Source organism: Nicotiana tomentosiformis, chromosome 2 (assembly GCF_000390325.3).
Source record: "Nicotiana tomentosiformis chromosome 2, ASM39032v3, whole genome shotgun sequence".
Taxonomy (NCBI): Eukaryota; Viridiplantae; Streptophyta; class Magnoliopsida; order Solanales; family Solanaceae; genus Nicotiana; species Nicotiana tomentosiformis.
The window spans coordinates 85,920,655-85,992,743 of record NC_090813.1 but is presented as its reverse complement, the minus strand read 5'-3'; the positions used below and the strand labels follow the sequence as shown (position 1 = coordinate 85,992,743).

Sequence of the window (72,089 nt, the reverse complement as noted above, 5' to 3'; positions counted from 1 at the left end):
GCACCTGTGCGTTCGCAGGTGCGCCAATTGCTTCGCATCTGCGATGGCTGGGCAGGCTTCTCTCGTTCGCACCTGCGAGCTCGCACCTGCGGCTGTCCAAGCACAGGTGCGATTATGACAGTACCTGGGAGCTTCAGTCCTTGCTCAATTTCCCAAAATTGGTCTAAGCCTCGTCCGGTTAACACTCGGGATCCCTGGGGCCCCGCCCGAACATACCAACAGGTTTGAAATCATAAAACGGACCCGCTCGAACTCTCGGAATGCGTAAAACAATATCAAATCTAAGAATCATACCCTAAACCAAATTGATTCAAACTTAAGAATTTTAAGTTATTTAATTTACTTCTAATGCGCTGAAATATACTTAAACTACTCGGAATGACACGAGAATTTGCGTGCAAGTCTTAAATCAATATACGGAACTATTCCCTAACTCGGAATTCCAAACGGACTTCAATTACTCAAAATCCTACTCCAAACCAAATTTAAAGAATTTTAAACCTTCAAATAGTTAATTTTCACTATTAAGCACCAAAACGCTCTCGGGTTATCCAAAACCCGATTCGAACATACGCCCAAGTCCGAAATTATCATACGAACCTATTGGATACGTGAAATTCCGATTCTGAGGTCGTTTTCTCAAAATGTTGACTGAAGTCAAACTTGTCCATTTAAAGTTAACTTAAGGAACCAAGTATTCTGATTTCAACCCAAACACTTCCAAATATCGAACCAACCATCCCCGCGAGTCATAAATTAATAAAAGCATGTCCGAGGAGTTTTATTTTAGGGAACAAGTTTCTAAAAGTCAAAATGACCGGTTGGGTCGTTACATTCTCTCCCACTTAAATATACATTCGTCCTCGAACTTGCTAAGGTGTGTTCCAGAGTTATCCAAAATTAATGTTTAACACCTCGTGCACCTACCCTGTGCTACCATACCCAGTTGAGCACATTAACTCGAGCTAATCTGAAAATTCTCCCCTTTATTTAGGCAAATAAGCCTTAGAGCCCAATTCTAACTTCAAGAATTCTCCACCATGCTTGTTTCCAACCTATGAATGTCGTATCAATCACTACATGATGCACCAATACAGGATTGCATACCTTTGTTGAATTTAGACCATGCAACGCATCATTCACATGACTATAATAACATTCTCCGATAGCAATAGCCAAAATTTCACGAATCTGATATTCACAACACACCTCATGATACATATAAGTCCTGTTCCAACTCTTGAACTGCTTCCACGATGGAAGAAATATGTAGAAATTCATAACCAACTGCTGAGTCAACAAATTTTTGAGTTTCTCCTTCTGACAAGAACCATTGCCTCAGTATGGACCAAATAATGGTATTTGCTCTTTATTATACTTCATATAATCCGATCGTACTGATCCCGGATCCAATAACCTCGTCTTACTTAGTATAAGCTGCTCAGGCATAATCCACCTTAGACCTGACAAAAAGTCTCCTATGACGCCATAATGAGCTAATAAGCTACAGACTCGATTGCGATACATAAGAAAAATAGACTATGGAAAGGATTACTCAACCCACATGACTAATTAAACAACTAAAAAGGTGTCATGAACCTTCCTTAGAAAAATGGAACACAAAAACACACAAAATAGAATATAGGGAATTGTTCTCAACATTACACTGTTATTGCGTGCAACCCGATCCGCACAAAAGAATCTATATAAAAAACAAAATACTTACCGAGCTAGAATGCTCATTACTTATAAAATATCCGAACATCGGACACAAGCACGCTAAGTGCATAATAACATCCTTGGAAGGACCGACAGTGCCATACGCTACAAAACTCAAGCACAACTATGGTGCGATAAATGATCTGAATCTCGAGAGCCATCCTGCTCACAAAACACCATCGCTACGCGGAACCTCAACACATAAGAAATTTATCAAGCCATTTCATAACTCACATGACACAATATAGTATTACATGAAATAACCGATGACGAAACGACATCCAACGTCCGAATAATCCTCCATAAGGAGCGCTATGCTAAATGAACATATCCGACCTGATATAGAGCCCGTATTCATATTTAAATCCATCCACAGACCTTTAGCCGATTCTGATCGCGTCGTACTAGGCAAATAACCTTTCAAGGATCCATAATAACCCTTTTTCCCATAACACACAAGAATAGCCGTCATAATCGGAACAAACTTCCACAGTCCACAACCAAATGAACCGAGTGCCCTCCAGGCATAAATTCTCAAATCAACGATACTACCACAATCCTCATACTTGGTTTCAATCTTCACTCAATCAAGTGACTACATGTCACTCTTACACAATCTTTCCGTGAGACACGCTCCCTCGACCTTCCACACCAGGTAACAAGTCTGCACATCTATGCTACCGGTTACACTAATGTTGTAAAGCATATCAAGAATCCACAAATCAATACACAAGGTCTATTACACCTGACATCGTCCTTAGATGATGCCGAAAACAATACTATCGTACTTTAAACATCTAAATCCTTTTCCTGCTCATACGAGCTCATGACATCCTTGTCAACACCGAACCGAATTCTTGAATCCTCAACTTTCACATCTTCAATCGGTACGCCCATTCTGATACTTCTTTTATGAATCCGAAGTTATTTTCTTTCGTTTCTCTATTGCTACACCACAACTTGAAGATAACATAGAGTACTCCAAGCCCCGTTTCATAATCTGTTGCAAAAGCTCGATACTCAACCATACTATAGGCTCGAGATCCTTAGATACCATACTTTAAATTGTTGAATCCACTAGGACCGTTATTGAGAGTCACTTGCTCTGACTTGTTCCCAAACATGATCAATTCCAAGTCCCTGCTAGCACATGGACACTTTATCAAGGAAACATCTGACTATTTCACTTTCCTGTGCATTACATCTCACGAAGCATAAACTCTAAGTCTTCCAAAACCTGAATATGAATTGATAAGGCCAAATATGGCACACATTCCCCAAATACTTTGCTCAAATTACCACTGATATTTTTTTCCCTTAGTTGCAATGACCCACCAATGCACCGATAACCAGAAACCGCACAAGTTGACACTACGCAATCCAATCATAGACGTTGGGGCTCTCCCACTTAGCTTGAAGCTACAATTACAAAATTGTTGGAATCCATCGAGATTCTTTATTCATTGTTGACATGATCCTGCATACGCAACTCGCCAAATTTTCTCGAAATCCTTCTATTAACCTTTAATAAATACTCCGAACCACTAGCCTTATTTACATATTAAATTTCTTACCGGAAGCTTCGCCAATACCACGCAACCGCTAACCTGCTCACAGGAGATAACCCACCCGTGGAAATTACATGCCGACATATTCCAACGTCACTGCACTGGATGCAAATACTACAAAATCAGTAGATCATCCTGAGTCGAGGCCCATTCGCCAGCTGCACCAGTCCGTTCACTCCTCATGGACGTCAACTAGAGGTGCGACAATACCTTCCAATCTAAAGTCATGTTGTATCCTCCTTCATATCAAGCAACTCCCTCATGTTGTATCCAATCTTCCTCAATATAGCAGCTAATATTACAACTTAAGTCCGTAGACCTAGTCATTGTCCATTCTACATCCCAAATCACTCCAAACGTTCCTCAAGACATGTAATCATCCTACCACGTAACCCATGTGCTACCTTGGCACTCTCCCACTTTGGTCAACCATCTCCTTTAAGCAACTACTCTGCTTCTGTTTTCTTACATTTGGCCTTTTCGGAGCCTAACCACTGCAAGGATCCTACCACATGTCCTTCCTCATCCTTCACTGCCCAGTTGTTGTTTTAACTCAAAATCCGTCTCTATTGCACTTGAACCAATAACTCGTTACTAGTTTTAAACCTTTCTGACGATCATCCTTTTTGAGACATCAACACTAGAAACGTTACTTTGATCCTGAATCACTGCACACCGTGATCTCTAACTACTGTTTCCCCTATACAAATTCCTAACACCCCGTCGTGAAGGCGAGTTGAAGAAAACCATAACACTGGCGAACCTTAACGCATTTTACAAGGCGATGGCACCACATCAAAATTGAGAACCCTACCATACTCGAAATTATCAAGCTTCGTTACTCCATCAACCCCAAACATGAACATTCATAGTCCGATTGTCTTTTCTCCGCTGGAATTAAAACATGGAACCTCTGAATCATGTACTGAGAAAACCTTCTTTCAAGTCGTTTTACTGCCCTGATACATAGACATGCATTCTACCATTACATAAACACTGTGCGATAACAACACACGAATCGTCGTAACAATTAATGCCAAATTTCAAAACCTTAGGTAGTATTGATTCTTAACTTGAAACGATAGAGTGGCCTTCCGCAAGGCGATGACAATAGCCCAATTAATTACATAGGGAGAAGCATCCCGAACTACATCTGTAGTACCATTAAAAATTTCCTCGATCCCCAATTTATAATAAGCGCTTCACTTCGCATAAGATTGAATAGGAAGAAAATGTAGGCATCATCCTTAAAGGAATCGAATCACACGATAGGAATCAAAAAGGAAAGTATACCTAACAGCCTTGTAGCCTCTCGAAGATAAGCACAGACGTCTCCGTACCGATCCGCAAGACTCTACTAGACTCGCTCATGACTCGTGAGACCTAAGTGAATCTAGTGATCCGATACCATGTTGTCACGACCCAAAATCCAATTAAAGGCTGTGATGGCGCCGGACACCACTATCAGACAAGCCAACCATAATCAATTAGCTTAATTACCCATTTTAGTATTTTTGAAATAAAAATTTCTTCAATGAAATTGTAAAGATAAAACTCATAGAGTAAATGATAAATATGTTTAGCAACTAAATTTCTAAACAATTCACAACCATTCCCAAAATCTGGTGTCACAAGTGCAGTATGAGTACGAAAATAACGTGTACCCAGTAAGTATCAAGCCTAATCTCGAAGTGGTAGAGACGAGATAGCCGACTTTGACACTCACTATGGGTCAATAATAATAATTAAAATAAATTATAATTATTCAAATCAGCATGGTTCACAGAGTTAACAATAATTTTATTCATTTAGTAGAAATAATAACAATCCTTCAAATGCAATAATTTTTCTAATTTATTTATTTTAAATCATGCAATTTCAATAAAATTTCCAATTTATCAAATAGCTTTACAAGATGCAATTCAATTTCAATAAATTTTTAATTTATCAATTAAATCTCATTTACAGGAATAACAATTAATTACTTAACAAGCAAGAATAATAATTCATTAAATTCCAAGGATTTTCTAATTTATCAATTAGCTTCGCAAGCTGAAATAAATTATTAAAGTATCGTGTAATTCTTATTATTAAGCACGATTTCTGCAGAGGATGTACGGCCCGATCCAGAGTGTCGTGTACACTGCCGAGGGACGTGCAGCGCGATCCATAGATGCATCTATCCTGCCGAGGCGTTCGGCCCGCTCCACAAGAAAGGAGGATATTTTCTTATATACCTCCGGAAGGAGAGTATATTTATTATAAGATAAATTCGGGAGGAAGAATAATTTATTTTGATAATTAATTAATTTAAACAGAAAATCAAATATATGAGATTCCCACCCTTTAATATCTTTATCTAAAAATTCACAATATATTCATATATACATATCAATTAATATTAATTAAATAAAGAATGTAATTTACACAAGTAATCCATGCTTTGAGTCCTAAACTACCCGAACTTTAGCATTAATAGTAGCTACGCACGGACTCTCATCACTTCGTGCGTACGTAGCCCCCGCAATTAGCAACAATTATTTAATTTAATCCCTATGGGGTAATTTTTCCCTCACAAGATTAGACAAGAGACTTACCTCGTCTCAAAGTCCACTTTTCGATTACCACGTCGCGTTGAATTCTCGATTCGACGCAAAAAAATTCGAAACTATCCAAATATTATACAAAATAATTAATATATGCTAAATGATTCAAAATTTATCTATTAAATAAATTACCTTATACAAAATGATAAAATTTTTAAAATTCACCCTGGGCCCACATGCTCGGATTCTAGAAATTTTCGGATGAAAATGTTACCCAAAATCTCAAGAACTTGAATATATAATTTCTACCCAATTCCATAACTATTTTCGTGGTCAAAATCTTATTTTTATAAAAATCTTGATTTTTCATCTAACTCTTTGATTTCTAAGATTTACTAGTTATAATCTACTTATAATCTATGTATTCAACTCAAAGGGTATAGAATTAACTTACCTCTTTGATTTTCTGGTTCCACACCTGCGAAAGAAATGCTCGCTTCTGCGCAAGCGCAGGTGCGCCCATCCCTTCGCACCTGCGCATTTTTCCGCTTCTGCGCACAAGGCCATCGCACTTGCTCGTTCGCAGGTGCGCCAAATGCTTCGCATCTGCGATGGCTGGGAAGGCTTCTCTCGTTCGCACCTGCGATTGGTGGCTCGCACCTGCGGCTGTCCAAGCGCATGTGCGATTATGACAGTAACTGGGAGCTTCAGTCCTTGCTCAATTTTCCAAAATTGGTCCGAGCCTTGTCCGGTTAACACTCGGGACACCCGGGGTCCCGCCCGAACATATCAACAGGTTTGAAATCATAAAACGGATTCGCTCAAACTCTCGGAACGCGTAAAACAACATCAAATCTAAGAATCATACCCTAAACCAAATTGATTCAAACTTAAGAATTTCAAGTTCTTTAATTTACTCCCAATGCGGCGAAATATACTTAAACTACTCGGAATGACACGAGAATTTGCGTGCAAGTCTTAAATCAATATACGGAACTATTCCCAAACTCGGAATTCCAAACGAATTTCAATTACTCAAAATCCTACTCCAAACCAAATTTAAAAAATTTTAAACCTTCAAATAGTTAATTTTCACTATTAAGTGCCAAAACGCTCCCGGGTTATCTAAAACTCGATTCGAACATACGCGCAAGTTCGAAATCATCATACGAACCTATTGGAACCGTCAAATCCTGATTCCGAGGTCGTTTTCTCAAAATATTGACTGAAGTCAAACTTGTCCATTTAAAGTTAACTTAAGGAACCAAGTGTTCCGATTTAAACTCAAACACTTCCAAATCCGGAACCAACCATCCTCGCGAGTCATAAATTAATAAAAGTATGTTCGGGGAGTTTTATTTTAGGGAATGGATTTCTAAAAGTCGAAGCAACTGGTTGGGTCGTTACACATTTTAAAAAATAATTTCCAATCACCTCAGCATGCTTGAAATAGCAAGCAGAGAATAAGGAGCATAAAATAAGAATCTGTATCTATATCTATATATATTCTATATATTTCTAATTTCTAAATATATAGAATAGGAGAAGCAAATTCATGTTATTGTGCCAAGTGTCAAAACAGAAAATGAACATGTGTCCAATTTTAGGACAAACCTCCAACTAATTTGGAGGTTTAAATCTATTTTAAAAAATAAAATAAAATGTAAAGGACACATTCTTTTTTCAAAATTCAAAATTTCAGAATTTTTAAATTTTAAAAAAATGAGTGATTTTACATGGCACAATTAAAGGACACGTTTTTTTTTCTCTCTAAAACAGAAAATTAATTTTATATTATTATTTATAAAAAAAATGAAAATAAAAATAAAAATTTGGGAGTACTTTTAATTTGGAGTTTCAAAATTATTTAAAAATAAAAAAAAATGCAATTCAAATTAGGGAGTAATTTTTTCGTAATATTGAGTCTCTCTCTCTCTCTCTCTCTCTCTCTCTCTCTCTATATATATATATATATATATATATATATATATATATAGTTTTGAAAGATCAAAGGAAATGTAGGAGAGTTCTTGACATTTATTCTAATTAGCAAATATAATATACATACAAAATGTATCCGATTTTTCTCCTTTACCACATTTTATCCTTGTGTCAATATAATCTTAACTTTTCGAGCAATCACGCCAGAATCTAAAATACTTCTAACTTTTTACCCTTGAACATGACTGATTTGTTTCACCTTTTCTTGATAAAAACAAATGTTCTTGCATCAAGATATATAGTGGTTTGGACAAATTAAAACTGAAACGAAAAGATAAACCTAGTAGTATATGAATGGACAGTTTCTAATTTGCATTTAATAAATGCATTGGTTTTGTCTTGAATTAGTCGAATGAATTTAGGCACTACCAATAACACCTACAATAATTATAGGTAGATGGAACAATTTTTTCAGATTACATTCACCCGTTTTAATCTAAAAGTAATTATTTAATGAAGGGTTTTATTTATTTATTCAAGGACAAAAGGGTCAACTAACTTTTGAGGGATATTTTAGTAATTCAATTTTCAACTTTGGGCTTCACACTTATAATATAATATAATTCAAATTGAGAAAAAAAATTGGTACATTATTTCAAAGGAGGGAACAGTTACGTATTTTGGGATTGAAAAGAAAAATTCAACTTTTACTGTATGGTTAAAGCTTTTGAAAAAAAATTCTTATCCAAGCTATAGATAACTTCGAATTTTTAAACCTGTGGCTAAATACAGTTTTTTCAACTTTTATATTGTCCAACTTAAAAATAATTGTAGAAAAATTTAAATATTGGCTATGTTACATGATGAAATAGTGTCATCCATCATGGAATCGCCCGAATATTCCCTATAAAAAATCGCAAAAGATGGACCAAATCATTATTGCAAAGTTCACTGAATCGAGAATGCACACAAGAAAGGTGAAAAGGTATAATTTAATTAGATATTGATTTAATTAAATGTGTATTGTTTAATGTGTTTATAGTTACTTTAGTTTTTCTGGAGTGTATTGTAATTTTTCTTCCCGTATTAATAGAAGTAGGAAAAATTCAATATGTTTAATGACACTATTCTAAGAATTCAAGGAGCCAACAAATAAGGTACGGGAAGGATCTCTCACTTCTAAGAGGAGGATTACATTCAAATCTCTCTCTCGAAAGAGTTGCTAGAGGATTGCAAATATAGAATAAAAATGAAATATTGAATGTAATTTATCATATGCATATATTAACAGAATAGTGGTATATTTGTAATTTAATTTAAGAGACCATATTTACTCAAATTATTGTGGTAATCAATCAAATAATTTAATCTTATATATTAAGTAGTTATGAAAGAGTCTCATTGGTTGAGAGTTAAGTACTAAGCTGATAATTAGAATTTTATAAAATTAATATGATTAAATGTACTCAAATAAACTAAATTGCATTTTGACATGATATTATTAAGTAAAAGTCTAAATTAAATATATTATATTTATAAAGGTATGGACTGTTATTTTATTCCCTAGGAAAAATGCAAATATTAAAAAAATATTAAGTTATTTGCAAATAATAAAATAAACAAAAAATATAATAGTCTACTATCCTCACAAGGTAGGGGTAAGACCTGCTTATACACTACCCTTCCCAAAACCCACTTGTGCGATTACAGTGAGTTTGTTGTTGTTGTAAATAAGATATGATTTTCGTTATAAAATATGTTGACAAAAAAAGATCATCCTTATAATAATGCTAACTTCTTCTGAGTCAAATACCTTCTAAATTCAAACGAAGATTATTTTCTGTCACGACCCAAAACTTAGCCTGTCGTGATGGTGCCTAACATGGTACTAGGCAAGCCGACACCTCAAAACATTTCCAATATTTTTAAATGTAAAATGAACTAAAACAGGTTTAAATAATTAAATTTCTCATAAACTGGATAGAAGATCAAAACTCAATGCGGAAGTTCCCAAAACCAGGGTGTCACTGAGTACATGAGCGTCTATACAACACAAGTCTGAAATACTGTCTATGAAAAACTAAAACTAAATAAATAAGACTGAGGGATAGGGGAGGAAAGTCAAGGTATGTGAACGCCGAGAAGCTATCTCGAAATCTTCGAATGACTAAGCTGCTCAGATAATCAGCACCCACCGTTTTCGAAAATACCTAGATCTGCACGAAGTGCATGGTGTAGCGTGATTACTACCAACCCAGTAAGTAACAACACTAACTATTGGACTGAAAGTAGTGACAAGCTTCACGGGTACATTTCAATTACAAAATTACAATACAGGAAAGTAGGCATGCTTTCAAGTTCGATAGTTAAAGCCAAAATAATTAAGTCATTTCAAGTTCAATTGAAATAGGTTATGGCACATCTCAGTAACTACATGACACTTATATATCCAACTGATGTATAAACAGTAATAAAATCATGTGCATACTCTCAGAGTATCAGTGTCAGACCCAATCTCCCTCCGTATAACGTCGTGATGGCACCTAGTCTCTACGATTAGGTAAGCCTAACAAATTCGAAAAATAACAAAACGAAAGTAAAACTTGACAACTAATAGCAGTGGATAACTGAATAACTAGTAACAATACCGCTCGGCATGCACAATAACCAATACTCTATAAATACACAGTCTTCCCAAAATTCGAAACATCGTAAGTCACAAGATACAGAAGAAAAATAGCATCTCTATACACTAGAGTCTAATAAAAGAAATACAGGAAGTGTTTGACATAGGGGAGAATAGAGGGGGACTCCTAGGTCTGCGGAGGCGACATATGTACCTTGAAGTCTCCGTATAACAGCAAGCACTCTCAGCTAATAGCGGGGCTGATAAGAAGAAGTACCTGGATCTGCACACAAAAATATATACAGAAGAGTAGCATGAGTATACCACAACGGTACCCAGTAAGTGTCAAGCCTAACCTCGATCGAGTAGTGATGAGGTCAGGTCAGGCCCACCGATATATAATAAATAAAGCATAGGAATATAACAATATATTAAAAGACTGGAATTTAACAAAAAGAAAACACAGTAAAAATAGCAGTACAACACGGGGGTAAACAACAGGGGATCTCCCGAGATACCGTCTCGTAGTCCTGAAGTAAAGAAGCAAAGAGATCTCCCGAGGTACCGCCTCGTAGCCTCAAAAGTAAATGTGCAGGGAGAACTCCCGAGGTACCGCCTCGTAGTTTCAAAAGTAAATATACAGGGAGAACTCCCGAGGTACCGCGTCGTAGTCTCAAAAGTAAATGTGCAGGAAAAACTCTCGAGGAACCGCCTCGTAGTCTCAAAAGTAAATATGCAGGGAGAACTCCCGAGGTACCGCCTCGTAGTCTCAAAAGTAAATGTGCAGGGAGAACTCCCAAGGAATTGCCTCGTAGTCTCAAAAGTAAACACACAGCTCAAACCAATAAATACAACAGTTAACAGCAAGATTTCTGCAGTTATACTGATAAAGAATAAGGAAAAGCAGGAAATCAACTAGGCATACTTCACAGAGTTCAAATAAGCAGTTAAAGCACGTAAACATGCGATATTAGACTAAACAGGATAACTAAACATATTGGAATAGCTCAATTAAGAATGAAAACAGACTAATACTCATTTAAACGGTATAACTCAAATTAAAGAAAAAACAGGTTACTACTCAGTAAAATAAAGGTTTTACAACAAATAGCTTGTGTACGTACTCGTCACCTCACGTATACGGTGCTCACATATCACAACAGTACCAAATCCTAGGGAATTTCCCCCACACAAGGTTAAACAAGCCACTTACCTTGAACCAAGCTCAATCAATCGGTAACGATGCCTTTTCCACAAATATCCGACTCTGAATGGCCCAAATCTAGCCAAAATCAATTACATACAATAAATACAACTATAAAAAACTAATTTAATTAATGAATTCAAAGCTAAAGCAAGAAATTAGAAAATCGTCCAAACAGTCGACCCGGGCCCACATCTCAGAATCGGGTATAAGTTACAAAATATGAACACCCATTCACTCACGAGTCCAACCATATAAGAATTACTCGAATCCGACCTCAATTGCCTTTCAAAACTCAAAATTTTAGTCTAGGAAGCTTATACCATTTTTACCCAAATTGCCAACTCAAATCCCTAATTATATGATGAAAATAGTAATAGATTCATGAAATATAGTCCAATCCGGGATAGAATCACTTACCCCAGCAATTTCCTAGAAGAACCCTCAAAAAATCGCCTCACACCGAGCTCACAAAGTCCCAAAATTAAAAATGGAAAACAAACCCTCGAACTTAATCTTTTCTGCCCAGCGATTCCGCATTTGCGGACCTACTGTCGCACCTGCGATGCCGCACCTGCGAAATTTCCCTCTCAGGTATGGAAATGACTTAAGGATCCTGGGTCCGCATCTGCGATGAAGGGGCCGCACCTGCGTGTGCGCGCCTGCGGAACCTGGTCCGCTTCTGCGGCCTCACTTCGCATAGGCGCTCCTTTGGGGCATCTGTGTGCATCGCAGATGCGGAAACTTGCCTCGAACCTGCGACTCCTGAGCACCTACCCGACTCCGTATCTGCGATAGACCTTGCGCACGTGCGATCCCGCACCTGCGGTCTCCCCACCGCAGGTGCAAAACACCAAAAACCAGAAAACTTCAGCCTTTTGCCTAAGTCCAATTTCAATCCGTTAAGCATCCGAAACACACCCGAGGCCCCCGGGACCCCAACCAAACATACCAACAAGTCCTAAAACACCATACGAACTTAGTAAAGCCTTTAAATCACATCAAACAATGCTAAAAATACGAATTACCCCCTGATTCAAACTTAATAAACTTTGAAACTTCAAGCTTCTAAAACCGATGTTGAAACCTATCAAACCACGTCCGATTGACCTCAAATTTTTCACACAAGACATATTCAGCCTTACAGACCTACTTCAACTTCCAAAATCGAAATCCGACCCCGATATCAAAAAGTCCACTACCGGTCAAAATCTTCAAAAATTTAACTTTCGCCAATTCAAGCCTAAATCGGCTACGGACCTCCAATTCATATTCCGGACACGCTCCTTAGTCCAGAATCACCCAATGGAGCTAACAGAACCGACAAAACTCTATTCCGGAGTTGTCTTTACATAGTTCCAACTACAGTCAAAAATTCTAAGACTTAAGCTTCCGTTTTAGGGACTAAGTGTCCCAAAACACTCTGAAAACACAACCAAAGCCTCTTGGCAAGTCACATAAGCAGAAAGAGACACGGGGAGAGCAGTAAACAGGGGATCGGGGCTTTAAATCTCAAAACGATCGGCCGGTTCGTTACAATCAGTCACTCAGTCCTCTCATTCACTCCAACCTAACAGTTACTCATTCTTCACAATCACTCCACCCTCACAGCCACTCATTCCTACCAGTCGCTCGGCACTCACACTCAATAGGTACCTATGCTCGTTGTGGGTGTGCAGACTCCGGAGGGGCGATTCCAACCCAAGCACTATAACAAGCCAATCATGTCATGAATCAAATAGATAATCTGCGGTGTGCAGTCTCTCGGGCTCTCAAGAATCATGATAATCATCCCAAACAATGATGATATAATGTATCAATAAAGGGCAACAGGGACCGAGATATAATATGCAAGTAAAAGTTGTGACTGAGTACAAAATGGAAATTTAAAAAATAATTTAACATGTAACACGACCTATGTGGGTCCCTACAGTACCAACAGGTAGCCTAAACATGATTTCTAACATGACTGGCAGCTCAATTTCTCTAACACACAGTGAAAATACGGGTAATGACAAGACTAAACAATTATATAGTTCCATGGAATCGACCAAGTCACAATTCTTAGGGTGCACGCCCACACGCCCGTCACCTAGCATCTGCATCACCTCAACACCAATCACAAAATACGTAATTTAGGGTTTCATACCCTCAGAACAGAATTTAGAAGTGTTATTTACCTCAAACCGTGCAAATCCCTACTCCAATAAGCCATTGCCTCGCGAATTGGTCTCTGAATTCCTTGAATCTAGCCACAAACAATTCAATACAATCAACATGAGCTAAAGGAATCAATTCTATAAGAAAATACGAAGTTCTTAGTCAAAAGTCAAACAATCAACTCAAAAGCTAGCCCCCGGACCCACGTCTCAAAATTAATTAAAAGTCACAAAATCCGGAAGCTCATTCAACCACGAGTCTAACCATACCAAATTTACCAAAATCCGACACCAAATCGTCCCTAAAATCCCCAAAATTAAACTCTCCAAATCCTTATCCTCAAACTCCCAAATTTCACATAAAAACACATAAACTAGGTGGAAAATTCAATGGGGAAACATAATTATTGAATAAAAATAACCACAAGTGACTTACCTCAAGAATCTCTTCTAAATCCCTCACAAATATCACCCTAATCCGAGTTTGCAAAGTCCAAAAATGATAGAATCTCGGAAACCCTCGAATTTAAACATTGTCAGTGGTCTCGCATCTACAACCCACTTAACCACATCTGCGGTCCCCCAGGTGCGGACATTTCTCAGCTTCTGCGACCAAGACTAAGATATGTGCCTTCGCTTCTGCGATCCCCCACGCGTAGGTGCGAGTCCGCTCTACGAAACTCCCTCCGCATCTGCGATCATGCAGGTGCGGAAAATCTCTTGCACCTACGAAAACTGCACATTCCTCTCCAGGCCGCACCTGCACACCAGTGCTCGCACCTGCGATCAAAACTCCGCAGGTGCGATTGCACCAGAAGACTCCTAGCTTCAGCAACCCTTTAACTCCAAACCTAGATCGGTTAACCATCCAAACTCCACCCGAGGCCCCCAGAACCTCAACCAAATATACCAACAAGTCCTAAAATACGATACGAACTTAGTCGAACCTTCAAATTATTACACCCCATATTTTTGTACGTGAAATTACGTCGTAAGTCAATTGATGTAAGCTTGAAAATAAGATCCTCTTTGAAAGTATATAAAGAGATTTAATGATGTTACGTCCCATTTTTGTAAGCCTTTAAGAATTATCATTTGGTGACAAATGTTTCTAAAGGGACATGTTGTTACACCTCGTACTTCAGACGCCACTGTCATTATAGGATTATCTAATGTAAGCTCAAAAAGGACAAAATCCTTCTACAAGGAAAAGAAAGGTATACCGAAGTCCTAAGTAAATTAAGATGAATATGAGACTTGTTAATTATGATTTAAATGAGTTTAAAGTCATGATATGACTATATATAATTTTTGGATATGAAATATAAAGTTTGGGAAAAATCGGATTTAAGTTGTAGAAAAATCGACTAAGGATTTGCCTTATAATGAAGCTTTTTGTACAATACATTTCGTAAGTTTTATGATGTCTTTTGGGGACATATTATATACCAATTTTAAGGTATTTGAGTCTAGTTTATAACTCATTTAATAGTTCATCGATATGATATTGGAGTGGAGAGATATTCACATTTTTGCGAGACTATGCAAGCAGCACCCATGGGACCCACAAAGTCGGGGGGAAATTCCAGCTTGTATTAAAGTCAATTCTCTGTCGTTTTAACTCATTTTTCTGGTCTAAAACAGTTCCTAAATGCTCTCCAATGGTTCCTTCATTATTCTAGGGTAAGAACCTAAGATGAAAACATGAATCCAACACTAGAAATCCCGTGGTGCTTGCTAGATCATATTCTTCGTCTTGTGGCTGTTTTGGAGGTTTCTTCAAAGGTAAGTAACCTCAGATTTCATATTTTTCTTGTTGATTAAGTTAATAATCAGTCCTTCCTTCATATATATTAGATTTTCAAGGCGAACTATAAGTGTTTACACACCAACTTCAACACCAAAAGTTGATTCAAGAAGAGAATACAACACCTATAGTGTTGTGGTGTTATTGAGGATAGTTGTGGGCAGTGCTTGGATGAAATTTCGTATTATTTCTACTGTTTAAGGTGAGTATAAAATCCTAATATATGTACATGAAGTTGTTTGTGTGTTGGTTGCATTATTTGAGCAAAATACTACAAGAGGAGACTTGAAATAGTTTGAGATGTTATGGGTTTTAATGGACTGTTTTGGAAAGGTTGTTTCTATGAACTATAAATAGCTGGAAAATGGGTAAAATAACTTTATTATGATATGGTTTCTGTTGTTATGCATGTCTATATGTTTATCAAGTGAATTGGTGAAAGAAGCATACGAAACTTGAGATTGGAAGTGAAGATTAGCTTAAGTCACTTCTATGGTGTTATATTGCCATTGAGGGTTGTTGTAAGCTAAATATAACTTGGATTTTGACTTAAAGCTACTGTAGGAGGTATGTATATCGTGTTCTTGCATGTACTCAAGTTTATCTTGACATTTATTAAGTTAAATGGATGGACTAGACATGAACTAGTGAATAAAGTTGCTAATTGAGGATAATTGGAGTTGTGGATTATTTTCTTTGTTATAAATATATGGTATAAGGCTGAAATTATTGATGAATGACTTCATTATCATGTTAATGATACTAGTAAGTTAAAGTAAGAAGTCTATAAGGGGTGATATGGGATATACGTATTCTAATTGGGCTTGTAGCTCGTCGTGAAGTAGTTGTGACTTGTTGTTGTAATATGGTATCTTGTTATTGATAATTATGTATTGTTGGATTTCTCTGATCATTGTTGTTGGTATATGGTATTGGAGGAGGCACTTGTTACAGGGAAGATGCTGCCCAAATTTACATAAACGAGCTAATAGTTTAAGTTGCGGACTTAGCCTTTACTCAACACTAATTTTGAATCTCCTTATGCTATGGTAGATTGAGTTGAGTTGTTTGAAGAATTGCTTGGATGGTATTAAGGACTCAATGGAGTTAAGGTATGTTAAGGCTATCCATTCTTTCCTTTTGGCATGATCCATATGATACAAATAAAACGTGCAAACGTGGAACTTTCATAAATGACTCTATTCATAGAAGTACTAGAGGTGCCTATGTTCTTGATTCCCAATGTGTCCTATTATTATATCTTCTGTTCATGAGTATCAGAAAAATACGTAAGCTGCTAAAGTTTATCCAAAGGCATATTGATCTTATGACATTCCGAGAAATCTTACTCACTTACTTCATTTTGCATTGCATTCATTTATACATGTACATTGACCCATGACAAGATGGCGTTATATACGCGTATATTATATGTATATGGGATATGAAAAAAGATTATGACGTTATATACGCACCACCACCTGATCAGCTGGTATACATTAATGATTTCGCCCACAGTGGCTGAGATGATATGATAGGATGCCCTCACAGGCTTGATGATGTTATGTACGAATATACCTATGCATGGTATGACATTTATACGCAAATGCATGACATTATAAATTTTTCATGATTCACAGAGCTATTCAGAATTACAGGTTGAGTTCTTTACTCCATCTCCATGTTTCTTTCATGTCTTTTATATACTACTGTCACGCCTTACATACTCGATATTTTATTTGTATTGACGTCCCTTTTGCCTGAGGACGCTGCGTTTCATGCCCGCAGGTCCCGATAGACAGGTTGAGAGTCCTCCTAGTAGGCTATCAGCTCAGCGGAAGGTGTTGGTGCACTCCACTTGCTCCGAAGTTGCCTATCTGGTCAGTATGATTTGGACATGTATTGATTGATATGGCAGGGCCATATCTCGAACTTTATGATATTTATGTACTCGTAGAGGCTTGTAGACAGATGTCATGTATATGGATACCTGTATGGCCTTGTCGGCCTATGTTTTGAGTATACAAATAATCATGTCGGCCTTATAGGCCCGTATGTCGCATGCATAAGCTTCTATATCATGTTGGGTCATCCCATGTCGAGTATTCTCTTATGTTTAATTCTAGTTATCTCATGACGGCCTTTCCGGTTCATTTACCCATGATAGTATGATAAGAAGGATACGTTACTTTGGTACTCGGTTGAGTTAGGCACCGGGTGCCCGTGCGGCCCTACGATTTGGGTCGTGACACAAATCACATCAAACAACGCTAAAATCACGAATCGCGTATCGATTCAAGCCTAATGAACTTTTGAACTTCTAACTTCTACATTCGATGCCAAAACCTATCAAATCACGTCCGATTGACCTTAAATTTTGCACACTGGTCACAAATGACATAACAGACCTACTCCAACTCCCGAAACCTCAATTTGAGCCCGGTAACCACAAAGTCAACTTTCGGTCAAACTTCTAAATTTTCAATTTTTGCCATTTCAAGCTAATTCAACTACGAACCTCCTAACCAAAATCCGGACACACTCCTAAGTCCAAAATTACTCAACAGAGCTAACGGAACTATCAAAACTTTATTCCGGGGTCATTTACACACAAGTCAACATCCGATCAATCATTTCAACTTAAGCTTCCAACCTTGAGACTAAGTGTCTCGATTCATTCTGAAATCTCTCCAGACCCGAACCAACTACCCCCGGCAAGTCACATAATAACCATTAAATAGGGAATGAGTAGTAAATAGGGGAAGGGGACTACAACTCTTAAAACGATCGGTCGGGTCGTTATATTTTCTATCACATTATTATAAGTCAAAACGAATCGTTATCTCATATTGGACTATTTCTAAATAAATATATATTGACAAATGAACTACTTTATGATTTTTATCACGAGTTACAAGTAGAAAGAAAATGATGATGATGATGATGAACAAATAACAAACGAGTTAGAAAAATAATAAATAAAAATTTTACTCTTTGCTCAGCAAAAAGAGTAGTTGTATTGAGATTAAGCCAAGTGGTAACCTAATAAAATAAAAATATAAGCTAATAGAAAGCCACTGGGCGATTTTAAGACATTATCTATTAGGTTATGTAATAAAAATTAATTCGAATTGAAGGATAAATTTTTGAATCTATTGATATAGTTTTTGAATTTGATTGAAATTTAATTTTTTTAAAATAAAAATATGTATAGTAATTTTATACCGCTTTATTCTTTTATCATCATTATAAGTCAAGATGATTATAATCTCATATGGGACTATTTCTAAGTAAACATGTATTTACAAATGAACCACTTTATGATTTTCATCACGAGTTACAAGTAAGAAGGGATTAAAGATTGTAATGACGATGAAGGATAAGTAATAACAAATGAAGCTAGATAATTAGTAAATAAATTTTTTTTTTGATTCATTTAATTATAACGTATTCTTATTCGTTTTGGATCATGCTATATTTTCGGATTATTTGTAGCACAACCTATATAATTATGATATTTGAGTAATATTCAAAAGCTATTCCATAATTATATGATTCGTTTAATTTAATTACATTGAACTTTTATTATTGAATAGATAAGACGATAATAGTTAAAACGCATCGCGCATACTAGTACATAAAGAAATATGATCTCAAAAGAAAACAATTTCGTAGAAGAGATAATTTGATCATGAGTGTGAATATTCTCCTTGCTACATTAACTTTTCTTTGTGATGTATGATGCTATAAATTTTTAAATTTTGTATGTACATCGATACATATGATATCGATAGAGAAATTGGAAAATGTTCTTGAAAAAGCGAAGGGTAAAGTTGATTGATGACATATGAGTTCATTGATATCAAACTGTTTAGGTGTGGGATAAGGAAAGATCGTCTTTTTACCAGAAAGAAAAATAAGGATGGACCACCAGCACAGCACCTGAATAGTGAATCCCCATACATTAGTTTCAGCAACAGACACGTCATGTCAATTAAGTCTCTCAACATTCGGCGACATACCTACTTTTTCTTTTGGTATAATGGGAAGTATTAGAAAAAAATTCTTAAAATCTTTTGTAAGCTATATGACTTAAATCTGTATGTATAAGAAACTCTAAATTCTTGAACGCAACTTTCCAGATCAGCAATTTGTCTTCAAGTTTGTGCCCTTCGTTTGCTAGAAATCGGCACATGTCGTTTTGCCTCCATTTTAGATGTGTGTAAGTTGGCCTTGTTCGCTTCTATAATGAATATTTGCAATCTTCACTAATAGCCCTCAACGCGTGATACTGTATATTGTGTTCAAAATTTAATATGCATGTATAAAAAATAATTTTTAATTTATAAACACAGTATAATTTTTCGATAAAGATATTCAACTGACTCCTTCATTATTGTATGTGGCTACGCTACCGTATTCTCTTCATTGATAAACTTGACGGCCATTAGGCAATTTGTTTCCACTTCTAATTAAATCTTTGTATTCCAAATATTTTGCCAATCTTTACCTGGCCATTTCATCATCCTCATTTTTATCTCCTCTTTAGATTTGGCATTATCATGAGGAGTTGATACTTAGAATTGTTCCATTGAATTGATGGACTTAATGTTAATTAGCAGCAGCAGTTTCTGTCGCTGCTATAATTCACAAGGGCAACTTTAAAAGAATACTAAAAAGTACGACACGTCATGAAGAATATTACTAATACAACTTAGGACGAAGCAACGTGAAATAAAATCTGCAAAGTGAAAAGGATGTTTGATCCTTCAGACACATTAATCTAGGGACCCAATCAAAAGAACTGCCTTTTAAATTGATAGGATTCTACTCTTATCTCCTTTCAATTTGAGAGCTATTTTTAGTGGTAGATAGTGAAAAGCCCTTATATAATTGACTTAACTTCTTAAGATATTATCTCTTGAAAAGATTTTAAGATTTCACTGAGAATAAAAATTATTCATTTATCTGGTTCTATATTGCACCAAATTCGAACGGATGTTATACTTACCTCTACTTTATAGAAACCTAAGATATTTGCGATAGAAACATCAGTACTCCTCCATCGTCCCCATCACAGGTTCAAAAGTTGTTTTGCGTTTTTGTCAAGCATATACCTACTTTATTATTACACTAATTAAAGTAAAAGAATGCCCTGCAAAAGAACCTCGTTTCCTTTCAATCCCCTTGCACTAATAATGAAGTACTATTTGTGTAATTTTAATGATAATAGCAAATTCCCACATTGTAATTTTAATGATAATAGCAAAAGAATCTGTAACATATAGATTTTGAGAAAGTGGGTTGCCATCACGGGCATGAAGCTCTTGCCACTATGCGTATAGAAAGGGAGTGGAGCAGCGAATGAACCTTAAGACTTCTTTCAATAAAATGACGAAACGTACACCAGAAAAAACTTGCCCTCTGGACACTAATCATGAGTTGTAACCACAAAGTCAAACATGGCACTATGCATATGTACACTTCTGCAAATTGCAATACGTACAAGGAACATCCACTCTCATGTCTCCAACTCAAATTATATACTATATAGTTATAAGTTGTGCTAGTCATTGATCAATCCATTTATTAAACTAAGTCCATTTAAAATTGGGCTGATTTTTAACCTAAATTAATCCATGAGTAACTTCGCAAAAATATCTTAAAATAAATTTTTTTTTGTTTGATATGCAATATATGATCATAACAAAAATAAAAAAAAAAGTATTATTTGATAATTAAATTATTCTTAAAAAAAATAATACACATTAATTAAAGTTTGATAAGAGTTGGGCTATTATCCAAATTTTAGTCAAATTTGACCCAATTCATCTCAGCCCAAGTTATTTTTGGACAGAATATTGACCCGCCCAAAATCAGTCAAAACCCACACCATTTGACACCCCTAGTTGCGTATGGCGGGATTCACATTATATGTTCGACCAAAAATAAACCATTTTACCAACATGGGGCATGTTAGAAATTAAACTCCCATGCAAATAAAAGCCTGTATATGTACGGGGCAAGTATATATGGAATAAAAAATGTGCTATGCTATGTTCTAGACTGGAATATCGTATGTTTAAAAAACAAAACCATCGTCTATTTAAAAACCTCAATTTAGAAACTTCATCTACTTGAAATACGTGAAGCATCGGATTCTCCTAGCTGGCTTGCCCTTTCTTCTCAAGATTTGATGGTGATGTAATGATAATAGAGTCGAAGCATATCAAACGAAAATGGGTCCAGCCTTCACCAAAAAATGCCTACCCATATTAATTAGCCTCGCTACCATTTTGCAACTTTTTTTTTCTAATTATGGGAAGCTAAGAGATCCCCACCTTAGCTTTTTCATTCTAATAATGTCGTATGTTTCATATGAATAATTCATTAGTTAGGTCCTCAGACGTCAAAATTTTCAAAATGCAACATGTGGTAAAGTCATGTATTGTCGCATTGTTTGTTTGCTAGCTCACTTGAAAGTTGAAATGCAAAATTTTTATGGCCATTATTCTTTAATCATAAACACGGAGGCAATTCTCCACATGCAGAGGAAAAAACAAATGTCATACTGTAGATAAAGACTGAGACATGGTTCCAGCTGTAAGAGAGTTGAGATTCGCTAGCCTCACTCCCTCTTCTCAGTTTTCTCACCTATTATTTTATTTGATACCATAATTGTAATAAGTACGGCGGAGAAAGCAAAATGTAATTTAGCCCATAATTGGAGACTTGGAGTTGCAGTTTGTAGATATAACCTTGTGAAAATAGTTGTAATGCATTAGTCAAATTAGACCTAGAAAGGATATGTAATTAATAATTCCACTGTCGAAGTCATACAAAATCGAAAAATAAATTTAGCGATGGTAATTTTAAATCTTTCATTCATGACACAACCACAGACAGACTTGACATCATCTACCACATTTATCCTGTCAAATTTGTATAAAGATAAGCAAAGTATACCGTCGTCTGTCGTGGAGGAAAAAAAAACGTATGGAGAGAATCTTGTTTTGCATAGGGGCGGATCTAGAGTTAGACATATGGTTCACCGGAATCAAATAGCTTTTACTCAGATTTTGTTTATATAATAAGAAGTTTATTAAATATTTATAAATTTTTGATCGTGAACTTAATTATTATTATAAATTTACTTAAAGTCGATATAGAAACAATAAACTTTAAATTCTGAATTCGCCGGACAGTATAACCTGATTAATATTGGTGGCATGGATCTGTGATGACATCTAATTTATTTCTGCGACTAGTTGCAAATACACATTCATACAGCATTTTCTTTCTTTGACCCTATATATTGTTGAAATAATTCATCTCATTCATTTAGATTAGTTTATTTCTTCTTTATAAATTAATACTCTAGTTATAAGACTTAAGAGGGAATATATGAGTTCAGAGTGATTGTAGTGCATGGATCATGACTTGAGATTCAAATTATAATTTCTTTCATCATTGAGCTGTCCCTTTAGAACATTATTACCTGATTATTTTAACACGGTTCAAGCCATTAACATTATTACTTTGTTAGCTAATTATGGGACTATATGTTTATAACTTAATCCTTGTAATATCTGTGATGTCTGCAATTCATATCCGACAGAGACGAATATAGTGCATTGGTATCCGGTTCATTTGAACTCAGTATTATTCTCAATGCGCTGTATAAATTTAGGTGTCAAAATTCATTAAAAATGCTATAAATACTAGATATGATCTTGTAACATCAAAAATAAAATAAGTTCAAAAACCTTAAAGTTAAACTCATAAAATTTAAATTTTCTATCCGCCAGAGGAAGTCCAACAACAGATTGTGACCTTGGCACTGCTTGATTTGGCTATGGCAACAAGATGTTCTTTTTTTCTTGTTTTTTTTTGTTGTTGAATTTTAACTTATATACAGTTTACATATGCTAATAGTATAATTTTTACTATATCAAGGTACATTAATTTGTTGTAACAATCAAGTAACTGATTCCGTTTGTAAGTGACAGTCACCTATAATTTTTTAAGTGATCTAATAATAAAAAAGAAAATTACAATATCAACGTATAAAATTTAAACTCTTCTCATTATTCTATTATATTTTCCATCGCTTCTCGTTATAATCTGTGCGCGTTGCTCCGATAAGATAGCGTACGTAGGTAGCGTATCAACCAAAGTGCCGAAGGTTTTTAAACGCCAATCTCCGTCTTTATCAACTCAAAGTAACGTCATCTTACTGCATACATTTATACCTTATATTTAAGAGAAAAAATATATTGAAGTTGTAGCAATTGTTAGTAAATCAAATTGATGTAACAATGGAATCAATATTATTATGATTTCACACCATATATAGCTTATAAAACTCATAGAGAGGTAAAATTGTGATACACAGCCCCTACATTGGCTGACAAGTAGAAATTAATACTAATTCTAAAACTAAAAAAGTAGATGCCGAATTTTGAACCACCCACTGATCAGAGAGCAGTTCTTGAATATTAATCTCAACTAATTCTACTATTCACAAAATGAAAAATGAAACATTTTGCTACTCAGGTATTGCAGTTAACCTCGCCGTAAACTTCCCTCTCCTCCCACTACCACCACTACTCCTCGCTCTTCTCAAATCCGCCGCATCTGAACCATTATTATCTCCCCCTTTCCCCTTTTCTGATAAGAAATCTGAAGCTTTACGCCGACAACCGTATTTTTCACCGCCACAATTATTCAATGCAGAACTAGCCTTAACGGCTAATGCTGCCATTTCCTCAGCCTGAAGCCTACGTTTCAGATTGCTCAAAGGCAACGCAAAGTAAAGTTGACCCGGTTGAAGCTCCTCGTCGGCACTTATGGCTGAAACCACGTCACCAAATTCCATTTCGTCGGAGTTACATATGAATATTGTGGGATCTCTTTGTAATAAGTATGAAGCTTTAATTGGGTATGGAAACTCTTGTAATCTTCCGTCTTGTAATATCAATTTTGCTGTAGCGACAGATGTAGATTCACACGAACTGCAAATACCCATTTTGCTAATTGAACACTAGATCCGGTTCAGACTCAGTGAACCGACTCAGTTGGTGTTCGTAAAAGATGGAAGCATGTGATTTGAATGGAGAAATGAATAGAGTAAACAAGAAAGGGAGGTATAAATAGAAGGTGATATTTGTATCGAATACTGAACCAGGAAGCCACGTCAACATTTTATCATTTAAAAATTAAAAGGAATTTGGTAAAAGGGAAAATTAAGAGGGGCACTGCTTTGCCAACCTGTAAACTTATTGTGACAGGTTGTATATGGAGAGTACTGCATCCTTTTACCCAATATTTTTCTTGAAATTACGAGACCCGATTTTGAACTCCTGTCATTTTCCTTGCCCATTCCAGTACTTTCAAATGACATATTCACGCAAAAAAAAAATCTTTTAGTAAGCCTTTTAAGTTGTGAATTTTTTTAATTTGAAAGTTAAACATTTTAATTACTATATCAGGTAAATGAGGGAGTAAATAAAGATCCAATAGTTGACACATTAAAAGCAGCTGAAAAAACAGGGCTATATAAATTTTAGGCCATTTCTCAGCCTTCTTCCACCGCTTGTGCACTCTTCGCTCTGCTTATAAACTTCACTTGGCGCTTGCTTTTGTCTAATTTCTTTCCGTAAGTAAAATTAAGGGTATTCATAGTTCGGTTTGGATCGATTTTTCTCTAAAAAGAAATCAAACCAAATAAGACGATTCTTCAAATATTGAAACCAAACTAAACCAATTAAGTCGGTTTTTTATCGAGTCAGGTTTTGTCGGTTTTCCGATTTTTCAGGTTATTTATCGAGTTTTTTCTTAAATATGAGACATACACTACCAAACACATATTGCGACAACTACATTTTCAATGTAATACTATCAAACCAATTGATCTTTGATAAATCTATCATTTACCAAGATATATTGATGATAATTGAATCTAGTGATGAAAAATTTAATTACTCAATTAAAAATCGATTATTTTTAACATAAAATAAATTCTTGTACTTAACAAAAAAAATACTAATCAAACTAGAATATAAAAACAAAGAATTAGATTATTATAATAGCAAAGAACTAGACTAAAAATACAAACGACTAATATGTACCATAAAATTTTAAAAATTTGATATAAAAATATACATATATATACTTGTAATAATAAATTTAAATAGCTATTTCTATATTCGATTTGATTCAATTTTTTCCGATTATTTTTTTATTAAAATCAAAATCAAACCAAATTTCATCGGTTTTTAAAATTCAAAAGCAGCACATTAGCTCCTTTAGGTTTGTATGAAATTTTAAAGAATAATTAAATTTTTGAAAAAAATAGAATCTTAAAAATATTGGGCATTTGGGGGGAAAAATTATTTTTCTAAAAAATATTTTTTGCTCTCTAACCAAACAAGGATAAAACCACTAATTTTCCTCGGTACCAAACACACCCTAACATTGGAACTTGCTTTTGGAGAGAACAAAGTATGAACGTGTCATCTGCCATATCCATTTCTGATTTACCTAATACATGATGCTAAATTTGGAAAATCATGTGCCCATTGGGCTTGTATAATTTACCTGTCATCACTTATTACATTCTGTGTTGCTGAAACTAATCCGACGCAAAAGAAACATTACTAAAAGATGGACTGTCACCTCATCGTATCCATTTCTGTAAGGTGAAGATCTACATCAATTGCTGAGTTAAAACTACCCTTGAAAGAAGATGGACCTTGAAACAGCTGATCAAACCAAGATGGACCTGAATACAGTTTGACTCAATCAAAGCCCAAAGACTAAAGAAACTAGCAAGCCCAACAAAAGAATGTAGGGGTATTATCAATTTTAGCCCGCGTCAGAAACTATTTACATTTGGTAGTTAAAAAAAGTATATAAAACTTGTATAATTTTTTTATATAACATAAATAATGTATATATAAACAAAAAATATATAAATTTGATATATTTTTTCGGTTATTATTTTTACAGCAGTTATACAGTGTCATTTTTCCAAGAATTATAATGTACTCTGAAGCCCAAAGGTGAATAGCCCAAAAAGTCCCGCATTTCAGCAAAAAGAATGCCTAGCGACCAACTAATTACAAGTAGGGGTGTCAAACGGGCGGGTCGGGTCGGATATGAAAGGTTCGAAAATGGATAATTTAAAAATGGATAAATTAACCGACCCGAGTCGTATTTGAAACGGATAAAAAATGGGTTATCCGACGAATAATATGAATATCCATATTATCTATGGCTTCTTGAATATAATCACTTTTGGGAGAATTCCTAGTCTCCCCAACTTGAAGAACTCCCAATTTAAGGTTTTATAAATATAAAAGTTAAACACATTAGTTATCTATTGGTTATCCATTTAATTAACAATTTTCTAAATGAATAATATGGTTCTTATCTATATTCGACCCTTTTAAAAAAAAGTTCATTATCCAACTCATTTTTTAATGGATAATATGGGTGGATAACCTTTTTCTTTTAATCATTTTGGCACATCTAATTACAAGTAATTGAGCCAGTAAGATAAAGATAAAAGCTCTAAAAATTAAGTGAAATTATAAAGAATTTTCACTGTGGATACCCGTTGAATAATTCCTATCCTCTTCCAGTTTTTTGAATCGGCATTAAAGTATGTATTTTGGTCTCCATTGCCAAGTATAAAAAGGAAGGCAACTTGTTCAACTAACTAAACCACTAGAAAAATAAAAGAAAAATAAAGGTAACAGGCAACCTAAATAACTATCTCCAACAGTGAAAAACCGAAAAAAAACAAACATAGCAATCCCTTTCAATTATTTTATTATTATACATTTATACAGTAGTAAATAGGGTTGAACTAATCCAATATTTTGCCGATTCACTAAATACAGAAGGACCAGTGGCTTTTAGGTTTGTCACTAAGTATGAATTTTCCACTATCCATATTAAATAGATAGGCACCTAAATGTCAGCCGTTCTTTCAGTCTTTTGTCCTTAAAATCAAAGAGGATTTGGTATTTGTATAGGCCAATATTTGTCTTATAAAAAAGTTTTCGGTCGAGCTCGCTCAAGATGCAACGAGGTCAATGATCGAGGTGTCGATATAAGTCGTGGTCGAGATATTGACAGATCGCAGTCAAGATGTCAGCGAGGGTCGAAGTCGAAATTGACTATTGATAATAAGACTTGTAACAACTAATTTGTAAGGATATGATACTAAAAGGGAACATTCTAGTGGATATTTCCTACATTTGTACTATTAGAATTTTCTAGGAAAGAAACCTCATATATATTAAAAGAAGAGGCAATGATAAGGGCAGGTAATATTCATTCTGATAAGAACACTTTTGAGAAGATGATTCTCTCTCTAGCAAAAACACAAAGATTACATTTTTACAAATATTCTTGTTCATATATTATTCTCCACCTTTCCATCAGATCTGAGGATTGTTCATGCGAATCTTGGATCTATCTGTCATTCATCATTGTCGACAAAATACTCGTTCCACCCATCTATTATCGGGTGAATCATCATATTTATTTACTTAAATGTCATTTATTGACATTTAATGTTAGTTATATCACCCTTGATGTTCTTACTTTAAGAGTATTTTACATTTATTATCACCAACCATATACGGAATATGTTCCATCTACTATATGTTTTTATACTTAATATCTAGAGTTATTATCCTTAGTTAGATTTAACCCCGTACTACGTAAATTTAATAGTTTAACCGAAGATTATATTTTTTGGTCAAACAATTTGGTGCCGACTGTGGGGATCTCTAACTAAGTCTTTTTAGTTTCTTCTAGATCTACTACTGGCACCGGTTGCCGATGTAAAAAAAATGAAATGAAGAACCTTTTTTTTTCTCTGCATGCACAAATCTAACATGGCAGGTAACAGAGAAGAAAGAACGAGAATAATGAGTGACCTCTCAACCAACCTCATGGATATCATCCACGAAAGCTCTGAAGCTGTGGACGAGGACACAACGCCCAATGCCTCCCCTAGGCGAGGTGGATCACCCCCTCCCCACTGCAGCATCACAAAATCCCTTGGCAAAACAGCCTCCACATCCGTGGGAGAGGAGACACCGCTAGCGATAAAGAAACTCCTTGAGGCCTGGCTGATTGATACACTGACCAGAGTCCTCCACAAACTCGTTCAAGGCCCGGCCGCAGCAAATGCGAGAACCTGTGCTGCACCACCAGTGAATGAGCTACATGATCAACCTCCCCCCCACCCAACCCGCGACGACAAGTATCACTCACAATATTGTTAACAATGTACGCGATGACGCTCTCACAACCATTCTGAAAAGGATGGAGGAAATAAAAAATGAGAACAAGGCATTTCAGGATCAAATGAAAGAGTACCAAGAAAGGGTCGATAAAATACCGGGCGCTCCTAAATTATTGTCGAAGAGAGATGTCGGTCGGTTCGTCGAGTAGCCGTACAGTGACAGTGCTGCCCCATATGCCATACTAAAGACTTTCAAAATGCCGCCTTATCTGAAAATATACGTTGGCACGACCGATCCCGAGGATCATGTGACCCACTACGTCACCGCTGTGAAAGGCAATGACCTCGCCAAAGAACAGGTATCCTCCATTTTGCTGATGAAATTCGGCGAAACCCTCATAGGAGGGGCATTAACCTGGTACTCGCAACTGCCAACTCATTCCATCGAAACCATCGAAGAAATGGCCGATAAGTTCGTGACGGCCCATGTCGGGGCCAAGAAGGCCGAGGCAAGAGTTAATGATATCTTTGCTATCAAAAAGTTCACGGGAGAAGGACCAAGGGACTTCCTCGCCCGTTTCAACCGAGTGAAAATGACTTTGCCCAATGTATCAGAAGGAATGGCGGTAGCCGCTTTTCAAAACAATTTGAACAGAATTGGTTCAAGAGCGATAAGAAAATTATTAAGTCGGCTTATGAAATACCCCCAACAACTTGGGACGAAATAGATAATGCATATTGTGCCGAAGTTCGAGCATACGAAGAAGGCCTCAATGGGTCAACTCATCGACTGACCTCGGTAGAAGCAGAATCCAGGAAAGATCGGAGAAGTGACATCAGAAGAGATCCAGCGGCCTCACGGCCAAATCGGGAATGACATCCCCCATATGTCAGAACTATCAATGTATCCTCACCTCGCCATGAAGAAGGCCCAGTCCGATCAAGAAAAAGGACTCACCGAAATGAAAGAGGTATGCCTCATTTACTATCCGCTCATAATTTTTGTGTGTCACATACAGAGATCGTCTACGCCTTGGAGAAGCTCGGAGTAAAGGTTAAGTGGCCATAAAAGATGAGGTTGGACCCGAACACTAGAAAATCAGACGCCCTTTGCGAGTTCCATTAAGAGCGAGGACACAAAACCGAAGATTGCATCACCCTAAGACAGGAGGTCGTAAACATGTTGCGACAGGGACACCTCAAAGAATTGTTGAGCGGTTGGGGAAGGACTAACTTTGCCAGGGGACGCGAACAAAATCAAGGGCCGCCGAAGCCACCCTCGCTAGCCCGCACCATCCACATGATCATTAGCGGTGGATATGACGCTTCCATCAACACCGTGAAGTTCACCACGACCCACAAGCTCAAACGGTCGATCACCCAAGAACGGTATGATGAACTCGAAGAAAGTATCATCTTCAATAAGTCAGATACCAACGGTTTGACATTCCTTCACTATGACGCTCTTGTTATTACTTTACGAATTTTAGATACCGACGTAAGATGAATTATGGTATATGACGGGAGTGACGCGTGTATTATCCATCCCCAAGTACTTACACAAATAAAACTCGAGGACAAGATAGTACCACGCTGCATCACACTAACATGCTTTATCAATGCAGTTGAACGAACATCTGACGAGATCACACTCCCCGCCTGCGGTTGTCGTCACTCTGAGACCATATTCCACCACATGGATCAGGACATAGCATACAATGCCATAATAGGGCGACCGTGGATACACTCCATGAGAGCCATACCCTCCAGCATGTACCAAGTCATTAAATTACCAACTCCATGGGGCATATTCATCATACGCGGGGAACAATGCACATCCCAAGAGTGCTACCGCATCGCCCTAGACTGCACGACCACCCAACAAATGAGAGATAAAGAGAAGGAAGCATAGCAATCAACAGGGTCGAGGTCGGTAGGCGACAACATCGAGGACGTAATCAGAGACCCTTATGTGACTGAGGTAGCAGAATCGACCATAGAGGACTTCGACCCCGTTCAACTAGACGTTAACAACCACAGCAAGAAAGCTTACATTGGCTGCAAACTCCAAGAACTGGGTAAGTTTCGCAAATTTCTAATTACTAACGCGGACTTATTTGCTTTTAGCTATGCAGATATGCCAGGTATCCCAAAGGAGATCGCCACACACAGATTGAACATTGATCCACTCTACCCCCCGGTAAGGCAGATTCAATGTAAGTTCAATTCCTCAATCAATGATACGGTGCGCGAAGAAGTGGAAATATTATTGGAAAATGGCTATGTTAGAGAGTCGAAGTACCCCCAATGGGTCGCCAACGTGATCATGGTAAAAAAGAAGAACTGCAAGTGGTGGGTGTGCGTAGATTTCACCGACCTGAACAAAGCTTCCCCCAAGGATTCATTTTCGCTACCTCATATCGACCAGCTCATCAATGCGACAGCCGGGCATGAGTTGCTGAGTTTCTTGGATGCCTACTCGGGCTACAACCAGATCCTTATGGAGGAAGAGGACCAGGAAAAGACCACTTTCATCACCCACCAGGGGACGTACTGCTACAGGGTCATGCCTTCCAGATTGAAAGATGAGGGGAAAACTTACCAACGGCTGGTGACGAAGATGTTCAAAGAACAACTCGGAAAAATGATGGAGGTATACATTGACGACATGCTGGTCAAGTCCAAAAAGAAAGAAGATCATATCGACCATTTAAGAGAAGCCTTCGGCATACTCAAGCAATACGACATGAAACTGAACCCCAAGAAATATGCATTTGGCGTGGCCTCAGGGAAATTCTTGGGTTTCCTAGTGTCGTAGTGGGGTATCAAGGTCAATCCTGACCAAATCAAGGCCATTAAGGGTATACCAGAGCACTTGACCACCAAAAAGCAAGTGCATAAACTAACCAGCCGTGTCACCGCTCTATCAAGGTTCATCTCGCGATCCTCCGATAGGTGCCACAAGTTCTTCGGCGTACTCAAAAAGGAGAACGGCCTCCAATAGACCTCTGAGTGCGTCCAAGCACTAAAGGAGTTAAAGGTGTACCTATCCCCGCCACCTTTATTCTCAAAACTGGAACCAGGACATCCTCTCCTCGTTTATCTCGTCGTGTCCGAAGTAGTTGTGAGCGCAGTCTTAGTCTAATAAAATAAAGGTACGCAATCTTCCATCTATTATATTAGCAAGACACTAGTCGACGCCGAGACTAGGTACCCCCATCTTGAAAAGCTGGCTCTGGCCTTAGTCGTAGTTTCATAGAAGCTTAGACTGTATTTCCAATGCCACCCCATCTCGGATGTCACGACTTTCCCCTTAAGAAGTATTTTACACAAACCCTAACTTTCGAGCAGATTAGCCAAATGGACCATCGAACTAAGCGAGCACGATGATCTCGTCCAATTTCACACCTCAAATCAAGGTTATGAAACAGTCGATTGCAATAATAGTACCCAACAAGAATCATGATCGATTTTCAGAGGGAGCTATATATGGGGGTTAGGAGTATATATTGCAGTATGTGAGTTTGACTATCTTACTTTACTCTTCCACAAATTTGGGTTATTTCTATGTCTAATTAAAAACTAAGATTGCAAAGTTAAGAAATAAAACTACGAGAAATGATTTTGTTGTTTTTCATATTTTGTAAAAATTCTAGGATTATGACCATCACCTAGGTGTTTGCCTTATGGGATATATACTTTAATACTTATTTTGTTGATCGGGATGTATTATAGCTATAAACTCTCAATTACCCACTCAATACCTCTCGGTCAAAGAGTGATTTAGCTCAATTTGGCTTTCTCAAGTCCAAATGGGTATTGCACAAAACGGTTGATAAAAATTCAATTCTGGTTATTACTATCTCTAGGTTGAACCCTTTAATTGGGATTATCAATCTCTTGATTGACCCAATTTCTTGTTAGCCAAGTTGTCCTAGACTAAGTCTCTCTTTCTCAAGTAGAGACTAAGAGGGTGTTTGGATTGGCTTTTAAGCTGGTCAAATCAGTTTTAAGCTATTTTTAGCTTTTTCAGTATTTGGCAAAATCAAAAAGTGCTTAAAATAAGTTAAAACTGCTTAAAATAAGACAAAAGCAAGAAGCTGGGCAATCCCAACTTATTGCTTTTTAGCTTAAAAACTATTTATGTTGAAAAGCCACTTTTTTAAGCCAATCCAAACGGGCTCTAAGTCAAATAGGCAAGAACTAATATTTGCAACCATTAATTCCACAAATTAAAGCATAAACAAGGCTAAATAATAAATACCTAACCATAAACACGCATCAAATTAAACACCCATAATATTTATACAGTAGGGTTGGGTTACAACCCTAGTAAAAATCTAGCTACTCATGCTTGAAATTGAAGAAATAGAAGAAGAATTGATAAATAAACTCATATTGTGAAATCAAAATGATAAAATCAATGTTAAAATATCCCAAAATATGAAAAACTACTAAAAGAAGTAAAGAGAAACGACTATTGTAGTTGCTAATGTCAAAAGTTGAAAATTTATACAGCGCTGAAAATTTTGGACAAAAATTCCCTTCGGGAGGTTCTACGGCCGCACAATTCCATGTGAGGTCTGCAGATTTCTTCAACTTGCCAGGACTGGAGGTTTGTGGCCGCATAATTCTGATCTGCGATAGCAAGGCAATCTTTCTGCGGTCCGTAGATTTGTAACTGCGGTCGCACTTGGTCATCTGCAGTCCGCACTTTTATGTCTGCGGCTGCATAATTCCTGTGCGGTCCGCACTTCTGAGGGCTTGGAAACTTGGGACTTTGCACATTCTCTGGACTTTGTTCCTAGCCATATTTTGCGGCCGCACAATTCATGTGCGGTCCGCACTTTGTGCAAAAGTCTGCTGGCCTTTCCTTCATTCCGCACTTTGTGAGCTTTTGTTCCTTTTATGGCCTTGAGTTTAAATTAGTCCTTTTTTTTAATTTATTTAAACAGTCACCATTGATCGTTGATGTGCAAAAGGTTACATATTGAGTTTGGCATCCCAAACTTTGTACATGATCCTTGAGATTTGACTATTACTCTCTATCCTAACTAAATGATGGCAAAAACAAAGTTAGCTCAAAGAGGATCATAGATGTTGTTAGATGGTTTTGTGTGTTTTATTCTGAAGGTAGTTAAGCTTCATTTTTTCATATTTACTAGTCCCCTTATATGGCTAGGCAGATCAGAGAAAAGGTTGAAGATCTTGTTTCCTTCAATTCTGTGACTTAGATTTGCTAAGTTGTCAGCAGGTCTATTAGCTTCTCTGAAGTAGTGATTGATGTTGAAGCTGTGGACTTTAATCATTTTCTGAATCTCTTTTACTTGGTTGCTGATATTCCATGGAGGTCTCCACTCCCTTTTGGCACATTTGACCATTAGGAGTGAGTAAGACTCTCCTATGGCCCTCTCTAGACCTTTGCCGGCAAAGACTCTCCTATGGCCCTCTCTAGACCTTTGCCGGCAAAGACTCTCCTATGGCCCTCTCTAGACCTTTGCCGGCAAAGACTCTCCTATGGCCCTCTCTAGACCTTTGCCGGCACACTATTTCAAACCAAAGAGTAGTGCTTCAGCTTCTGCGTAATTACTGGTGCCTGCTCCTAAAGAGATGGAGTAGGCAGTGATGAAATTTCCTTCTTGGTCTCTAATAATACCTCCCCCTCCACATTGCCCATTAGAGCAACTTACATCACTGTTCAGTTTGACTATTTGAGCAAGTGGTCTGATCCATTTTACTGGGAAACTACTAGTTTGTTGAATGTGTGCGTCACAGGCTATGTATATGCTACTCCATCTATCTCTAATACGAACTATGCTAAAATGCTTCTTGATTATCTGCAAAAGAAAAATAGTGATATTAGAACTGGTTATATATATATTGAGGGTCTAGTCCCTTCAAACTTGTTGCAGCATCTTGATTTTCAGAGCTCCCAGCAAATGATAAGTGGGAGATTCTTGGTGATGAATCTCACGATTGGATTGGAGGATTTTTGGTTCCACCAACTCCAAAGAGTCATGTTTAGGCTGTTGAAATTCCATCCAATACCCAAATGGCCAGCAAATTTCCTCCAAATTTTCCTACCAAGATCACCTTGACAGAATAGTTGATTAATGTCCTCAAGCTCAGTTCGGTTGATGGCAGGGCAACAGCAATAACATTGGGGGTTTAGAGTAATTACAAACCTAGGCACTCTCTTGTCAAAGCAAAGTTTATTACCAACTGCTCTCTATAAGAGAAAAGACATCTTGAATAGTATGTCCTTTGTCCATAAGTTGCTATATAAAGGGTTATGGTCGTTCCTTTGCCTAATAGAGTTCCACGTCGAGCTGATGATAAATTTTCCTGAGTTAGAAAGGCTCCAGTTAGCTTTATCATAGCTATTGATCTCCAGTTCAATGTCCAAGGATAAGAGATGAGATTTGGTATCTTCATTTGGTTGAATGGTGAGCATGTTCCAATTCCATGTGTTGTGCTGTAGAATTTCATTCAGCTTAACATTTGACAGGGAGACCTCTGTGGAAGTAATCTTGTATAGAGGTCCCAATGGGCACCAGTTGTCGAACAAAAATGAGACATCTCATTTTCCAATGTTTCAAACAATATTGAGCTCCATTTCTTCTTTGATATCACAAATGGCTTTCCAGTTTTGTGAGTTCCCCTTATTCCAGTTAATAGTAATAGGGTGCTTCAAATCACAGTATTTAGCAATCATGAAGGACCCTCAGAGAGAGTTTGTTGTTCTAAGGTGCCACCACTGTTTAGCTCTAAAAGCTTTACAAGTATCACTGAGCCTCCTAAAATTAGCACCACCTTCACAATAAGGGTAGCACAAGTTTTTCCATGCAGCCCAGTGATACTTTCCTCCACTATCCTGCCCTGACCAGAAGAATCTGGCTACAACTTTCTCTATGAGCTCTAGTGTTCCTTTTGGTGTATTCACTGCAGCTAGTAGATGTATTGGGAGAGCCAGAAGAACATGTTTTATGAGGATGACTCTTCTCCCAGTGGAGAGGAGTTTGGTATGCCATCCTCTGATTCTACCTATGAGTTTGTTCACAATATCTGAATAAAATTCAATCTTCTTTCTCCCTGTTGTGAGAGGGCAATGCAAATATTTGATTGGGAACTTTTAGTATTTCATGTCAGTGATAGACTTTATTCTGTTGATAGTGACCAAATTAGTCTTGGTTCTTATTGCAAAACAACTCATGTTCTTATTGATGAGTTGACCAAAGATCTTTTCATAATCAGTTATGGTACTTAATACCAATCTCATGGACCTCTTGTTTCCATTACAGAATAGAATGGTGTCATCTGCAAAAGAAAGATGATTAACTTTAGGACAATTAATATTCATGTAAAAACTTTTATAACCCACTATATTATGAATATTGTTCATCATTTGAGAAAGAATCTCAGCATTTGAGAGGGTCCCCCTACCTTAAGCCCCTTCCAGATTGGAAGAAACCATTTCTTCTTCCATTAACCAGCACAGAATACCAATTATTGGAGATGTACTTGTGAATAATATAAATCCATTGCTCATTGAAGCCCATCTTCTTTAAAAAATTTCCAAGGAAGATCCACGAGACTCTGTCATATGCTTTGGTCATATCAAGTTTCAGAACAACATTGCTTCCCCTATTTGGTTTGTTGATGTCACTAATGATCTACTATGCAAGGAGTATGTTTTCTGAGATTGATCTCCCATTTATGAAGCCAGACTGGTTCCTGGAGACGACCCTGGGTAATATGCTGGAGAGCCTGGCGTTGAGAATTTTAGAAATGATTTTGGAAGACACATTACAAAGGCTAATTGGCCTGAGGTCCGAGAAACTTTGTGGGTGATCAACTTTAGGAATCATGACAATACAGGTGTGGGTGTAGAATTTGATAAGTGTTGAGCCTCTGAATACAGCTTTCATAGCATTATGCACATCCTCAGATATAATGTCCCAACACTTGTGATAGAACATCCCGCTTAGGCCATCATGCCCTGGGGAGCTATTGGCATCTATGGATAACACAATGTCAGTTACTTCTTGTAGATTAGGGATGGCACTGATTGTAATGTTATCCTTATCAGTAATACATCTTTCAATGCAGTCCAGTACTCTAAAGTCAGTGTTGCTGGAGTCTTCTGAAAAGAGGTTCTTGTAAAAGTTCACAGCCCCCTCAGCAATACACTCATAATCTTCAAGCCAGTTACCTTCTCCATCTTGAATCCTTCTAATTGTCAACTTTCTTCTTTTCTCTTTGATAGTCGCATGGAAGTAGGCAGTATTGGCATCACCCTCATTGAACCATTTAACTCTAACTTTTTGGCTCAAAATAGATTCATGAATCTTTAGGTATCTTATAAACTCTACTTTACTCTTAGAAAGTTCACTTCTATTCTCTAGAGTATTATTGGTCATGCAGATCTCTTCTAGGTCCCTGATAAGGTTTTCTAATCTTTTAGGTTCCTCAAAGATATCTCCAAAGGTTGCCCTGGACCATGTACTAAGTGCCTTAGTGGTGTTCTTGATCTTCTGTTGCAGGATGTATAAGGAATTGCCTTGGATGTAAATACTCCAACTATTCTGCCATGTCTGTATGAAATCAGGATGTTCAGTCTAGAAGTTGAGACACTTGAAGTATCTGGCTCCTTGTGTATCTTCGTGATGCAACTTCACTAGAAGTGGAGAATGATCTGAGCAGGATCTCGATAGGTGTGTGACAGCTGTGCTATTGAGAATATCAAACCAATCAGAATTGCATACCAATATGTTGAGTCTTTTCCATAGAGGGGCGGATCCCTATTATCACACCAAGTAACTTTAGCACAAGTAAAACCAGTATCTTGTAATCCACACTTGTTGAGACATTCTATGAAGTCCAGGCTTTCCTCTAGTCTATGAGGTCTACCAACCAATTTCTCTTCTCTATTAATAACCACATTAAATTCACCAATAACCCCCCAAGGTTCTTGGATGGTAGTAGCTAAGCTCCTTAGATCTGCCCATATCTCCCTTCTCAGTTCTTCAGAGCATTTAGCATAAACAATCGTTAAAAGTAAGGATGGGCAATTATTGTGGTCAGCCTTAATGTAAACATGTTGTTCTTTGTCTTGGAGGATAGTAATGTTGATGTTGTTAGTCCAGAAAATCCATATAGTGTTAGAGAAATTAAAGAAGGCATGTTGCATTCCCAGCTTTCTTTTAAATTTCTCAATCTTGCCACTATCTACCATAGGTTCTTGTAGGCAGATGAGAGGAAGTTGATATTGAAGTTTTAAAGTTTGGAGTCTCTCAAGAGATCCTTTGGATAATATACCTCTGATATTCCACGATATTGTATTAATCATGGGAAGTATTAGGATTGAGGGGCTTTGATCTGCCACTGAGGAGTCAATAGACTTGTATCTGAAAAATTGACTCCCTCCAATGTTGTGTTGATTCCTTGGGGACAGGTTGTTGATATTGGAGAAATTAGTCTGCTCCTTGTCTTGAAAGTAGAGTGACTCCTCAAAGTAGGATTTTCTGATATCCCACATGATCACTTCATCATCTGATAGATATTTTTCAATACCCTCTTCAATACATTCCATAAATATTTCCTGGTTGAGCTTGTCACCATATACCATATCCAACTCTTGCATTTGGCCCACTAGAACATTAAAAAGCTCTTCCATTGAGTTTGGGGGTTCAGCCTCAGGATTTTGATGTTCGTTTCCCTCTTGGTCCTTTAGTATATCTAGATCCTGGTTCTGCATTAGAGTAAAGTTTATGGGGGTCCATTATGGTACAGTCTTGGGTACTTGATCCTCTCCCTTAGTAGTAACCTCTTTAGTGATACTAACTTAGTCTTTGAATCTTTGTTTCTTAGAAGGCATCCTTTTGCTATTATTGGCATCATGACCGTTCGAGGAATCCTTGTTGCTTTGTGCTTGTTGATCAGTGTTCTCCATATAGGTCGAGGGTACATTTCTATTCTTCCTAACTCTAAGGTTATGGTGGTGCATTTCGTTCATGTTCTACTTTCTTTCCTTTGTTTTGTTGTCGTGTTCTATGTCCCATCTGGAGTTCATGCCAAAGATAAAGTTAGAGTCTTCCTCAGTTTTGCCTTGCACAATGTTCTCCTTATTTGTGTTAGTCTTCATCGTTTGCTCCATTATTTCCTGCTCAGCTAGTTGATTGAACATATTGCTATTAAGCTGAAAGTTGTTGCCTTGACTTATGACTTGATTTTCCTCACTGGTTTGTGGGTTCTTTGGAGAAGAACTCACATTGATGTTGTTTTTGCCTTTTCCTTTTCTTTTATCCACTTTTTGCCATCCTCCCTCCAAGGTAGATGTGGAAGCCTTGGTGACTTGTTTGTCACTCATATTTGTATCGACTTCCATTTGTTGTGTTCCATGTTTTGTACTAATAGTGCTAGAAGTGGGCTTATTGGGACTATATATGCTGCGTTTGTTAATCTGGTTGTTGTTGTTTCTCTCAGCCTGCTGGTTCCTCTTTTCTTCTTCTGCTAGCTACTTATTTTGGGTATCCACATGATCAATTTTAGGGGCACTTTGACAGACCTCCCTTGTGTGACCTTGGATTCTATAATGAGAGCAAAAAAGGGGGACTGTTTCGTATTCAATTTTTTGATTGATTGTCTCCAAGATACCTTTTGGGTTTTGAATGGCCACCTGAACTTCCGTGATTAGAGGTTTCAATAAATCTATATCAATTCTCATTTTTGTTGTCGTTGGTCTAGTTTTTGTCCGAGTGGCTTTATCCATGACAATTGGTGTTCCAATAGGCCCAACTATCCTACAGAGGGCTGCCCACTCATAGTAATGCCATGGAAGATATGGAAGATTGATCCACACCGGCGCTAGAGACGTAGCCTTGTTTGGTTTGAAATTAGCGGTCCACCTCTATATCTTCATGGAATGATCGTCGCCAAATTGTATAAAGGTATATGAAGCTATTAAATTGTAGTTTTCTTCATTCTCAACATCAATGAATACATGTTTAGCATCATTGGCCCCAATTTTCAGATGCCCTTTAGTAGGCACGATTCTCGCAAAATCTGCCCTAATTTTGTCAATTTGGGGGCGATTTCGATCGAAGTTACCTATTAGCGTCCATTTGCAAGTCTCGGCTAGTAGATCATATTATTCCTTTGTGAATATTACTATTGGTTTCCCGTTGATGATTTCATGCTTCCTGTGTTGGAGTTTGATTCTGCCCTTATTATTGCTCCTTTAGCCCTAAGGCTTCTTTGTGAGTAGCCTAATCTTCTGGGTTGGGATTTTGCCCCAAATTCACAGCTTGAGTGTTAATATTGTGGTTTCTTTGGGAATTTGTGGTAAGGGGTGGGAAATTCATAACATCTAGTGGATCTGGGGGCTTGTGTGTGCTCGTTCCTAGCGGAGGAACGTAGAAACTCATGACTGAGTTCTGATGGAGATAGCCGTTTCCGGCTAGATATTAACGTTGAGTCGACATGAGAAGAGCTTGTCTGCGATGTCGGTGTTGATTACTCATTTTTTAGTTAGATTTCATCTCAGGAGTCCATCTTCCAATATTCCTGCAATTTAGCAACATTCATCAATTTTTGGGAACACAATTCAATGCTTTTAGACTAAAACAAAAGCTAAAAGGCACTAAAAGATACCAAGGGATTGTGGCCGGATATATTACCAGAAGTACTATGTGCCTACCGAACAATGCCTACCGAGCACAGGGGAAACGTCATACTCGTTAATCTATGGGACTGATGCAGTAATACCAGTCGAGGTCGGGGAGCCTAGTCTAAGATAGTTCCGCAAAAGCAGACCCCAAAATGATGACAGTAGAAGGCAGGAACTCGACGAAGTCGGGGAACGAAGAGATATGGCCTACGTAAGAATGGTTGCCCAATAGCAACAAACAGAACACTACTATAACAAGAGGGCAAAGATCAGGCCACTTAAAGTCGGGGACTACGTGCTTAAAGCTAAAACACAAGCAAGCAAAGACCCACGGGAAGGCAAACTAGGAACAAACTAGGACCCTACAAAATCACGGCAACAGCAAGCAAAGGGTCATTCACACTAGAAATAGCGGAAGAAAAGAGACTACCAAATAGCTGGAATATTAAACACCTCAAGTACTTCAACTTTTAAAGGACGAGGTCCCCAAAGTCACACTCTTTTTCCCTCACTCAAGTTTTGTCCCAATTGGGTTTTCTCGAGTAGGTTTTTAGCGAGGCGATGACGGGGATACTTCAGGATTGAAGTGCGCACAGACGAAGATACTGGGCGACCAGTTCATTGCTCGATCTCTAACTATTTTCCAACTCGACCAATGAAGGGACTAGATAGACCGGGACTGGGACTGAACTACCAGCCAGCTCCCGAAAAATATGTAAATCTCTCCAAGAATATGAATAAAGCACAAGTACATGAAGTTACTTCTGATTTCCCCAAGCAAAGGTTACATTCTACCTCGTTCGAGTTAACACCTACTCGGCCCACGGCCTCAATTAATTAAAGGTTACGCTAATTAATACCTATTCAGCCCGCTACCTCAATTAATTAAAGGTTACATTCGACTTCGTTCGAATTAGCACCTATTCGGCCAATGGCCTCAATTAATTAAAGGTTACATTCGTCCTCATTCAAATTAGCACATACTCGTCCCACGACCTCAATTAATTAGTTACATTCGACCTCATTCGAATTAGCACCTATTCGGCCCACGACCTCAATTAATTAAAGGTTACATTCGACCATATTCCAATTAACACCAACTCGCCCTACGGACTTAACTAAATGAAGGCTACTTCCAATCTCGTTCAGCTTACTCAAACAAATTTTTTGCAACAAAGGAAATCAAGCAACAAAATCAGAAAAGCGCACAAACCCGAACAAATAAAAGGAATCATGTACGAATAACAAAACTAACACTTCAAACTTAAAATATTTTTACAAAGGTTGCACGCCTACAAAAAGTACACATAAGTCTGCGGCTAAACAAAAAAGAATAACTAATCACCGCCTGGCCCAGTAGCGCCACCAGTTTGATCGCCTAGACCGTCTCCACCTATCTCCTCGCCATCGCCAGCGAGATATTCATCCTCATACCAGGCATCTTGTTCGATCCGATCCACATCGTCGTCACTAGCTTTCGGTGTAGCGAGATTATAGCCACAAGAAAACTGAGCTTTACGTGCCTTAGCACGAGCGTCCTCGAAGTCGACTTCTGAAATAGTCCATGTCCCCAGCAGATCCCTAAATATATCCAGCTGGGCCTCGGTGTGAATCCATTCCTCGTACAAATCTCGTGGAATATTAGGAAGGCAAAAGCGCGGGACGAGGACGGCTGAGCTAATAGTTGCGCCTTCTCGGCCTCGAGAACTGCAACTAGATCACTAAGGATCGAAGCCTCTTTCTCCAGCTCCCATATCCGCTCATCAAGCCACTCCTCCCTGAGCATGACCGTCTCCAAAGCACTTTCCCGCTTAGAACAAAGAATGCAGATCGCGATAGTGAAAACCTCCGCCTTCTCTAAGCCCATCGCCTTATCAGCAACCTCTCCACTCAGAGCGTCCACTTTGAATTGACACTCCTAGAGCTCGGCACACAATGAAACAACCTGGGCTTGAAGATCAGCACATTGAGCCTCAACCCCCTTACTCACCTCGAGTTCTTCTTCTTTGTCCCTCAACGCCCCTTCGAGTTCGCCTGCATTTTTTGATGACCCTCACCAACTCGTCATCCTTCTCCTTCATTTCATCTTGGAGAGCCCGGAAATTAATGCTCCTACCAAGCCACCTACAAAGCTCGTGGTGTTTATCACGGAATTCGCGATATTTCCGCTCCATCTTCTGAAAAATAGCCTTATGCCTTTCCTCCCGCCGGGCGCTCTCGATCTCCAAAATCACGGTCTGAAAAAAGGCAGAAAACAAGGAATAAGAACGAAACTGAGCTCAACAAGAAAAAAGAAAAAAAAAAGAACAAAGGGCACCAAGAGAAGGGACTACATCCTCGGTATCCACCAGCAAATCCAGGTCCAAGGGGATCGCAATAGTCTGTGTGGTCCCCTCCAATCTCACCTCTAGTCGGGTAAGCCCTTCCCCATCATCCTCACCTCCTCGGCATCCATATCGGAGCCCGTCTTGTACCCTTCTTCGGCTATGCTTTTCCCCTTTGTGTCAACCCGGGAAGAAAGATCCTCGACCGATAGCGAGGCCGATGGCTCATCGTGCCGTAAGGTTTTAGGAACTCTCGCTAACGGCCCCTCAAAATCCATCATGGCCTCAGGGAGAGACGTACCCTCCTCGGCCCTTGATAACGGTAGATTCATAGACGGTAACTCGGCTTCATCTCCAAGATCTATGATCGTCATTTCTCGGATGATGAAATCCTCCATCACTGAGCTCCCCACACACACAGTTTTTTCTCCGACATCTACAGATTGCTTCTTACGGGGAAGCAAATTATCACCATTCGGTGACGATTCCTCTTCATCGTCCTTGTCTATTCTATGATGCAGAGAAAAATTCGGGAGTCCCGTAGCAGGCGTAGTTGATGACCGAGCAGACATCATGGCGGCAGAAGGAACAAAAGCTGCTTCCTTTTGCGAAACGCTGGAGCAGGAGCCTTAATCCTTTTCGAAGATCCTCGGGTTGCAAAAGAAAAGTTAAAAGACTGTCACTTCCTGCACAAAATCGCAACGAGCAGGCGACCATGAGGTCAAAATGGCATGGACAAAAGATAACAAACATATAGGTGAATACAGATAGACGAACTCACCGGTCACTGAAGGTGAGGGACCAAATTTCTTGATAAAAGCGGCCATTCACGAATCCCTGTTGTGAGAGGCAAGACCTGGCTGACCCAGTCATGAATGTCCGCAACCAAAGGAGGGAGCGAAGTCTCGGCTGCGCGAGGGAAAGACGTAATATTAGACTACGACTAAAAACGGGCAAAACAAACGCTTGGCAAAGATACTTACAGGCATAATTCCAAGCCTCGGGAAATCCGCTCGCGTTGGCTACCACGTCCTCGGTCTTGAGGAAGAAGTAGCTGAGCCAGAATTGACGATTTGCTTTGTCGTCCATCTTCACTACCAAACTTTTACTTCCTTGGTGACAAAGATGCATCATCGTCCCCCTATAGAACTAGGGGAGAAGAGGTGCATCAGGTGGCAAAGAGAGACTAGCCAACTCCGCATATTTCGTCAACATGCGGATAAGCTTGTAAATGTAATAGGATAGTTGGGTCGGGCAGACGCCGTAGTAGCGGCAAAATTCATCCGCCAATGGGAGAAGAGGAAATAAATAGCCTACATAGAACGGATACGCGTAGAACGTGAAATATCCTTGGCGGTGTATTTGTACCACGTCGCGTCTCGCCGGAACCAAATCGACGTGAGTCGGAATTCTGAACTTTGCCCTAAATTCAGCGAGATCGACCTCGTTCATCACCGATTCCGAGACCTCAGGGTTGTCTTCGAGTAACTTTGAAAAGCCAGATCTAGTCTTTTCACTACAAGAAATTATTTCCTCCACCGTAAGAAATATGTCATCCTCAGGGGCAACAGAAACATCATCGTTGTGAGGAGGCATACGTGCCGCCAAGGGGGTAGGGTTAGCCGCCATACCGAAGCCAGAGGGTGCGTTAACCATATTCTTGAAGGGGGATGTTTTAAGCACAGGAGTTGGAAGCAACGAAGATCGTTGGGATCAGGAGAGTGGACACGCAACGACGTAGCAAAAAGGAGACTAGAGTTCAGTATGGAAAATGAAGGAAAGAAATACATGGGATTCGATATTAGGAGAATGCAAACAAACACAAATGGTCTCAGACCCCTATTTATAAGGGTTCAAGCACTAAGACCGAGAAATGAGGCCATCATTACCCAACGCAGGTATCGAAACGGCAAAGGCGCAAGAAACGACGCAAAGCGTCGGAAAAACGCATCATAATGACGCATGATGTCATGACGTAATTCTGAAACAATGCATTCCCGAAGTTTGCAACTCACGAAAAGTCATGTCGCCACCTCGCCTAAAGCGCCGCTACCCAACTTGCTCTCCCAATTTCGTCAACTACGATAAATAGAGTCCGCTCATCAAGGTCGTCCGAGCTCGACCTTAATAAGCGGAGGTACTAACTGTATAGGCCAAAATCTGTCTTCTGAATATCTAGCATAATATGGCATTAAAGAAAGTTATCGGTCGAGCTCGCTCAAGACGCAACGAGGTCAATGGCCGAGGTGCCGACATGAGCCGTGGTCGAGATATTGACAAATCGCAGTCAAGATGTCAGCGAGGGTCGAGGTCGAAATTGACTATTGATAATAAGACTTGTAACGGCTAATTTGTTAGGATAGGATACTAAAAGGGAATATTCTAGTGGATATTCCCTGCATTTGTACTATTAGGGTTTCCTAGAAAAAATACCACATATATATAGAAAGAAGAGGCAATGATATGGGCATGTAATATTCATTCTAATAAGAACACTTTTGAGAAGAGGATTCTCTCTCTCACAAAAACACAAAGATTACCTTTTTACAAATATTCTTGTTCATATATTATTCCCCACTTTTCTATCAGATCCGAGGATCGTTCATGCGAATCTTGGATCTATCTGTCATTCATCATTGTCAGACAAAATACTCGTCCCATCCATCTATTATCGGGTGAATTATCCTCTTTATTTACTTAAATGCCATTTATTGACATTTATTGTTAGTTATGTCACCCTTAATGTTCTTACTTTAAGAGTATTTTATATTTATAATCACCAACCATATATAGAATCTGTCACATCTACTATACGTTTTTTGTGCTTAATATCTAGAGTTATTATCCTTAGTTAGATTTAATCTCATACTACGTAAATTTAATAGTTTAACCGAAGATTATATTTTTTGGTCAAACAGTTTTCGCAAGCACTCAAGAAAAAGAAAAAAAAGGAACAAAAAGTCGAACTATTAAAGAGAAGAATCAAAGTAAAACGAACAGACGGCACTGAATTCGATTTGATTTTTTAAATACGTACTTACCAAGTCGAAAATCAAAAAATTAAACCGAAATTGCTCTAATCACATATTACAAGTTCATTCTCACCAGTTTTTTTCTCTTCTCATTTTAATACCTCAACCCTCCTCCACCACTTCCTTTTTTTCCTTCCTTAAAAAAGGCATGCTGATGATACACGTTTTTGGCTTAGGAAATGTGCAAGTTTCAAAACGCCACCGCGTTAGATTAAGAAAAATGGCTTAAAAGTGGTTAGTAAAATATTAGTTTTATGGAAGCTTCCAAAAACTTTGTTTCTTGCTCAGCTTTTTTCTTCTTGTGAGTTCTTATTTTTCTTGATACCTAAGACTTCGTCATATACCTAGAAGAGTCACTGCCGAAGCAAAAACAAATACAGTTGTGAACTTTAAAAATACTAAATTAGGATGTCACCTGAGACGTTTGAGAATTATCTTGCTCTTTAGGTAATCTTGACTTTCAAAAATTATGCGAAGCTCCCACATTTAGCTTTTAAATTTTAATAATCTCCTCAACAAAAATGTATTGTTATGGAGGTCAAATACTATGGCTCTATTTTTTGGCTTGTGAAATTCGCAAAAGTAATTCTCCTTTGCACTAAAAGGAGAAGAGGATAAGCCTGAAAAACAAAGAGAGAAGAATGTATAAATTACATCTACAAATTATATGTTTTATAACTTACTGGTTGTAACTCTATCAGCAAGGTGTACAAAGGAAACCGACAAATCGCATCAAACCGATAGTCTAAATCAAACCGAAAAAAATAATTTGACTATGATTCAGTTTGATTTGGTTTAAAGTTGATCATGTAAAATATAAAATATAGTACTTTTAAATGTTCATTATCATGATGGCTTATTAATAATATTTATTTATTACAATTTTATTATCTTTATTAATGTTGAATATTTTAGTACAATACCATGACTCACCTCATAATTTATGTTATTTTTTTGAAAAATGCCTTATATAGTTCTGTCTTACTAGGATTAAAGAAATATTTGGAGCAAAAACTCTATATTTTATGTTATGAAAACTTTATGGAAAAAAACCCTGAAAAATCGAAAAACCTGAAAAAAACTGAGATTAAAAAACCTTACTTTTATTGGTTTGGTATTTAGATTTAATAACCCGACACAATTTTAATAATTGAAAAATTCGAACCAATCCGACCTATGTACACCCCTATCTATCAGCATCACTAAAATGCCAGATTTAAACACCTAAAGCTTTTCTTCTATTCTTTTTGTAGATTTAGAGTTATACTAACGATTCTTTTTGTATAAACATCAAGTATTTATACTAAATCAATAACTTAATCATAGTTAATTAATGTATATTTTTACTTTATTAGATCACCTAACTATATTAAGTTATTATAATTTTGTATAAACAACTGATACGGGTCTCAAGTCTTGTCGCATATTATAGGTCCATTCTTTGTACTCTTTACCAACAGCCCAACATTTTGGGTTTTATTGCGATGAAGTTAATTCAATTATGAAAGCACTCTAGTTTTCAAACTATTTAGACTTTGTATATTGAATTGTTGAAAAAACTCGCCCCCAATAAATTCAGAAAATTGCCTACTTACCAAAACGAGTTTAATACTTCCACACAAACCAAACACTGACTTTAAGAAACATTAACGCGTCACCTCTTTGACCCATAAAAAAACACCCTCCTCAGTCCTCCCTTCTTTTTTCCCATAAGCAGTCAGCAGATATGTATTTATTAAGGCATGTGCGTACTTTTAAAATAGTAGTACGTAGCAAATTTCTAAGATAGAGACACATCAACCTCTCTTCATAAAAAGTCAAAATAAGGAAGCTTCAACAGATATACATTATAGATCTTGACATATGACACTAATTGTATTTTATTTATTTATGTCTAAACTCTAAAGACAGTCTTCTATATATATCAAAATCAAACATCTAAGTCCAGTCTAAGGAGAAAACTTTATACTACACTCTTTTGTTACATCCACCTCCCTCTTCTTCCATGGCAGATCATCAAAGAATCCATCCAGTTCCAGAGCCAGAACAGGAGCCACCACCAGTTCAAAAACCAACTGTTCCTTTAGTGCCACGTGGCTCTTTCAGATCAGAAAAAGGTGACCCTGAGAGACAGCAATTAGAACCACCTTTGAGAAGAAGAACAATCCCATATTATCCACCATTAAAACCACCTAAGAAAAGAATCTGTTCTTGCAAAAGATGTTTGTGTTGCACATGTTGTCTGCTTTTCCTTCTTATCATAATCATTGGTGCTTTAGCTGCTGCTTTTTACTTTGTCTTCCAACCAAAAATACCAAACTACTCAGTTGACAGCATGAGGATTACACAGTTCAATTTCAACAATGACATGAGTTTATTATTTGCTACTTTTAATGTTAACATCACTGCAAGAAACCCCAACAAGAAAATTGGAATTTATTATGAAAGTGGTAGCCATTTGAGTGTTTGGTATACTGGTGTTAAACTATGTGAAGGATCATTGCCAAAATTTTATCAGGGTCATAGGAATACAACTGTTTTAAGCTTGAATTTATCAGGACAAACAGAGAATGCTTCTGAATTGTTGCAGTCACTGCAGGTTGATCAACAGAAAGGAAGTATTCCGTTGAATCTCAGGGCAAAAGTTCCAGTGAAGCTCAAAATTGGGAAATTGAAGCTTATGAAATGGAAGTTCTTGGTTAAGTGTAGGCTAGATGTGGATAGCTTGTCTGCAAATAATGCTATCAGGATTAGGAATAGTGATTGCAAGTTTGGTTTTAGGCTTTAATTGATGATTTATATCGTCCATTATAGTCCACCACTATTTTCTTGGATTTTTTTTATTTCGTTGATTCTTTTCTTCACAATTATATGTTCATCTTTTCTTTTTTTCTTACATATGTTTTTTTTTCCAGTATCTGTGGACACTGTTGTACTCATACTATTTTGTATTGATATAGTAATAAATTATCTGTTCTTTTCTTTTTTTGGTCTTACTGGATTATACTAAATGAAATTTAAAAAGAAAAAAATGGTGCGAGTTACTCTATAATATATGCAAGGTTTTGTGTGTACGTTATCTAAATGATTGTCAGTAAAATATTTAAACTCCGCAATAAAACTGGATTTGGAATATCGAATTGAATTGCTCAAGTAATTGCTATTTTAATAGCTTTCTTGTGAATAAAAATATATATATTCTAATTTTTTAACAAGTGTACCTCTTGGTTTTGCTCTATGCCTTTTATCTTTGGAGATGCCATAAGGTACAGTATGTATTTACAGAACGCAACCTGCAGAGTTAACATCCAGGTTTTCGTTTTATAAATCTTAACCTATGCATCTAGTTTCTACATTGTATGTAATCATGTTGAATGCAAATTACTATAAGTATTTCAATCTTTAAAAATATGAAATACAATCACTTTCAGCTTCTTGCTTTGAGTATTGAACTCCAAAGATGTTCAATACTCCGGGATGGTTGCAATCTACATGGTTAATTATAAACGTGACAACAAATGAATTGTTTACATCCTCCTATCTGAAGAGAGCAGATAGTTTCTGAACCTTTAATTATTGAGTATTCATTTTGCAGAACAGACATACACTGTATATAAGAGTACTCAAGGTTTATATTGAGCACATGCATTTGTTGATATGCAAATTGGAATTAACTTAATGGCAGCTCCAAATCCAACTGTGTGCTTAAAAATTGTCAAGAATGAGCCAAAGATGTCATAATTGTAATCTACATATCAAGTGTAGGGAAGTAAGGACTTAATAGGATAAACGCAGTCCTCAATTTTTGTAAAGAATTCTATCCTCTCAGTCGAGTTTTAAATGGTGTCTCCTATCATTACACGGGTATTATATGCTATTGCTCCCTGCATTGAAGTGAAACTCCAATTTTAGCACCATGGAATCAATCTTAGAACTTAAAAGAATAACTGTGACACAGGGCCTAAGAGTAGGCTGTAGGGATGAAGAACAACATCTGCTTCAAGTAAATCAATGAAACAAAAGGTTGCAAAGCATACAATGTTCAAAGAAAAAAAGGTTGCAAAGTGTGCAACCACAACTAGAAAATCTAATCCTCAAACAAACTGCATACACCTTAACAAATTGTCCGATGTTTTTAAGTTGAAGCAGCCATAGAAATCGTGTGAAGGCTTCTAGGTCCAACTCTGCCACGACCTATTCCAGCTTGCTGGTTGTCAGAAGAATCCCTCTTCTTCTTCACATTCACTCTTCTTTTGCCTTCTTCCATGTCATGCCCAATCTCAGATACCGCATGCCTTTGAAATCCTAGAGGGCTCTTGTTATCATCTCTACTGTAGGATTTTGAAGTAGGCCAACAGTCAGTTGAATCAGCTGAATTAGGTTCCCATGAGGAAGGGGAAAGCCAGTTTTGCTGACTGCCAACAATGCTGTTGCTTCCTGAAGATTCTTGATCTTCGATGTCAGTTCCTCTTCTGAAGGTTACATACTTCTGTATGCTTGGCTCCATTAAGTCATCACTCACTGCAACTTCAGATTCCATGAATGGATCCTTGATCGCTAACCTCTTCTTGTTATCATTCTGGTTAAATTGCTCACATGTGGGAGGGTTTCTTCTCCTGTCATCGGAGAAAGCACTGGACAGATTGGAGCTAGTGGTTGAGTTGAGGTCAGCAACTGCATCAAGAATTGAGCAAGCTTTTGTTACACAAGGTGGTAGGGAAAATGCAGGGGTGGTGGTATTGGTCTTTTGATGGAAGTTTTGGATGTCCTCGAGCAATAGTGAAGTATACGATTGAGGTGGATTTGAGAGAGTTTCAGGATTGATGTCTAGGTCTCTAGATAGCCTTAGTGACCTGCTTCTCTGGGGTTTATTATGGCTTTCAGGTCCTGAAACAATCACATTCATTGCAACATTCCCTGCATTCTGCTGCTGCTCCTTGACTTTCCCATTGCATACAGTTTCTGTATTCAATTTCTGCGATAGCACACCAATATTGATATTAATTCAATTGATCAACTACCCCTTAATCCCAAACTAATTAGGATTGGTTACTTGGTTATCTGAATCCTCTGTATTCATTCGGTTTTATAGAGGTCTATATCAGATATATTATTCATCTTTATTAGGATTCTTTAAATTTCACACTTATTCCTACACAGGTATATTGAGACTAAAATCAGTTTATGTTCTCAAAATTCACACTTAACCTTACACAGACCTACAAACACAGAACTCATGTCAGACACACAATCAGTTTTTTTTCTAATACAAACCATAGCATCAAAGGTGACTGGTACAAGCAACTATTTGTCAGTATATAAATAGGCTAACTAAAACAAGATTTAAGAAAGTAATTATATCTAGAAACTAATAAAAAGAGCCAACCTGGGAAGTGACATTATTGTTGACAGGCTTCAGTCCTGGGACGGGCATTTGCTCCAATACAACATTGGTATCAATCTCAGTAAGAGGATTTCTTCTGTAAGGAGATTGTTCTTGTTTCCTTGAATTACTGCGGCTAAGGGACATGGGCTGCTGTTGATTATTATCTCTCTCACTCAACACCTTTGCATTCACTCTTGCTGGTGACCGAGCACGCGGAGATGCAGCAGCAGTTCTTGGTCCATCAGCAGCACCTACATTTCTCTTCACTTGAATCCTCTTAATAGCAGCAGCAGATATATTGTCAGCACCCACATCTATGCTCTTATCCATCACCATAGATGTAACAGTAGCTGGCACTGATACCATCTTTCCTGGCCTACCACCATTATTTCCATTAGCATTATTCCCATTAGCATTACCAGAAGCCACATTTCCACCATTTGAGGTTGTAGTAATTGGTGATTCTGATCTTCTACCAGGAGATCTACTCACCCTTCTACCTCCTCCACTGCTGCTGCCTCTTTCTCTACTACCCGACCGCTGCTGCTGCTGTTGTGTCTGGTCTCTTTCTCTACTCGGGGTTCTCCTCCTTCCCTTAGACGGAGAACTAGGCGTCCTAGGCTGGCGCGAGCGTTGCCTATGGCGCCGAACTCCATCATCCTCACAATCCACTACATTTTCTTGCAACCCCTCATTTCCATTCTCATTCTCAAAATCAAAACTCCTCTTTGAACCAGAGTACTTTCTACTCCTTTGAGGATTCCCATTATTATCAGATCCACTGGAACCCAAAAGTCCAGTTTTTCCAGTGGATGAACTCCTGCTAAGCCTGCCACATTGTATCAAAATAGCATCCACCTCTTCTTTAGTACAACTTGAAGTCCTCACTGGAGCTGACACTACAATCCCATTCTCTTTGCTTGCTCCAACATTGTTGTTGTTACCATTTTTAGCAGATTCAACTACCTCATTAGCCACCTTTTTAACACTAGCCTTTTCTTCTTCAGACTTTCTATCCACTTCATGGCTTTTTCTGTGTTTGATAACAAAGATTTCTTTTTTCACATTTTCTCCCTCTACCTCTTTCTTGTTCTCCACTTGGGTGTTAGGTTTGGTGATTTCTTGCTTTATGTTTGGAACTACAGTGGTAGAAGTAGATTTAGAAGAAGAACAAGAAGTGTTCTTCTTGCTCAAACAACTCCCCATTTTTTCTCCCCAAGAATGGAAAAATTCAAAATTACAGTGAGTGGAACAATGAAGATTGAAAGGTTTTGTAACGGCAGGGGAAGAGAAAAAGATAAATGGAAAAAGGGAAAAGGGGTTCAGAGTACAAGAAAACCACTCAATTAAAAATTGAGAACTTTATGGGGTAATAGAAATAGATGCAGAAGAGGCATTTCAAATTTTGACTTCGGCGGGCTGCGGGGTAGGGTGGGGGGAGGCAGTCTGTCAATAGAGCCGTTAAAAGGTATCTTTATTATTATTTTTCAAAATATAAAATAATTAATAGTGTCACCTAACGTGTGATTGTTTATGTTGTTTCAGGAATAAAAACAAAAGTTACTGCTTTGTAATGCTATTTTATGAAAGTATGTTTGGGGAATGATGGGAATCTTGATCCATTTTTTGGATTAGGGAATCCTTTAACGGTCGTCTGACCAGTGGGTCACATTAGTTTTCTGGAATTGAAATGCCTTGCTTTGGTGATGAATTTTGTTTTCCTGTTGTACTTGTACGATTTTTTGTGTGATGTCTTATATTATACAGATACAATCAACTTAATTAGGGATTAATGGGTTAATAACGAAACAAAAAAATGAACCTACCTAATATAAGTTGGTGTCAAATGATCTGGAGAAAGTAAGATAATCATGTATCTGGGATATTAATTTGTTTAATGTTTAGATGGGTGTAATGGTTATAGTATTTTAGTCTAAGTTCGGATGGTGCATAATTTCTCCAGGTTTCAGTCGTATTTCATTTTTGCAATTGGTTTCGTTGCTTGCTTTTAAATGATTGAACATTGTAAAATACATCAAAAGTAGGCAACTTTTGGAAGATCGTTCAAATTTCGTCACTTCTTCCATATCAATACATTAACATTTTCAATTTTGAGAAGTACTACAATGTTTGACATAATTTTAGTATGTTATTTCATAACATTCAACAACTTGATTTTAGTTTGTTATGTGATGTTCTTAATAAGTCAAAATTGTTTCTTTATCAAACTTTTTGTTAATCATTGGTTTGATGTTTTTTAACAACTGCTTTTACCGTATAATAATCAAAATTAACATGTAAACACTGTGTTCTAGTGAAATTAAGTTTTGTACCTAAGATGGTCTTGAATGCCAACGATAAGACCTAGGACGCTGTGAAAGAAAATAAGGCTCCGCTATTAGGCTCTGGGTTTTGACTGGCTTTTAAGATTTTTGACTATGCTACATTTGAAGTAGAGAATGAACCATATCTAACTTACCATGGTTAAATCATTTAATAAGGTGAGAATTCATGTATTAATTAACCGTGATTAAGTAAAAGAAACATATGTGCAAACGCATATCATGCATCCATTAGTTGGATGTAAACATACGATGAGCCTAAGTTTTTACCAAGCGGGCACTCTTTGCTTAGCTCTTTGATATATTTCCTAATGATTTTTAGTTTTCTGGATATGTAGGGGAGCTAAGTGTGCGAAAATCATACTATTTACATAGGTCAAATATTATTTTCTATACAATATATATTCGATTATGAATATCCTTACTAAATTCCTGGCTTCGCCATAGCTAGACATTGAATGTTGGTGCAATACCAGAACTTGGAGGGATGCTGCTAACTGTGTAGGTCTTCTCCAGTTTTGAATTTCTGGAACCAAGCATATGCCGTATTCATTCTTTAACCACTCAAGTTTTGCTATCAGGTAACTCAGAGAATGTACAAATACTGGGCCTAAAGAAGGTTCAAGCCCATGCATCAAGGAGCATTTACATACCTAAATATCTACCAGAATGTGCTCTCTCTCTCTGTTTGTACTTTCAAATAAATTGGTCACATGACTCAACACTTGGCACTTTATCATATTTACTTAGAGAGCAAAATAAACTGGTCACATGACTCAACCCTTTGTACTTCATCATATTTACTTAGACAGCAACCAGACCTAGTTAAGATCAAACAATTTCAACCATGAAGTCATTAAACTTTCAATCAGGTCAAATATACTAGCAAACTTTCCTGCCAAATCATCATAAATTCACTGCAACTAAAATCACAAACACTGAAACAGTACACAGATGATATATCTTGATACAGAAAGTACCAATTAACTCATATTATTAACAGAATTCCACAAGAAGGTCCAACTTAAAAGACCAAGATCACATTACAAGAGCTGGAAACTGGCAGCAACCAGGAAAACAAGATAACTAAACCAAACGGCAACATCAAAATGCAACAGGGAAATACACAAAAGACAGCCTTTACTGGATATAAAGGGAATTACTAGGAACAGCTCCGATGTGAGACTATTATTTAGGACATAAGGAGATTAACTCCACAAGATATTGAGCATATCATCAGCCCCATTATTGCCAAGAAATTATACTTCCTGCACAATGGTAAAACCATAGTAATTAGCATTCAAACCATTACACACCATTTCTTGAAATTTTCCGCCACCACCTCCCCCCCCCCCCCCAAAAAAACCCACCCAAAACAAAACCCCAAACCATCACCACCATCATAACAAGCACATGATTAATTCAATTAATTTTCTTATGCTGGGCATTAGCCCCAATTCAGGACTGAAGCATGGTGGTTGTTGTTGGGCATTAGGCAAGAGCAAAGTGAACGATTCGCTTCACTGGTCACAGGTCAAAAGGTTCATAACACAAAGCATTGTTCTTTTCTTACTTTGACATTTCCGGATACTCAAATTTGTAAGTGAAATCAATCTAAATGATAATTTGTAATTGGAAAAAGAATTCATTCAAGGAAGAGAGACTAACCCAATAGTAAGACGATTTTGGGGATCACCAGTAGAATAGCCAGTGAAGTAGAAAAAGCGACATACAATATAAACAGCTCCAAGTGATGCACAAATCAAGGGGTGCCTAATTCCTCCAACAATCATCAGCATGAAAAACATTGGCATCATTTCTAATGAATTCTGATGACCCCTCTGCAATTACCACACCAATAAATCCATATCATTTCCTAAACTATAATTAACAACATCGCCAAATATATATATATATATATATATATATATACATACTGCCTCCCTTTCAATTTAGATGAGGTAGTTTGACTCGGCACGGAGTTTAAGAGAAAAGAGGGAGACTTTTAAAACTTGTAGTCTTAAAAGCTTAACGGGTAAAAGCTTTGTGGGGCATATCAGTATGAAACGGGGGGAGTATTTTAACTTATGAGAAAAAAGGGAGACGTATTAATATCTGATGAGACTAATATGAATACATCTCAGGAAATGAAAATTCGTAGAGGACAATTTTAATACTAATGGATTTTAACTTTTGTTATTAATAAATCTTTATTTTGTTGACTTCTTTGTATATTTACTTCCTTACATTTGAACCCGCTTGATGAAAATCCCGGGTTCGCCACTGTTTCTCATAGGGACACTATGAGCGTCAGTTTTTTAAACGCACATTTATCTGAAGCACATGGCTTCGCTCATGAAGCGACGACCCTCAAGGTGAGGCGAGGGCCGTCGCTTCATGAGCGAAGCCATGTGCTTCAGATAAATGTGCGTTTAAAAAACTGACGCTCATAGTGTCCCTATGAGAAACAGTGGCGGACCCGGAATTTTCATCAAGCGGGTTCAAATGTAAGGAAGTAAATATACAAATAAGTCAACAAAATAAAGATTTATTAACAACAACAGTTAAAATACATTAGTATTAAAAATGTCCTCTACGAATTTTCATTTCCTGAGACGTGTTCATATTAGTTACCATAACAAATGTTGCTTTTTTATCTAAATAGAAAGCAACTAATATGATGAATATTCTAAATACAGAAATAGAGAGCAAACCTGAACACAATTAAAGAGCTTAGCATTCTTATTTTCAGCTTCAATTGCATACATTGTTGGATAAGAAACCTTGTACCTGTTTAAGTATTTCCAAAATTAATCACTATATTTAGCTCCCAAACACAAAATCACAAGAGGTTTGGGATAATTTTTAACAAAAAAGTAAAAAACAAATCTTTAGCTTCAAATGACAAAATCACAAAAGGGGTCGGAAAAAATCAAGAAATACGCAGAATAATGACAAAATTGAGTGAAAGTTGTGTACTTTTTGCGAGCTTTGCCGACTTGAAATGACATCCAGAAGTTGAGGAAACAGTAGAAAACAAGAACAAGAATTACGTATCCATATTCTTTGGGGAGCAATTCAACTCCGGCCATTTGGGTTTTGAGAGAGAATTTGAGAAGTTTTGGCAAATGATACTTTGCTTTGTGTTGAGGTGAGGTTCTTGGGCTTTGGTTTATATTGACTTATTCCAGATCTCTCTGGATTAAAATAAAAAAAGGTTTATGAATGTATAATATTGTTTGGCTTGTTAGCCAAGATTGCTCAAATTGGATTTTGACTTTGTCTCTTTGTGTTCCCACGTTTGACTAATACTACTAAGGCCTGCACCTTCCTCCACTGTCAATTCTTAAACCTTTTTAGTGAGAATACAAAAGTTGGAAATGTTACTAGAGGTAGCCAGGTAGGTGTAAATTTAGAAAATGTAGATTGTTACACACTATTCATTTTTAATAAGAGTATGAACTTATTTATATCTATATCTATATTATTATAAAAGCACGAATGTTAGGAAGCTAAATATTGAGAGACGAAAATATCCCGATAAATTGATCGATATTTTTGCCCTTTAAAGTTAATATTTTTGTTTTGTAGCAATTTAATGATGGGTATAAATATAATTTTGGGTTAGGATTAAGTAACCTTTTTATGTTGCTATTCTAAAATATAAAAAATTTCTTCAAAGAAACAATTCCATAATTGGGTAAAAGACTCCTTTATACCCGTCCTAATCAGAATTTGATTTCTACTACCAAATACCAATTGCCTTTGAACTCTAAGAAATCAACCCGTTCAAACCAAAATAAAATAAGACAAAAAATTTCTCCAAGCTATATTTATTACTCAATTTATAATCTAACCATAATAAGCACAAAACCTAATACGCTTGGCTTAATCGTTATTTGTTTATTTATTTTTAAAATTTAAAATGATAATATTTTACTTCAATAAAATTAAATTATGAAAACTGAGATCAAACACCGCAGGAATATAACTACTTTTAATTCAATTTTTGACATTATTGTTCATTTATTGAGATTAGTGTTTCTTTCGATCTTCTTATTATATATAAGTGAACAAATGAATGATAATATATATAATTAATATTGGAGTGAAAGAAAGTCAAAAGAATCAAACAGTTATAATACATTGCAAATGATTCAAAACCAAATTTTGATATAAGAAATATATTTTACAAATCAAAATTTTGATTGTACAGCTTTAGGACGTCATTTAAAACTTTGTGAACTATTTATAAGAAAATATGAAAAAAATATTTTAGAAAAATTCAATTGCTCTATTTTCGTATTGCTCTAATTTTGTCTTATAATAGTCTTTTTGCATTAAAAAAAAAAAGAAAATTGATCTGTTTTTGGTAATTAAATTTATTTTATTAATCACCATGAAGAAATACATAATCATAGCTAAGCGATCACAACTTTTATCAAAGTACATCTCAGCTACTCAAATAGCATCCCTAACAGAAAGCTATTGCTAAAACATAAGTTGTTGTACTATGTTCCTAACTCCATGTGGAGCTCTAAGATTACAAATATAGGCAATTTCTCTAGCAATACTATCAAGCTTCTGCTCTTTTGTTCAAAGGTTCGTTGGTTCTTTCAATGTATATCGCATGCACACGTTCTGAAAATTATCTTTTTATATGTTATGTAGGAATATTACTTATAGACTATTATGAGCAGATTATGTTCATTTTATTCTTTCTATAATACTATTTGTAACAACTCTTTTTTATATCAAAAGGACAAAAAAGATGCCAACAATATAATAGAGTGGTGGTGCTAAATACTAGGAAGCAGAATTAGTTATTTGGGATGAAATACTTATGGGGAACCTTATATAAAATTCAACTTTTACCACAAAAAATGAATGATATCCTCTTAAATTTGTCCGAAAATAGCACATAGTCAAATATTTTCAAGTGTTGGACTATATTTGATGTAACGTATTTTATTACATTGACTATTATATGTCGCATTTTCAAAAGGAATATCAATATCGACAATAAGAGTTCCAATCATAACAAGCAGCCAAAGTATCATAAGGGAACAAACACAAAAATATCGTATATAAAGAAGTATAAGGTAAGATACAATTATATTTTTTTTATGTCTATACTATTAATACATATATCATTTACAGGTTCAGACGTGATGTCGAATTATTTTAAATTCAAGTATAATGTAAGTGTAATAACATTTGAAGATTGTTACATTTTCTTTCACATCAATTGTTGCATTTACGTGAAAAGTATAGATATTAATTTAGATATTAATTTTTTCCTTAATATCTATAAAAAATTAATTGAGAATTTACGTGAAAAGTATGAATGTCAAAATTTTAGCGATCGAAAATCAACGTGCAATTGTTATCGTGCAACGCACGTTCATAGAAACTAGTTATTATAAAAGCACGAATAATTTATGTTAAATGTTGAACAACTAAAATATTCTCAAAATATTAATCGACTTTTATGACCTTAAATATTTGTACAATTTAAGGATATAATTGTAAATCGCCCAAAACGACTAAAATATCCTCAAAATATTAATCGACTTTTATGACCTTAAATATTTGTACAATTTAAAGATATAATTATAAATCACCCAAGACTAGAATTCCTTTTCGATTTAAACTACACATATGCCGACCCTACAAAGTTGATTTTGGGTTCATTTGAGACTTTATCGGTTTGGACTATTCCTTTTAACCTTGAGTTTGGATTATATTAATTGGTATGACAATAGACGAAGTATTGATCTTGTTTTCTTCTTTGTTACTGACTTTTTCTCAAGTAGTTTATGTATGATAAAATTTTATTATCTAAAAATATTTCTGAAATATTAGTCGACTTTTAGTTAAGGATAAATATGTAAATAATCTAAGTCTGAAATTCCTCTTCGTTTTAAACTACACATACGCGACCCTACAAATCTGATATTTGTCAAATTCTCTTGGACATTATCATTTTGAACTTTTTATATTAATTGGTATCACAACCTAAGAGATCAATGGGAATAGAAGACATGATGGAATGCTTTTTGATTTCATGGGAATATAAGACATGATGCTAATGGGTATCTTGTAGCATATATTTTACCTTTTTTTTTTTAATCTTATCATTAAAAGAGATTTAAGCCAAATAATAGATAATAAACCAAATCAAGTTTCAGCCTTTTGAATTTACAAAAACACAGGTCGATAAATTAGACTTATATTAACAACTACTGGAGCAAGTTGTAATGGAGCGAAGCCGCTTGATTAGATGCAAGATCGGAAGTTTATAACTTTTGACACAAGATATTTTGTGCATCGCACAAACATAGAGCCTAGTTTAATATAAAAGCACGAATATTAAAACGATAAATGTTGAATGACAGAAATATCTTTGAAATACTAATAGACTTTTATACCCTTCTAATGTTATAATATTCTTCAAAGAAACTAATTTATATATGATAAATCGTCATATAGACTTTGCCTAATATTAGGACTTTGATTTCGTTAGGATATTTCACGCAATGAATACTACTGGCATTAAGGTCCACATATATATCACATTTACTTTTGCCTAATATTAGGACTTCGATTATAACTAAGATATAGTTCAACAAGGAGTCCTACTGGCACATAAAGATATTATAATTGTCGTCTTGTTCATCTACAAGGATTGTGATCAATGATCCATAACGGGTCTGCTCAGGGGCGGATTTAGGTTATGCCAAACGGTGTCACGTGATACCGCTTTGCCGGAAAATTTTACAGAATATACGTATATGAAAAAATAAAATTTCACTTGTATTTTCTTTAAAGTGACACCACATAACGTTAAGTATTTAGTGGCTCGTTGGCCAAGCACTGCATTTTTACTGTAAATGTCAAGGGATCGAACCTAGACACGTATATGTTTATGTGTAAGTTTCTAAATAAAACCTTACTTTTTAATACTCTCAAGAAATCAACTGTTACTAAACATTTTGACGCTTCCAATCATATTAAGTATATAAATGAAGGTAAAATTATATTATTGAAAAACTGTTGGTCATCTCTCTCACCATCTACGCCAACTTCTGTGGGTCATCAACCGTTATAAGTTGCCTTGTTATTTTTTCGTTTATATTTTTCGTTGATTTTTTTAATATATTTGTTGTTTTCTTTATGAGTTGAATTCTATAATTTTATGAAAAGACCTTTTAATGTGATGTCATTTTGGTAATTTGTTCATCTATTTAGCTTTTTAATAGTGACACCGTTTACGAAAATTTTTGCGTACGCCACTGGGTCTGCTACTAAAGAGCCAAAAATATATTATTTTGGTTCATAATAGGACTTTTTTTATATAAAAAGAATAGAAGAACGTAAAGAACGGTAGTTTTCTTTGTCTTAGATATGTTCTTATTTGATGTTTAATTTGGATATTTGTTTTTGTAAGGAACTAATAAATATTTTATATGCTCTCTAGGTGCACTGATTGTATATGGATCTTGGAGATCGATGACGATCAATGCTAACAAAGACATGATATTGCTCAACAAATTAATTTTGAAGACAGATTTACAGGTCTTCCCATCATGGGGATCATCACTTATGTCTTAGTTTTTTATGGGTTATTTTAATATTTCTTTACATGTTTGATGTGTGAAAGTTGTACAAATTTACCAAGGGATTCACTGAGCAAATTTAATTCCACATTAAGGTCAGCTAAATCCAGAAAATTAGGATATTTTAATTTTTACTATAATAGAACTAAAAAGTTTCATTAAGTTTGCTCCCGATAAATATGAGAGTTTCCAAACAAGCAAGTAAATTTTAGCTGTACTTAAGTCTGAAATTTGAGACGATGATCGATGTGCAAGCTAACTTTGTAATTTGTATGTCCATATATCATCCTAAACTAAAATAATTTACCAAAAGGGTAAAGAAACTGGTAGAACATTGTTGAAGGAAGGCGTGGATACTTAATTTTCACGTAATCACGTCAATATTATCTCAGACTATACTGGTATCTTGCCGTTCCTTTTAGGTGAGAATGTACGTATCACATTGTCATCTAATTACTATTAAAAAAACAAGGAAAACCGACCGCCAAAACCGACCGATGTTGGTCGGTAATTAGCAAAATTCGACCGAAAATCGACCGATTCGTGGCGGTCGGTAATCGTAACGTCGGTAGAGCTAACCGACCGACTTTGGTCGGCATTTTCGACCGATTTTGGTTGGTCAATTAAATTCAAAAAAATAATTGCCGAAAAAAACGACCGAAGTTGGTCGGTATTTTAATTATGTAATTAAAAAATACACCATCTAAGAATCGAACCGGGGCTTGTACTATGGAAGAATACTATTCTACCACTAGACCATTGGTGTATTTTATTTTAAGACTGTCTTTTATTTCATTTATACTCTTTAATTGTATTTTTGCACGAAAATAATCGATGTCGGTCAGTTTTATTAAAAAATAAAATTACCGACCGAATTCGGTCGATTTTTTAAAATGATCGGCCGAATTAACCGACCGATTTTGGTCAGTTTTTTAATATTAATTTTAATTTATTTTAAATAAAAAAACGACCAAAGTTGGTCGGTTTCTTGAAAAATAAATTTTGCGGGACTCAAAAGTAGTTTCTCGCATTTTTGAAAATTTGGCTGATTAAAAAACCAACCAAAATCGGTTGGTCGACCGTGGTCGGTTTTTACCGACCATAAAACGCTACACTAGACGATAATTGATTTTTATTTCATAATTCGTTCAATTTTTTATGGGAAGCTACGAATGAGGAATGGAAGTTCATCTCTTTGATAATATTTCAAGATAAAAATCATTTACCAAACTGGAGTTTTGGGTTGATCACAATCAAAGTGAAAGTATGGTTGCTTTGATTTAAAATGTTCTCACGCATATATTGCCTTCTATAAACTTTTATGCTATCGGTATATGTATTCTATGTCTGCATGTATATATTAAACTATGTAAAACTAATTAAGTTATAATCTTCCTTTCTTTATTTATATTAAGTAGCAATTTCTTTGTAGCAAGTGCCGGAGCCAAGATTTTATACAAGGAGATTCCAAAAGGCACTAGAATGTCAAACTTTTGCGATAATGTAAAATATTTGAACCCCTTCGTCACAATACTGGAATCTTTTCTTACATTCACTATTAGGCGCGTTTATTGTTATACAATTCTAATATCTACTCCAATCTAACAGTACTTTTTTTTTTATGAATTCTAAAGAGTTACGTGTGAAGCACGTATATAGAGACTAGTTTATATATATATATATATATTAAGTCGACCGCAGTACCGTGGGAGCAGATGCATCAACTTAACCTTACTTGCATCCCCCTTAATTTAAATGTATATGAGAATTTGGTTATCTTAATCCCCTACTCTGATATCTTCCCGTTTTTCTTGTAAGAAAAATCATGATCATGTTTCCTGTTACAATTTATAAGCAAATGACTACTACTACTACTACAGTACCACACAGTGGATAACAAAAAGAAGGGGACAATGCCATCGGATTCTACAAAGCAAATGCAGACAGCTCCCAATTGAGCTCTTATTAGTGAAACAAGAAGGATTCCATATTTTCCAGTTTTTTTGTTTCATATATGAAGAGAAGTAAACGAAGGAGTATGCGGCTATACTAATGTAAATTCGGAAGTGTGAGAGATACACATATATGAAGCCAATCCAATAGAAGAAGAAGTAGTCTCCCACACATTGGTACACTAATTTTGATCGAGTTGGATGAAATTTTGAGATAGTTTCTAAAATATAAGAAAATTAAGATTTCTTCAAATTGAACCCGAAACATATTACGATAGAAAAATAAATTAAAGAAAAAGACTCGATAAATAACTTTTTGAGTAATTTCTAAGCATGGAACAAAGAGGTAATTTAATTTTTTAAGGATCCTTTGGTTATAGGGATTGAAATATTAATTCCGGCATAAAAGTTTAAATTATACATTGTATTTTCAAATATTAATTCAATGAACCAAAGAGATCACTAGTACTAAATAAACCAAGGATTATCTATTTTAGTATTATAGTTTCAGCATTATAATCATAGTATAACTTTATCCCAAACAAAACGAATCCTAATAATAGAAGGATGATAATATTTCAATTAAGCTAACAAGGGCAGGCATTAGTTTGACGACAAAATCGCAATTGTGGTAAAAGTTAAGGACTAGTTTGCACTTTACCAAAAAAGGCCAAAACGCTTTATATATTTGTCCCGTGGCCTTTGTCTTGCTTCCCAACAAAGCGCGTTCCTTTCTTCCAAGAATCACTGCTATTGCTAAGCCCTATTTGGACGCAGCAGTTATCGTTCCAACTTTACAGTTATGAGTTAACTACTTCATCTCTCACTCTCTCTGTATTTATCTATTTTAGGACATTGCTAGTTTGCTTCATATATTCAGATAAAAATGGTTACAATATGTTTAGAATGTTGCTATTTTTCTTTCAAATGTTGTGATCATGAAATGGGGTTTTGCAGAATATGACAGAAATGGAGGTTGATGATGAGGGTGAAGCCATTCTTCGTGAAAAGAGCCTTATACATGTTATCTTTTCTTGGTCTTTTAAGGATGTCCTTAACAAAGACCTTTATAAAGACAAGGTTTGTTTTTACTGCTATTTTCCCCTTTGTCTTTTACAGTGTAATGTCAGCGGTTAGTTCTTGTAATTCTTGCTTTTATCCCTTGGTTGTTTTATTTTGTGGCATTTGTGACCGGGGTTTTTACTCTTAACCTTAATAGTATCCAAATTTTAAGTGAGTAGGTGCAGAGTACCTTAGCATATTTATGTATTTATGTATCATGTATGTATGTAATGAATGTGTTCATGTATGTAGTGGATGTTCAGCTGCTGCTATCATATGGCATCCACCCCTGATTTTAAATTAAAATCATTTCCCTATTTTGTAAACTTGGTTAGTAAAACATGATACTTGTTGTAATTTTGTTGTTTGTTAGACTGAATGGGTGTCTCATTTTCACATGTGACTTGTTCTTTTTTTTATTTTTTTCACAATATGAGTTGTGCATATAGAAGCTATGGGAAAAGGCATATGAAATGTGGATTATATTGCTTATAGTACTTGTTAGTCTTAGTCATGAATTTGGACAATGGGCTGCATTTCTTGTAATAAAAATCTGTCTCTCAATACGTAATTTGGGCAGCATTGCTAGTATAACTGATGTTGTTAATGTTGCACATCAGATGTTGAAGATGATTATTTTATATACCTATGTCAAGACAAAAGAAAAAAGTGCATTAGCTTCCGTGATGTTTGAGCATATGTATTGTGGTTCTCTATCTTAAGTATATTTTAGTCTTATGATCTTGAGTTATCCTTTAGGTGAAAAGCATCCCTTTGACATTTCAGTCCATCACTTTGTATATGAAGTCATTCGTCTTCCCTCTTATAGAGGAAACACATGCTGATTTGTCTTCTAGCTTTGATAAAGTGGCAAGTGCATCGACATGCAAAATATTTTCTATTGAGGAAGCGGAGAGCAATAAGCCATCTGATAAATGCTTATACATTATTGAGGTGGAAAAGAAAGAGATTAGTAGTGATGGCAGAGCATATGAACCTGAGACGGGGGATCTACTTGCCATTACAGATGTAAGACCAACGTGTGTCGATGATCTAAACAGACCGACAATATCCTATTTACTTGCTCTGGTTCAACGAGTGACAGATGGGAAAGATTATATCAAGATCAAGATCTTTTCATCGAGGCCCTTCTTGGTTGAACAGGGCACTCTGAAAAGTCACATAAAGGACTCTTTGTTCTTGGTTTCTCTTATAAATACGACAACAAATACACGCATTTGGAATTCATTGAGCTTCGGGCTGGAAAGGCAAAACTGTGAAGTCATTCGGAAAGTACTGGAACCTGGATTTTCTGTGACTGTAAGCTTCATACTTTTCTCACTTGTTATTGTGCTCAAACAGTCTTACCTGAATGATACATCTTCACATTTACTTATGAATTTTCACGTCACTATTAGATGACCTTTTATCAACCAAATTCTTCAAACTGTTACTTTTTCATTCTGTACATAACATGAAATTTTTGTCTTCTTCTATTGCTTTTGCAGGGTAAGGAAAAATGTAATCTCTGTTTGCTAGGGGAAGTGTATAGATTATGCAGATCAAAGATCCTTGCAACAAATCGGTCAATCAAGCTTAATGATTCCCAGCAAGAAGCAGTGTTGAACTGTCTCGCGACACAATATTGCCATCACGAGAACACGACTAAACTAATCTGGGGTCCTCCTGGAACAGGGAAAACGAAGACAGTTAGTGCATTGTTGTTTCTACTTTTGAGCCTCAATTGCAGAACAGTAACTTGTGCTCCAACTAATGTTGCAGTTCTAGAAGTTTCTAGACGAGTTTTGAGGCTTGTGCTGGAGTCATCTGAATTTTTGACTTACGGTCTAGGGGATATAATTTTGTTTGGAAACAGAAAACGAATGAATATCGATAACCAAGATGCGCTGCTTCATATTTTTCTTGATCATCGTGCTAAAGTTCTAGCAAGGTGCTTTACTCCTGCCTCTGGCTGGAATTACTCATTGCAGTATTTGATAACACTACTTGAAGACACTGAAATGTTGTACCAGTTTTATTCCATAAATGGTCAAGAAGAAGATGCTGATGCCGAACTTTTTCAGCAATATTATAATAATGCTAATTATGATAAAGAAAGCCTGAAAAAAGAGGACAAAACACCGAGGTTATGTGCTGAAGACTTCAAGGACGAGTGGAACAAGAGACTTTGGCAAGTCATTTCCAAAACAATAAAATTGAATGATGAAAGTCAACTTGACCAAGGGTTTTGTCGGAACAAGAAACATTCAAAATCTGTTCGTAGAAAGTGTCGTAATGATTTTCATCAAACTAAAGAAAGGTTAAATTTTGAGGACTTTGTGACTACCAGATTAAATTGCAAACTGGAGGCTTTTACTTTCTATGTTGTTAACTTTGTCATGCACTTGCCAACTTCATTCCTGTCTATGGTGGTGGCAAAAGACATGATCAAAGCTGTAAACTTACTTAATTCACTTAGTAGTTTATTGCAAAGTATTACCTTTAAGGGTAGAAGCTTGAAAGAAGTCTTTGTTAGAAACAAAGAAGTAGAGGGACAAGTGACTGGCGGCTCTTCTGATGTAGAATTGGCCAAACAAGAGTGCCTTAAGATACTCAAATCCCTTCCTAACAGATTTTTTGAAGCTGAAGATGAGTTCTCAATAAAAAATCAAATTTTAAAAAATGCATGCCTGATTTTCTGTACTGCTTCAAGCTCCTTCAAATTGCATGAGGCAGATGCTGAATTGCTGGTTATTGATGAAGCTGCTCAGCTTAAAGAATGTGAGTCAACTATCCCTTTACAGATTCCTGGTCTCCGTCATGCCATACTCATAGGGGACGAGTGGCAACTGCCTGCCATGGTTAAAAGCAAGGTTGTCATGTGCTACTTTAAATGGTACCTAATTATAAAATTACTGCACAGAAAGAAAGTAAGATGTCGTTTTCTAATTAGGTTTGCGAGGAGGCCAAGTTTGGGCGGAGCTTGTTTGAGAGGTTGGCACTTCTGCGATTCAAGAAACACCTTCTTAATCTTCAGTATAGGATGCAGCCGTCAATTAGTTCATTTCCCAATAGAGAATTCTACCAGAATCAGATTGTAGATGCTCCAAATGTCAGAAGTGCAGGATATCAGAAGCAATACCTTGAAGGTGAAAATTATGGTGCTTATTCTTTTATCAATGTAGCATGTGGAAATGAAGAAGTTGTTGATGGGCATAGCATCCGGAACATGGTAGAGGTAGCTGTAGTTTGTGAGGTAGTTGCCAACCTCTTCGAAGGTACAGTAAGTTTGATTTAATGGCATTATCAAGTGAAGATGCACAATAGATCAATTCCAAAATTATTGGTTTCCTGATTTTTTTCCTGTTACAGGATTCATTGCCTCGGGAGAAAAGATTAGTATTGGTATTATATCACCATACAATGCTCAAATTGCTGCAATCAAAGAGAACCTAGGAACTAAATATAGTACTGATGATGAGAGTGACTTCTTGGTGGATGTCCGATCTGTTGATGGTTTTCAAGGAGGTGAGAAGGATTTAATAATAATCTCCGCAGTACGCTCCAATGCGAACAGATCAATTGGCTTCCTTTCTAAAAGTCAAAGGGTTAATGTAGCACTAACTAGAGCAAGGTATTGCTGTAACTCAAGATACTTTGAATTTATTATCTCGGGGGGATTGTCCATGGTTCTGTAAGAAAGCTTGCTTTTTGCAGGCATTGCCTCTGGATATTTGGCAATGAGGCGACACTAAAAAGCAGTGGTTCTGTTTGGAAGAAACTTGTACATGATGCTCGGGTTAGGGGCTGCTTCCATGATGCTCATAATGACAAGGACTTGGTGAAAGCTATGGCAGCTGCCTTGATAGATATTGACCTCCTTGACATTAAAATACGCCTTTATTCAGTACTTTTTCAAGGAACAAGGTGGAAGGTATGCTCATTGACTTGAGTTTCTAAAGCAGAAATTCTCCTAAATCAACTGGCACTGCACTTCTACTTATATTATTTTCATTAGAAAAATGTCTTTTTACTCATTATTATCTAAACTGTTGTCCTATCAGTGCCACTTTCCTATTCTCCAACAACAACAAACCCAGTGTAATCTCATAAGTGGACTCTGGGAAGGGTAGTGTGTACCCAGACCTTTCCCCTACCATTGTGAAGGTAGAGAGGTTGTTTTCCCTTATACAGATTTTGTCACAGGGCGTGAGTAAGCCTTTAATAGAATTAGAACCTTACACCTAAGTAATGTTGAGCGAAGTACAACTACTAGGCTGGACACCAATCCCATGGGACACAAAATTCAAGATGTTATTGAACAGCATAAATAATAGTTGAAGGAAATATTAATTAATATTTGAAAGTTTGATAGACAAAGGATCTAAACAAAGGTTAGTTTAGTAGTGAAAATATCATATCTAATTTTAGACTTGATATTACATTCTTAAAACTGGGTAAAATATATAAAATAAATTATCATTGGAATAGTGTCTGACATTTTAGGGCATACCAATGAAGAGTGCATTTATAAATTGAAATGGAGATAATACGCTTTTTATTTTTTCTAATTTATTTTAAAATATGTGTCAATCGATGGGGGCTAGAGCTTAGGCAATAGATAAAGACCAGGGAAAGCAATGCCTTTCTCTATATGAACAAGATTAATTGAGTAATTACAACAAGTAAGTTATAATTTCTTTTTGCTTGTTATAGACTCATAGGTTTTAGGGAATTGTTAGTGCTCCTTCCATCCTAATTTTGAAGATTCCATTTGATTAACCCGAAGACTGAGCCAAAAAGGGTGGGGGGGATTATGCTAAGGTTTGTTGTCAAATGTGTTTAATTTATGGTTAAAATGTTGTGGAAAAGCGACGTAGATTCTTCAAGAACTGTCACGTAAAAATTTAATTACCTTTTTTTTGGGTAATAAACTGTAAAATTTTACCATTGACGAATGAAAACATTACATCTATAGAGCACTCAGAATTTTTAGCCATCCTTCTTAACTACTAAGCATCCTACAACCCAGAAAAAAAAAACCTGATATCTAAACACTACCGTAAGAAACAACCTAACTACATATCTGTGTAATCAAGGGCCTACCACTATAGCCTTTCTTTGTACATTTATAAAGATCTATCCTTTCCCTCACTTCCTTCTGTATTTGTGTCACCACTCATCAGTATGTACATGTATTTATTTGAATTTCTTCCAGTTCCTTGCTCTCCATATGTTATATACTATTGCAGCCCATATAGCTGTGACAATCTCCTTGAATTGCTTCCAATGCCTTCCTTTAACCCATTTCAAAGTCTCCTGTATGTTCTGTCTCTGCAGTTTGATCCCTGACCACTGTTCTATTCCCTCTTGTACCTTTGATATCCACTTACATTCAGAAAATAAGCGAGCTTGATTTTCTCTCTGTGAGTCTTCACATAGAATAATTGATCATTCTCAGTTGGTATTTGCAATCTATGCAGCCTTTCTTTTGTAAGCAGTTATTCCTTGTGTGCTAGCCAAACAATGAACCTGTGTCTCGGTAACATTATAGAGCTCCATATTAGGTCTGCCTCTCTTAGTCTCTGTTGTGCTCCTATCTTACTATTATAGCTTCTCGTGGCTGAATATTCTCCATTGGAAGTCAGTGTATATGTTCCATTGTTGTACCATTCGTTCATAGATTCTTTAATTACCATTATTACTACTATTATTACTATTATTATTATTATTTTGGAATGGGAACTAGTTAATTTTTATTTTTATTAGGTAGTGTTTATGTAAATGTTGAATTCTTGGAAACAAGATGTTTCCTTTTTGAGGAAACAGGTGTAAAGACAAATAGGGAGAGTGAGTAAAATATTTGTTGGAGTAGTTTGATCTGTCAGTAGTTCACCCATTGTTGATCTTCCTCCATTGGTGGAGTTGGCTCCCTGTTGTGTTGCAGGACTAATTGAGGCTTCATCTATTTCATTTACAGGTAAGTGTTGATGATAACTTTTGGAAAGCAATGGAGAAAATTAAAAGCATAGAAGTCCGTAAGAAAGCAATTTCCATATTGATGAAGCTTTCTAGTGATTGGCAATGGCCTCGCACTGAACATATCACTGTCTTAAATGGGATGTCTACTCAACTCTTGGAGCTCTGTCCTATTGATGGGCTCCTTCATATTGTTCTGACTCTTGAGACCGTTATGGAGACCTCAAGCTATGTAGATGTCATGCGGGTTTGGGATATTCGGCCACTGACAGAGATACCAAACCTCGATCCTTTGCTTATATTGTGCAAGCAGTTTGATGCTCTTCATTTGAAAGATGAGTTATAGCCATCCGTTGGAAGTTCTTCATCATCAGGTAGGTTTATCTTGAAGAGTGCGCGTGTTTGCATATGTTAGAGCGTGTGTTTAACGTTACCCCAAATCCCTTCTGAGCCCAAATCTATGTCAGTGTACATACAGTTTGTTATAGGATGAAACATAGTAAATCTTTTGATTCTGGAACAAACTAAACTGCTGTGTGATAACGTAAGAAAAGCTTAAGAATGTAGTTGTTAAGGAAGTTCATTTAAACTTCACAAACCTGATCCTGGTGTTTGACTACCAAAGGCATGCGCCAGCTCCAAATTGATCTTTTAATTGCCTAAAAGCTGAAGTAGTCGTTTGGTGACCTTTCTATGCAGGTAATAATCTTGAGGTTAGAGCATCTGATGGCTTGAAGTTACGGAAGTGTGCATACATGATATATATACAAGATTGGTAGGGCATTTTTTTGTAGAGATGTGGAAATGATACAACTTTTTGAGACACTTTTTTTAATGTGCATAGATAGGATTGGTTTGACTCAGTATAGAATGGGAAAAAGTTCTCTTAATGTGCATTGATAGGATTAGTTTCATGCAGTTATTGAATGTGGAAGAAGTTGATACGGGAAATCTTTTCGAGGGGCTAGAGTATTATGTTGTCTACTTTCAGTTTGCAGCTATCCCATCAATGGAGCTAACCACATCCCTTGGTTTGCATTTATGTCATTTCTCAAAGATCTCACCATTTGAACTCGTTTGTTTTTGTTTTTAGCCTACGTAGCTCGAGCTTCTTGTAGTTTGACTTGTCAAATCCTTTTCTTGAAGCAAAGTAATTTAAAAGAAACAAAGCACATGAGATTCAACCCAAAAATCTTGGTGCCTAATTGGTGGAGCAAATTAGAACATTATAGATCTCTCTGGAGATATTTATACAGCTGATGTAGGACTTTGTACATTTTTAATAAACTATTGCCAGTGCCTAATTATAGGGTTTGTGCGTGAAGTGAAGATTTTTATATCTATTAGCTTTTGTTTGGTTATGTTTTTTCCCTCGACAGAATTAATATGTGAGAAACTCGCAGTGACTCCAAAAAAAGAAAGGGGAAATTTGATCCTTTTTTCCTTTATGTAGGCTCCAAACAAAGGTCAACCTCCACCGAGAATCACATAGACCGTATCCAATGAAATTCCATCTGGGGATCAACTCCGGGAAAAAAGAAAAGTACATCTTGCTAACTGGGAGACTATAATCACACCAAAATCACTTGGGGGACTGGGACTTTATAATACAACTGAGAAAAATCATGCAATGCTAGCAGGGTTACTATGGCAATTTTATAGGAGTGCCAACTCCTTGTGGGTTAAAATTCTTCAAGCAAAATATGTTCAGCGGAAACATATCAGGCTAAGCCATCTGATTCATATGTATGGAAAAGTATGACCAAAGCCAATGGCCTCTTCCAAGCAGGATTGTCCTGGAACATAGGAGATGGTACAAAAATCAACCTCTGGAATGACAACTGGCTTCCAAACCATAACTGTCTGTGCAAAACAATCCAGGTCCTCCTAC

The 72,089-nt window shown here is 36.6% G+C and overlaps 5 protein-coding genes across 10 annotated transcripts; 2 read left to right on the top strand and 3 right to left on the bottom strand.

Moving 5' to 3' along the window:
* Positions 1-24,118: 24,118 nt before the first annotated feature.
* Positions 24,119-24,598, bottom strand: LOC104106706 (uncharacterized). Its single transcript, XM_009615311.4, has one exon. It carries the CDS (start codon positions 24,596-24,598, stop codon positions 24,119-24,121), a length of 480 nt encoding a protein of 159 aa, XP_009613606.1.
* A 23,190-nt stretch (positions 24,599-47,788) lies between these two features.
* Positions 47,789-48,841, top strand: LOC104106705 (NDR1/HIN1-like protein 6). The gene has a single exon (XM_009615310.4). The coding sequence runs from the start codon at positions 47,864-47,866 to the stop codon at positions 48,644-48,646; it is 783 nt and encodes a 260-aa protein (XP_009613605.1). The 5' UTR covers positions 47,789-47,863; the 3' UTR covers positions 48,647-48,841.
* Positions 48,842-49,839: 998 nt separating this feature from the next.
* LOC104106704 (uncharacterized protein At1g65710) lies at positions 49,840-52,596 on the bottom strand. Its single transcript, XM_009615309.4, has 2 exons — positions 51,245-52,596; positions 49,840-50,833 (listed from the first exon to the last, which is right to left on the bottom strand). The coding sequence occupies exons 1-2, from the start codon at positions 52,448-52,450 to the stop codon at positions 49,994-49,996; spliced, it is 2,046 nt and encodes a 681-aa protein (XP_009613604.1). The 5' UTR covers positions 52,451-52,596; the 3' UTR covers positions 49,840-49,993.
* Positions 52,597-54,546: 1,950 nt separating this feature from the next.
* LOC104106702 (uncharacterized) lies at positions 54,547-56,850 on the bottom strand. Its single transcript, XM_009615308.4, has 4 exons — positions 56,566-56,850; positions 56,301-56,376; positions 55,255-55,427; positions 54,547-54,854 (listed from the first exon to the last, which is right to left on the bottom strand). The coding sequence occupies exons 1-4, from the start codon at positions 56,676-56,678 to the stop codon at positions 54,779-54,781; spliced, it is 438 nt and encodes a 145-aa protein (XP_009613603.1). The 5' UTR covers positions 56,679-56,850; the 3' UTR covers positions 54,547-54,778.
* Positions 56,851-63,807: 6,957 nt separating this feature from the next.
* On the top strand, positions 63,808-71,245 carry LOC104106701 (uncharacterized). 6 transcript variants are annotated; one of them, XM_018774314.3, is made up of 9 exons: positions 63,808-63,956; positions 64,115-64,289; positions 64,979-65,539; positions 65,728-67,092; positions 67,173-67,497; positions 67,592-67,853; positions 67,937-68,153; positions 70,200-70,572; positions 70,898-71,245. In XM_018774314.3, exons 2-8 carry the CDS (start codon positions 64,137-64,139, stop codon positions 70,542-70,544), a joined length of 3,228 nt encoding a protein of 1,075 aa, XP_018629830.1. In that variant the 5' UTR covers positions 63,808-63,956; positions 64,115-64,136; the 3' UTR covers positions 70,545-70,572; positions 70,898-71,245. The 6 variants fall into 6 exon arrangements, with proteins under 6 accessions (XP_018629830.1, XP_018629831.1, XP_009613602.1 ...); XM_018774315.3 differs by having other exon boundaries at positions 63,857-63,963; XM_009615305.4 differs by having other exon boundaries at positions 63,879-63,963; positions 64,115-64,237.
* Positions 71,246-72,089: the final 844 nt, after the last annotated feature.

What these genes read in the sequence shown, in the direction of transcription:
- LOC104106706 (XM_009615311.4), bottom strand. Translation starts at nt 24,598, where the DNA reads ATGGGTATTTGCAGTTCGTGTGAATCTACATCTGTCGCTACAGCAAAA.
- LOC104106705 (XM_009615310.4), top strand. Translation starts at nt 47,864, where the DNA reads ATGGCAGATCATCAAAGAATCCATCCAGTTCCAGAGCCAGAACAGGAG.
- LOC104106704 (XM_009615309.4), bottom strand. Translation starts at nt 52,450, where the DNA reads ATGGGGAGTTGTTTGAGCAAGAAGAACACTTCTTGTTCTTCTTCTAAA. An exon ending in ACAATAATGTCACTTCCCAG is followed by an intron (nt 50,834 to 51,244) that starts GTTGGCTCTTTT and finishes GTGCTATCGCAG; the next exon opens with AAATTGAATACAGAAACTGT.
- LOC104106702 (XM_009615308.4), bottom strand. Translation starts at nt 56,678, where the DNA reads ATGGCCGGAGTTGAATTGCTCCCCAAAGAATATGGATACGTAATTCTT. An exon ending in GTCGGCAAAGCTCGCAAAAA is followed by an intron (nt 56,377 to 56,565) that starts GTACACAACTTT and finishes ATACTTAAACAG; the next exon opens with GTACAAGGTTTCTTATCCAA. An exon ending in AGCTCTTTAATTGTGTTCAG is followed by an intron (nt 55,428 to 56,300) that starts GTTTGCTCTCTA and finishes TGGTAATTGCAG; the next exon opens with AGGGGTCATCAGAATTCATT.
- LOC104106701 (XM_018774314.3), top strand. Translation starts at nt 64,137, where the DNA reads ATGATGAGGGTGAAGCCATTCTTCGTGAAAAGAGCCTTATACATGTTA. An exon ending in AGTTGCCAACCTCTTCGAAG is followed by an intron (nt 67,498 to 67,591) that starts GTACAGTAAGTT and finishes TTCCTGTTACAG; the next exon opens with GATTCATTGCCTCGGGAGAA. An exon ending in GTAGCACTAACTAGAGCAAG is followed by an intron (nt 67,854 to 67,936) that starts GTATTGCTGTAA and finishes TGCTTTTTGCAG; the next exon opens with GCATTGCCTCTGGATATTTG.